At 38.2% G+C, this 60,948-nt stretch overlaps 3 protein-coding genes, 2 non-coding genes and 1 pseudogene across 6 annotated transcripts; all 6 read right to left on the reverse strand.

Moving 5' to 3' along the window:
- Positions 1 to 1,337: 1,337 nt before the first annotated feature.
- ATERDJ3A (DNAJ heat shock N-terminal domain-containing protein) lies at positions 1,338 to 10,457 on the reverse strand. The gene is made up of 7 exons (XM_089168826.1): positions 10,185 to 10,457; positions 4,717 to 4,772; positions 4,551 to 4,624; positions 3,771 to 4,255; positions 3,293 to 3,634; positions 2,701 to 3,048; positions 1,338 to 2,165 (listed from the first exon to the last, which is right to left on the reverse strand). The coding sequence occupies exons 1-7, from the start codon at positions 10,269 to 10,271 to the stop codon at positions 1,878 to 1,880; spliced, it is 1,680 nt and encodes a 559-aa protein (XP_089024952.1). The 5' UTR covers positions 10,272 to 10,457; the 3' UTR covers positions 1,338 to 1,877.
- A 5,622-nt stretch (positions 10,458 to 16,079) lies between these two features.
- LOC149028147 (ERBB-3 BINDING PROTEIN 1-like) lies at positions 16,080 to 26,760 on the reverse strand. The gene is made up of 10 exons (XM_089168835.1): positions 26,643 to 26,760; positions 26,426 to 26,548; positions 26,163 to 26,247; positions 25,895 to 26,044; positions 25,653 to 25,806; positions 20,256 to 20,471; positions 20,027 to 20,163; positions 19,849 to 19,940; positions 19,566 to 19,745; positions 16,080 to 17,093 (listed from the first exon to the last, which is right to left on the reverse strand). The coding sequence occupies exons 2-10, from the start codon at positions 26,517 to 26,519 to the stop codon at positions 17,011 to 17,013; spliced, it is 1,191 nt and encodes a 396-aa protein (XP_089024961.1). The 5' UTR covers positions 26,520 to 26,548; positions 26,643 to 26,760; the 3' UTR covers positions 16,080 to 17,010.
- LOC149028148 (small nucleolar RNA snoR77) lies at positions 17,499 to 17,623 on the reverse strand. Its single transcript, XR_016171360.1, has one exon. It is a non-coding gene; the product is annotated as a small nucleolar RNA snoR77 (small nucleolar RNA).
- LOC149028149 (small nucleolar RNA snoR77) lies at positions 18,506 to 18,631 on the reverse strand. Its single transcript, XR_016171379.1, has one exon. It is a non-coding gene; the product is annotated as a small nucleolar RNA snoR77 (small nucleolar RNA).
- Positions 26,761 to 34,477: 7,717 nt separating the features above from the next.
- On the reverse strand, positions 34,478 to 54,167 carry LOC149028150 (clathrin heavy chain 2). Its single transcript, XM_089168849.1, has 30 exons — positions 53,842 to 54,167; positions 53,070 to 53,274; positions 52,341 to 52,426; positions 51,899 to 51,977; positions 51,649 to 51,776; positions 50,324 to 50,422; positions 50,098 to 50,206; positions 49,483 to 49,562; positions 49,160 to 49,387; positions 48,979 to 49,044; positions 48,488 to 48,604; positions 48,008 to 48,205; positions 45,229 to 45,345; positions 44,966 to 45,025; positions 44,405 to 44,491; positions 44,220 to 44,303; positions 43,998 to 44,132; positions 43,841 to 43,903; positions 43,661 to 43,765; positions 43,465 to 43,577; positions 43,120 to 43,372; positions 42,893 to 43,029; positions 42,537 to 42,815; positions 41,444 to 42,446; positions 40,741 to 41,226; positions 40,436 to 40,606; positions 40,172 to 40,357; positions 35,952 to 36,074; positions 35,743 to 35,853; positions 34,478 to 35,373 (listed from the first exon to the last, which is right to left on the reverse strand). Exons 1-30 carry the CDS (start codon positions 53,884 to 53,886, stop codon positions 35,227 to 35,229), a joined length of 5,100 nt encoding a protein of 1,699 aa, XP_089024975.1. The 5' UTR covers positions 53,887 to 54,167; the 3' UTR covers positions 34,478 to 35,226.
- Positions 54,168 to 56,085: 1,918 nt separating this feature from the next.
- LOC149028151 (caffeic acid 3-O-methyltransferase-like) lies at positions 56,086 to 57,611 on the reverse strand (annotated as a pseudogene). Its single transcript, XR_016172070.1, has 4 exons — positions 57,117 to 57,611; positions 56,641 to 56,951; positions 56,481 to 56,545; positions 56,086 to 56,398 (listed from the first exon to the last, which is right to left on the reverse strand). The product of XR_016172070.1 is annotated as a caffeic acid 3-O-methyltransferase-like (transcript).
- Between the last annotated feature and the right edge of the window lie 3,337 nt (positions 57,612 to 60,948).

Below are 60,948 nucleotides of genomic sequence, written 5' to 3' on the forward strand. Positions count from 1 at the left end.
TAAAGCACCCTGTGCTTTCCCTACCAACTCATACCCACCCATCCGTAGATTTATGGGGATAAGGTGACTATTAGAAAAGAGCTAAACATTTGAAACATGCCTTCATATATTATTTTTTCAAGATGAATCTACAAATTTCATTCAAAAGATTCAGTCTAACTAAACAATTAATTTTATGAACCATAATTCCTTAGATTTGAAATCTCTAGATTTTTTAAATCTCCAACTCAAGTAACCAAATAGGCCCTAAATGTATTAACAAAAAAATACCACCGCCCTCGTCTCCTCTTCTTCTCTCTCTCTCTCTCTCTCTCTCTCTCTCTCTCTCTCTCCTTCTCTCTCTTCTTCTTCTTCTTCTTCTTCTCCACTCTCTCTCTCTCTACTTCCTCCGCTCTTTACCCGTCCTCTCTCTCTGCCTTTTTTTTTTTTTTCTTTCCTTTTTTCCCCTTTTCTTTTTTGATGCTGCAAGATGTAGAAGTTCCTCTTCTAGATTTGGAGTTCGTGATGTGTAGAAAAGTTCGACTGTCACATGTTACTAGCATCCAAACGCTGCCGGTCACCACCAAAGTCCCTAAGACATTTGACCGAAAATCTAGGGCAAGGAAAGTTACCGCTGGAAGTCCAATGATGGCACTCCTCAGCACTTCCGTCCTCCAGCTTGTTCCAATGGATGCTCATGATATAACTTCTCCCCCTTTGTGGCATGCTTCCCCTTTGCCCTTGTGGTGTGTCAATCTCCGCCCTTGTGGTGTGTTTTTGCTCATTTAGGCGCTTGTAATGTTAGATTTATGTATCTTTCGGGCTTATTAATTATTGTTATGTTTACAACATTTGTCTTAAGATTTTCTTGGAGTTGATCCATACCTTAGCCTAGATGACTTTGTCTATTGCATGCATGACATTTTGGTCAATTCTCTCCTTACTTTTGAATTTCAATTCCATGCATCTATTTTTGTTTGTGTATCGTTTTTTTCTCTTCAATGAATGAAATATTGCTTCTTACTAAAAAGAAATCAAAACACATTGATTACCAAAAGCAAATACATTAAATTATTTCTAACACCAACCACTTGAATCAGTTTGGCAAAACTTTTGCCAACGCTTCCTACTATGAGGTGAAAAGTTTACCTATTCTTAATATGTATTATTATATATAGTTTCTTCCTACCAAAAAAAAATCATATTTATTTCTGTTCATCGATATATCTATTAAAGAAAAAAAACCAAATTGGGTGTCTGTTTTATATATCAGAGGGAAAAAAGAAAACAAAAACAACAAAAAAGATTCTCAAGCTTTGGAGATTCAAAGCATTTCAATTTTCTCATATTTATCAAAAACAATTTTAAATATCTCACACAAAATTCATAAACCACGAAACTAATGAACACTTCGTCTCTTTCTTTGATGCTTGGATGGTCCATTTCCTGATAAAATTCGGAGAGAAACGCTTTAAAGGTAAGCGTAAAGCATTGCACCCTATCCTTAAATTACATCAACCAGACATTTAAAGAAAAGCATAGTAGATACCTTGAGGTAAAAAAGTTCCATCACACTAGTTATCCTTGAAAGCATATAATTTGCATCATCAAATTAAAACGACCTTTGAGCCCCTTTTTGCCGAACTGACATGATATTCAGTTTATACATATAGATAATTTGTCTCAGGGATTTTTTTTTTTTTTTTTAAAGTCCTAAACAGGGTTGACGTTGTTTCCACCCCTCTGTACAAGTAGGCATAATTTATCAGAGTTAATGGGCTCTTCAAGAGTAGTTCGATCTTCCTGTAGATTGGATTTACAACCTTGCAAAGATACTAAAAAGAAGCAAAAATCAATGCCGTCAGTCAATTAAGTAGCCTCAGGCGACTAAACCAGATTCACTTGAGAACAGGCTTTTGCCGCACCTTTTTGAACTGTATATCCCCATTAAGTACAGAACTTATGAACTTTTCCACTTCCTCCACAGTCAGTTCATTCATAAATGCTGTGAACTTCCCTCTCCGGGGCTTGTAAGCCAAAAGAAACTTATCCAAGGACTGGAACTGAGACTTGTCAAAAGAGTTGAGGAATGCTTGGCTCTTGGTAGCATCCAACAGAGAATAAGAAACAGAATCCCCAGAGCTAGAAGGTAGGTTCTGTCTTCTTGTCAAAGATTTCTGAGATACCTGAAATGGCAAAGTATCGAAGGTCAGCATACACCAAGGAGAACCAAAGAGAAAAACATTAGTGTTGCTTGAGCAGAATTCTACATCCAACAGTATGCACAAAATCTGACAATATGAATTCTCCAAGAACTAAAACCACCAGTTAACCAAGAAGTATTCATCCTGTAGGTAGATAGTAGCCCATCGTCATTTAAAACTCACAGCCAGACATCTAAGTCAATCGCTACAAGTACTTGGTAGTCGGTACAACACTAAGAAAAACTTTTGTCATTCCATAACACATCCTATTTCCTTTTTCAGGTAAACCATTCCATAACACATCCAAACTGTAGTTTCTTGTCATATCTTGCCACCCCCCCCCCCCCCCCCCCACAGGGCCCCAAAAAAGAAAAAGAAAAAAAGAACCACAATGTTTAAATATTTTTCCCCCCTCACAAAGGCACAATGGCTCTAACAGTTACCATCATCTTTGATGAGAATTGTCATATTCCATTGTCAATGAAATGGAAATTGTAAAGAAGATTGATTCACTCACCAGAGACAAAATGGTTTCCAACTTCTCCTTTGCTTTGGATGATCTGAAAGCACCTATAATGCAGACAGGTGTCGTCTCTCCACAAAGGGAATACATATTTGAGCCTGTAAGAAGCGGTATGCTTTTCCCTTGTGTTTCATGTGACCTCTTTGCCTGATTCGAAGCACCTTTCTTGCTCTTTTTCTCAAAGCCATCAAGTAGGACACCCAGATCATAAATAGCAGACTTCAAATTTTTTACAGAAATTCCTGTCTTCAATACGTGATTCTCCCCATTAGTCCAACCAACAACAGCTGGAAGGGAATCAACCCCTAACTTTCTCAACTTCGGATCTGAAGCATCTTGGACCTACAAAAGAGACAATATTATGGCCAACAGTAGATCAAGGAAAGTCACTGGGTACTACATCTGGATTCAAATGATGTCTCCTGCCAGGCAAGTAACTTTTGCCACTAAGAGCATGTCAGCTAAGACATCTCTTTTAATAAAATTCCTTGTGATGCATATAGATCTGTTAACCCAAGTGAATCATGTCCAATCCAAACGATTTCTATTTTCCTGACTTTCAAGACTGTTAACACTCAATTCATACCTGTGCATCATAGAAGATGAATCGCTTACGATACAGGCCACTAAGGACGCGCCAGATCACAGGTGTATCCTTCTTCGTAGACAGCAGTAACACCTGAGGCAGCTTTTCCATAGGGCTCGAGGAAAAATCAAAACGATTTAAATCCACCCTTCTTGAGAATCTTGGTAAGTGATCTTGGCAGAAGATCTTCAAACTCTTGGCACTCCAATCCCCATTATACTCTAACAAGGAACCCCCATCTTTTGTTCTATATGAATAAATAAATGCCCTGGATACCCTGTTGGGCATTATACCAAGGTCCTTACACAAAGAAGCTTCATGTTGGCAATTTATGCTGCCAGCCTACCAAAAGGAAAAAATAGAAGGAAAAACGAAAACCTATCAGAAAAGACAAAATTCCAGAGACCGCAATTCAGACATGAAATATCAGATAAATTTGAAGTCCAAAAATAAGTATAAACAGGCCCACCGAACATACCTTCAGTGCTCCTTGCAATGAGGTTGCTACTTCCTCTACAATGGATTCATAATAATCATTGTCCTTAAAAGTAGGTTTGTAGGATAACAAAAGCCAAGCGATTCCATCATCTGCTATTTCCTTCTTATACACCTGTGAGTTGACAGCCTGGATGCTCTTAGTGGACTTCCTATGGCTGGTGCGAGATCCAGTTGAGCTACCAAAACCACCAAAGTTGTTCCCACCTCTCACATCACCACCAAAAAAATTGGAGAAGATATCATCAAAAAATGAACTTTGACCAGCACTTGGATTGCCAAAGGAAAAGGAAAATGACTTGGTGTTTCCTTGACCACCCATGTTCTGCCATCCAGGGCCACCACTGGTGAAGTGCGTACGTCCCCCATCATTCCCTGGATAACCTGTCTCAAACCTGGGGTTTCCCTTCTCATCTCCATATAAATCATAATTCTTCCTCTTCTCTTCATCAGATAGAACTTCATATGCTAGAAAATAAGAAAGAGTGCCCGGAATAAATAACTAGAAAAATAGTATGAAGAAATTAAAAATTGGAGTTCTAATAGAAATCTTCTGAATCGGGAGTTTTAAGGGGAAAAAATCACTTTGTTAACAGGAAACATTTTTAGTTCTATATAAGAGGGCTGACAAACTTAACAAGTGCCACACCATGATATATACATATGGTAAACCTTATCTTGATGAGGCAAAAGCAAACAACAACAATCATAAGCAAATTACTACAATAGACAATTAAGAAAATGAAACTGAGAGAGATAATACCATTGTTTATCTCAGCAAACTTCGCTTGTGCACCTTTGTTTTTGTTTTTATCAGGATGATACTGAAGAGAGAGCCTACAAAAAGAAAAAGTAGAAATCATATGCAAAGATGAATAAGAGAGAGAAAGAAGAACACGGACAATATGGAAGGCACAAGTATTATATACTTATGAAAAGCTTTCTGAATCTCCCTTTGGCTTGCATTTCGCTCAACTCCAAGAACCTGAAAAGAATATAAAACAATTTTAGATAAACACAAAGGCTGATTTATTTCTAGCTGTTAATTCTCTTCCCTCCCTCTCTTTCTTTCTTCTTCTTCTTCTTCTTTTTCTTTTTTTTTTTTTTTTTTTTTTTTTTTTTTTTTTTTTCCCCCTCCAGTGGTGGTGGTTTGGGGTGAGGGTGTGGGTGTGGGGGGGGGGGGGATTATAAACAAGAACAAGAAGCTTTGACTAGTAACACATTTTCATCAATAAGAACATGGGCATTTGGTGTGTTGCCCATAAGACCACTAAAACTACAGAGCTTCAAGCATTCATTTCTCTCTCTTAAAACTACAGAAATAGGCCGACCCCCTTCTCTATTTATATATGAGCCTGAAATCCATCTGCAACTACATGCTATGCTCCTTTCCTTTCTTCTTTTTCGTCGTAGTACTTTCACTCCCTCTCATGTCTCTCCCTAGACACTATCACTCCATCTTGGTAAGCAAAATAAAAAGTTAATACAACTCTCTAAGGCTAAGACAGTTAACTGCCACTGACTTTGATGTTTGCTCTAAGCCAGCAAATGGTAGTTGACTTGCTGGGCATAATCCTTTTCTATCGTAAGTAAGAACTGATTAAAAACTAAGGCCTCAAACCTTTTTTTGGTGGACTTCATGTCTTCCAACCATTCCCTTACATTGTTTAAGATCTTCAAAGAAGCCTCTTACCTGGCTCTGAAGCCAGGTTCGACATCCATATGATAAGGAACTACTCTTGACATGTTTTGATGAATGCCAACATATATAATTAAGAACTAATGATCTACTTATTTGTTTAAGACAGACAGTATGTCAAACCAAATGCCCAAGCAGAGAGTGTACATTGCATGGAAGCATTTCAAGCACTAAGAAAAGATGGTTATTGAGGACTCAAGTAGTGGAAGACCAATGAATGGATATTCCTCATGCAAATACAACTTCAAAGCTCAAGAATGATGAAGATATTGTTTTTGAACACCATGAATATAGATTAGGAACACATGTAATTGCGAGCATTTTTCAACTTAAGGATTTTAAGAAAAGAATTATATGGGCAAAAGGGACTCTCGGGTCAGTCTCTAAGGGTGTAAACAGATTTCCAAATTAATTTTAGAAAGCCCTAAAGAAGCCCATGGTCTGTGTGCCAGTCAATTGTGAGCTAAATAAGCCTGATCGACCGCCACCACATGGAGACTCTCTGGTCGACTAACAGACAACTAAGCCCCACGGTAGATGATCATGGTCAACTGTCCATCCCCGATGGAGATAACTAGCCTTCAAATGGCTAGATTCCAAAGGCTAGAATGAGCTGTCGACTGAGAGATACCAAGGTCGACCATGAGTTCAATAATATGACTGTCTTATATCCATTGGGACCCAATTTAACACAATTTCATGGTAATAAATAGAGGTCATCATGACACTTAAGGCACAAATTCCAAAGTGTAAAAAACCATTGTTATTATGCCATCTATGTAGCCTTTAACTGTCCCTAATATCCAAGTCCCTTTAGAGATTCATTCCCTCTCCTTGAAGAAGATAGAAGTGTGGATCTCAAGGTAGAGCTTTGAGAGTAAAGATTGACCATTCATTGCATTCATTTCATGCAAAGGGAAGTGCCACCGCTAAGGTATTTGTAAGTGAGTGCCTTTCATTTACTTTTATTGTTATCTGTTTGATGTGAATCAAAATTCTCCCCTTGAACAACCCTGGAGTGGGCCTCATGGCCACTCCCATGGGTGCACCAAGGGCCGACCGAACCCTCTAGGAGAGGTATTTTGGTCACTTTAGCCCTAATTTAGTTGCTGGTTTATTTATCAGAATTTTATTTCTAAGTGGTTGAAGAGTTTTAGTTAGTTAGGAAGTTACAGTTTAAGTTGAGTAAGAGTTCTTAAGTCTTAGGGATCTTCTTTAAAGATAAGATTCCCAACAGTCTTTATTTACAAGAAGAGTTCCTTCACTTTTAAGTCTTAAGGGGAATCTATTTTCAAGGAGACTTCATTAGATCCTTTACTATTTCAATGTTTGTAATAATGTGGTGAGATCCTAATCTACAAAGGAATCTCCCTTAGAGTTAGGGTCTTTTAGTAGGCTATAAATAACCTGTTCTTTCTTTGTATTCCTTAAGTCTGGATGAATAAAATTAACTTGTAATTGTAGCCAAGAAAGGTGCAGCTGGGTCCTCTTTGAGTAGGACCTTGCTCTTGTCTAATTCTCTCAAATTTCAACCTCTTTCCTGCGATCCAGCAAAGCAGTTCAGCAACACTACAGCAGCCAATCAACAACTCCAGCAAGCATCCCTTCAGAAATCCCACAAACCAGTGTAATTCCCCCTCCTCAATCCCTCCCCTACTTATTCTTCTTCCCTTCTTTCCCTACCTGCACAACCCTAGTTCTCCCCTCCCCTTTCTGCTGCACTACTGGCAGCACCTTCCCAAGCCCCCAAGATCCCCTAAACCCCTTCCCCTCCCCCACCTCTCCCCTACCCCCACGACCCCTCCCTTCCCCTTCCTAACCCTTCTGGCCCCCTCTCCACCCCCTCCTGACTTGCGGCAAGTCTGAAGACTCTGAACAACAGAAAAGAAGGAAAAGAGAAAAGAAGGAAGAAAGAAAAGAAAGATCCAAAGATTGCCCAAGATCCATCTAAGAATCTCCCAATTTTTAATCCAAACCTTCCCCATATCCCTAGAAACATTTCCTTTCAGCTCTATGGTAATTTTGGGAATCCCAAAGCAGCCCATATAGATTTTGTCGACACCCTAACAACCCTTAGGATCCCAATTTTATTTCCTCATCTTTCCCTCCAATTCCCATCTAAAATTAAAACAACCCATATCATTCCTAAGAGCTTCCCACAACTTTCCAATAACCCCTAGACATCCCATGGTATTTCTAGTTTATTTTCTGGAAGACTCTAGGCAATCCCAAACTTTAGGAAATTCACCTTAGAAACCATAACCCTAAAAATCAGGTTTACAACACTGTTATTGGGTACGCTTGCCCAGAATCAAGGATTTTGTAAAGGTGCTCTCGGCCTATACAAAGATTTGTAAAATGGTATTGTCTCCCCATCCATTGTACAGAAAGTGGACATACTAGTGAAATCTATCTAAAGGACTAGAAGGGAGTGGACGTAGATTCAATTGAATTAAACCACTATAAAATCCCTATGCCTTGTTTTCATTGTTTATTGATTTAATTTTTTTAATTGTTAATTAATTGCAAAGCCAAGCATGATTCCACTAGTCTCAACCTATTCAACCCCTCCCCCCCCCCCCTTTTCTTTAGATTGACTTCACCCAACATAGCACCAAATGGCTCAACAAAATCTTCAATACCCATTTTTATTTTTGTATACTTCCCATAGTAGAGAAATCAAAGGAACTTGACATTCTTATTAGCCAAATCTTAAATATCCATTTCATCTTTTGATGATTACTACGTTTTACATATGCTCCTGTTGAAGCTTTTGTGATTGATATTCTGGACTACTAGCATCTCCAACGTATCTTCTAAAGGCCTATTTCCTGAGACTGAACAATGGCTCTGTAATCTCTACTCTTAAGTGTCCTTCTTGGTAGGAACCTATCATTTCCATGGTAGGCTTTCCTTATCCATCGGCATCCCCACCAACCCTAACTACACTCTTTGTTGGAACGATACTCAAGACATAGACCCCCTTTTCTTCTCCTACCTTTTTCCCAATCCCTTTGGAGAAAAGCCATATCCTACATTTGGCCCAGTCTAGGCACTCATACGGATTTGCTCAGGATTGGCAATAGATCCAATGATCCTTCCCAGGCTCCTCTATCTGTGACCTTACTGGTAAGCTAGCTTTCTGTGCTACCATTCACCACCTATGGTGGAAAAGAAACCTTAGAAGATGGATCTCCAACTCCAGGTCATTGGACTCAATTTGGAAAGCCATATGCTTTTATGTCTCTTCTAAGCTGCAGTTGCTCATCCATCCCCCTATTTTGAAAACCCTATGTTACAAACTCATTGCTATTACCTAAGGCTTAGCTCTAATTTCCAGCTTAGTTCCTAAAAGTTGGTTCCTTCACCCCTCCCCCCACACCCCCTTTTGTTCTTTGTACATTCTTTTTCTCCCTTTAAGGATTTGATAATAATAGATTATTCAACCAAAAGAACGTTACATTAATATGGAATTTTTATAGCACATCCTCGCCACTTAAATAAGATTTCAGACAAAAATTGGGTTATGACTTATTGATCTTGTGAATTGTGATATTGAATTTTCCTGAGGCTGAAAACTTCTCCTTGTCTCTGACCTGGCTTTCTACTGGTTTCTGAAACCTATCCATTAGGTGACTGGTACCCATCATACTACAAGGTACAACACATCAAAAGCTATAATCTACTCTATTGAGAAATAAGCTAAACTACGGTATTGGTTATCGATAGGAAGAGGAAATGAAAAAGGGGCTCTTGTGGCATTAAGTAAACAGATGGACGAAGGCACATGCTTGGTGAATTCACACAAATATTTGGATAGACATCCAGGGTGTGCCTTGGCACAATGGTCGGTGGACCACAGTTGTAGCCTAAGGTCAAGGTAAAAAGCCTCTGCCTGTGTAGAGGTTCGCCCTTATTTGGATTGACATCATCAGCTACAAACATGTGGCAAATGCAAAACAGCCTTAGACAAGACAACGTTTAAAAAATTGGTTTCTAGTGGGCGACCTAAGATCAAAGATCACAGCTAAATCACTTTTTGCAGATGAAGGAAGTATCTTAAGTTGCATTGACCATCATTACACAGTAGAAAAGACCTTTCCTCATGACGGCATGCATATGGTCATTCTTCATATCCTTTTTCTTCTTCTTCTTGGTCCAACTCATTTTCCTTATATTCCTAATAAGATGTTAATCAAATCAATCTCCATCCATTCTCACCAAATCTCAAAAATAAATATTATGCCACACACCATATAATTGTATTTACATTTATAAATTGGCTGATCCAGTAACTATGGTTAAAGTTAAAGATCAACTTCTTCATTCCGCCATATTATTAAATTAAGATGCAGTGTGATAGTGTATCAATTTAAAAGTGGTCAATACGCCATACATCAAAAATCTCATTAACTTCCAAAGCCAACCAAAACAATACTCAGCTTAGATGTCTTCAATGGTTTGGAAAATAATAACTAGGCAAAAAACAACATGTAATCCATCCACATTGATGATCGACATTCACAATCCGACCCTATCAATGACGTACTTGTACTAAAAGAAAACCGAACTGGAAAAATTAAATAAATTCGTAACTAATTCGAACACTCACACAACGATACGCCTCCAAAAACCTAAAAATTGAAAAATAAGGATGAAGAACATAAAGATTTTAACATTATGAACCGAAAAACTTACCTTGTATGGGTCGAGGGTCTTGGACGCTTGGGTGAAACACAGAAGCGATGACAATAGAAATAACAATAGCAGGAAACGAGTGCTCATCTCCAGTGGTCGATGTTTCGATCTTCAACTTGTTTCTTTGCTCTGCGAAAATCACAACTGCACGAATTAACAGCTTGATGTCAGGATGTCAAAGAAGAGAGCGATGAAGGAGGAAGACGAAAGTTCCAGAAAAAAACGTCTGGCGAGTCGAGAGGTTTCCCGCGCCGAATACACGTTGCACATGCTTTGTGCTTCCACGGTATCTGACCAATAGAATTGCTTAGATTGTTCAATGGAAATGCTACGTACACGTGGCACTTGTTTATTATTCCACGGATATTGACCAATTGAAATGCTCGGATACTTGATCTCGAATATCTATCTCACTCAAGCCGCCAGATATATTTATATAATTTTTTTTTAAATGAGAAAAGGAGAAGTTGTTCAATAAATTTTTTGGCAAAAAACCCTTGTATCTTTTGAATTTTTTTGGTTAAAATTTCAGGTTTAATCTTCTAAAAAGATATCTAAAATAAAGCGGAGCTTACATGAGTCCAAATCACTCGTTGAGGACCTCTTCCGTCTTTTTGGGGTTGAGCTTTTTTATATCAAGTGTGGTTAATATAGGCGAGGCGGTTGGGGAAGTTGTTTTCTTGTTCAATACTAAATGGAGCTTCGCCTTGCTCTTTTCAAAGAGATTCTGGTCTTGAGGAACCCTTCAGATGATTGAGCAGAGTGGGGAAAAAAGTGGAAGACTTCCTATGTGGAAACTGAGCCACCCCTCGAGGATGAGAAACTTTCATTACGTAAGGGCCTGTTTGGTTACATGAGTCTGGAGATTTCAAATATCTAGAGATTTCAAATCTATAGACTTCAAATCTATGGAGTTATAATTTATAAAATTAAGTGTTTGGTTGTGGAATGAAATCTGTGAATTCATCCTAAAAATTTATTTGATCGACATGATTTTTGTGAATGTACAATTGTATAGTTTTTTTGAAATCTCTGGATTTCACCCCTTACCCATAAATCTACAGATTCACCTTTTTACACTAAAAACGTGAATCAAGAAACTGTAGATTTCATGAATCTAGAGATTTTTACAACCAAACGGGTATAATTCTCAAATTCATGAATCCAGAGATTTGAAATCTCTAGATTCATGTAACCAAACAGGCCCTTAAAGCGTCATGTCCATAGATATTAACCACCACCCACCCCCAAAAAAAACAAAAACATAAAAAAAAAAAAATTACATTAGCCTTAGTTTGGCCCATCATATTAATATAAGTAATTTCTTTTTTATCTCAGTTACATTACCCTTAGTTTGACCTGTCATATTAACATAAGCAATTTCCTTTTTATCCAAAAAAAAAAATTACAGTTCCTCCACCAAAAAGAATTATAGACTTGGGATTTGAGTTAAATAGGTAATAAGGTAATCCTAAGGGTTGTCTGATGTCTCAAGCAGGCACAGTGGATAAACTTTGATTAATATAATATTATTTTGATTTTTAAATTTAATTCAAAATCGACTATAAATTCATTCTTGATAAAATATTTGCATGTCATAAATGATTATACTTGGAAGCTGAGGAGATATTTTATCAATATTTCATCAAATAAAAATGCCACTGAATTCCCTAGTCTTTTTTCAGTTGGAGGGGGTGTTTGAAGGCTTAACCCAAGTAAAAATAAAATAAGATGAATCCAAGGGGTGACTCAAGGAAAGACCAAGAAAAGACCCCAGGGGGGCGGGCAAAGTCCAGGAGGTCAGCCGAATCTCCTCGGGGCGGGGCAGCGACGAGAGGCCGGTTGGAGGTCACCGCGCGCCCACGACACATCCTCAAGGCGCTCTTCGGACCTAACCTCCATGTGGAGCGAAGGCTTGACCAAAAGAAGAAATGTTTGCAACGGTTCCATTAGCTTTAGTGGCTCTTTAAGGCTAAGCAACGCCATGTGTTGTGCTTTGGCCTCGGCATCAAAGAAATATGGAGCCGTGGCTTAGTACTATTCTATGTCTTTACTATTTCATTATCACAGAGTTTCTTTCTCTTGCAATATGCATCTAACCTCTTACAAGAAATAGGTGAATTTGAAATTTCTGGTTCTTAACTCGGATTCGTGCAGTATGCATCGTAATTTTGTTTAATATATATGAACTAGCCTTCTCGATCGTTTTTCATCTCAATAATCCTCCCTCGTTTGTGTTCATGGTGAGACGTTGATGAGAGAGAAAATTGAAATACCAGAAGGGAAGGTGGATAAAGGGTCAGCAGGACAAATAGGGATTTGAATTCGATCAATCGATGACCAAATCTCGAGGGGTTATTTGTTCATTTAACCAATAATAAATAGAAAACCTTCTTAATTGATCAGTTCTACATCGATATGTTGTTACGAGAATTACTGATGGAAGGGTAATTTGTAAGGATTACTCAGGATAAGAATGTCATTGTAAGAGATGGATTAGTGGTTAAGGAATGTTAGTGTGAAACTGGTCAAGGGATAGAACTGTAAGATGCAAGCTTTATATACACTACAGCAAATCATTTCGAAGTAAAAGGAAAATACAATCAATCAATCATCAATACAGGGTTGCTTGATTGATTAGATCAATACCTCCTAGTGAAAACGTTGTGGATTTTTTTTTTTTTTTTAACTGCCAGCTTGTGTGCACTACGATTTATTTTCTGGGGGGAGCTTTATATTAATGCCGCAGAGTGGGTGCAAACCCAAGACCTCCCCTAGGGAAGTTGAGTCTTTAACTGCTTTAACATACCACCTTTGGCAAAGTTCACTTATTTATTACATACTCGTAGGCTTGATGAATCACTAGCCGCGTGCATGGCTAGCGTCTTCTACTTCATCATATTGTTCTCAAGGTTACTGTTCTTCATGTCTCCCCTCATAGAGTTGCTCGTACTGTTGTTGCTGACGTGGAATTTTACATCTTGCCCACCCCTGGAGTTAATCACACAATGTCGTTTGGCTAGGATGTCCTCGTTATATCAGACCCTAATCGGAAAGGTATTGAGACCGAACAACCCGTGGTAACAATGGGGATTCATGGGCGCTCAAGACCGGTAACCAATCCATGAGAGGACAGGAATCACATTGTGGATACTCGTGAGAGGCCATTTATTGGTAGGGTTGCAAATGGATAGACTTGGGCTCACGGGCGCTCAAGACCGGTAACCAACCCGTGAGAGGACGTGAGAGGACGTGAAAGCTTCCCGTTTACCATTTGTGGATGACCAATAGGGTTGATAAGTCCGTAGTCAGGGACTATGAGGACTCTAGCGTGAAGGATACCAGAAAGGATCGCCAGGGGTGAGGAATGAACGTATCTGGATCCGACATGATATAACTAAGTAGAAGATTTGCATTGGCTAGGCTTAACCCTGACATGCGTCAATACTAAACCAATGGTGATGTGAGAGAGCGATGACCTATACCCCAGCCATGGATTGTCCTGAGGGATGAAGGACCCACTACCAAACGGCATTGTGTGATGAGACATTCCTAAAGAAGTATGATGCTATGACTAAAAGCATGTCTGCCAATAAAGATCAGCATACATAGAGTTAGAATCATACATACATCGTCAATTGGTGACTCGTATGGGCAGCGAGTTGTTGGATGTTATATGGTTAATGAATACTACTAGTTGTTGATCCAGCCATTTCTTTTCCTTTTGTCAATTTGTCAATTGGTGACAATTTTGCTTTTCTTGTTATAGTAGGCACCTGATACGATCCTCAATTCCAATACAAGGAGTGAAGATGAAATAGCTTCTTCGAGGGCAGCAGATCTCCTAAATAAAGGGCAGGGAAGGGATTGAACACTTTTTATATATAGGAGATGGAGATTTTACATATACCATCAGCAAGAGTTGAATAGTTGGCCACAAAAACATCTTGGTCAAACCAACTGTGATGTTAATAGTGTGAATGCAGAAGAAAGTAAAAAAGAAAGCTGTAATGGATGAGATAAGGTAGCAGGAAATGAAAGAAACCTGCTAGATGGAAAAAGTGGGAAAAAGTTGATTGGGGCACTGGAGGGTGGTGCAGATTTACCATCAACAAATGAATTTGGTACTATCTTACCAACTAATGATGTTGGTGCTTATGCATCAAATATAAACAAGACCACGGTTGTGGATGAAGGAACGAAAAAAGTTTTGTTATCTGGAGAGCTCGAGGTTCCTACTGCAAAGGAAAACCAAGCTATGAAGTCTACTACTAAAAAAGGAAGGATGGTGACACAACAGGGTTTAATGATTCACCTTTACAAAAGACTTCGAATGTTTCCTCGACACCTAGGCTGCGTTTGTTTGCAAAGGTGGGGTGGGAAAAAAACAGGGGTCCCAGGGGGGGAGAAAGAGAAGGGGGGGTGATGGGGGGGGGTCCCCCTTTTTCTTCTCCAAAGAATAACATCGCAAATGTGGGGTTTAAAAATGAGATGCCGCAAAGTTCGCCTAATGAATGACTTGGCTACCAGCCTACCAGTTGAGTGAGCCCCCCCCCCCTGAATGAGAACTCTGAACCAACCCTGATGCCACTGCTAGACCTCTTGATTGGAAAATTTTCTGCTGATGGTCGAGGACCTCACACAATTAATATTCAGAACGTCTTCATTAACACTTCCCCTAACCCAAATACAGGTATGCAAAATGACTCTTGCTCGAATAATGTTAACCTAAGCACTGAATGCGGATCCAAACTACAGGGAGATGTTCATGTAGGAGGAGGGGATGAAAACACCAACCCGAGCCGTAAGCATCACCATGTGGGTCCCATTGATGATGTTCCTACACCTCTTGACTCCTTCCCCCTTGCTCTCAATATTCTGCTGGTGGCCTCTCCTTAACCAATCTCTCGGTTCCTCACCTTCTGGGAGGAGATGAAAGCACGATATATCAGTATGTTTGGCTATCCTATGGATGGTCCACTATTCACTCCTATGACTCAAGTGAACAATGCAGCATCAGCATCCAATACCCCCAGGTTTTCCCTTATCATCACTATAAAGATTTTTTTGATCTTTGCATAGCTTACCTTGTTGCTATTTGGATCATTATCTTTTGCCGATTTAAAAATTCCTGTTCGAAGCCGACACCTCCAAAAACAAGTTCTTTGCATAGGTGTTTGCTTCCTTGTTTTGCTAGTTTGTTGCTGTGTTATTTGTTTCTAGCTTATTATCTAAGAACTTCTGCTATTGGCAACGAAAAAAAACTTTTCCCCCGGGGGGACCCCTGGTTTGTTCTGGTGGGGCCATTGGAGGCACCTCCGAAATCTTTGTTTCTTGCTTGTTATCTCTTTGCTATTTCCATGATTGTTTGTTCTGTCTTTATTTTTTATCTCGTTTATGTTTCAGGGTACTACCTTCTTCGAGAGAATGGATGTTTCGAAGAAGGTTTGTGGTGAAACGACGAAGCTGTTGCCCTGGAATATGAGAGGACTAGATGGAAAATTTTCCCAACAAATTCTACAAAAATTAGTTAATAAAACATAAACCTAACTTGGTGTTTCCGTGTGAAACAAAGATAAGGATCATTCGCTCCTTTTCCATTCACCAAGACAAATTACTTCATGTATAAATATCTCTCCGGTTTTGCAATAGTTCTAGAGCCCGAGGCTCAAGAGGGGACTTAGGGTGCTTGCTCTTACTAACAAAAGGAAAAAGTCACAATTTGCCCATATACTGACTACTTACGATGTGTGCAAACCAGAATCATACCTAGTCATGAATCAACTCTGGCTACTTAAATTTCCAAATTCCAGACTGCTTCCATTCCTTCACACACGATGATTAACAAACTTTATACTTACAAAAAAGGAAATCACTGAATCATCTCAATTTTCGTCCCATTACTTAATTATTTCCTGCCATTCTGTTGCATACAATCAGAAGTGCACACTGTCACGCCCACATCTTATCTTAGCTCTAAAACAATACTCCATTGCCGTTCAATAACATCACCGAAACGTAGGGACGGCCATGATCACTGGTTCAATCAGAAACCTCTAGCCTCCGCTACCATGTGTTACCTTAGAAATCGTGCTCAAGCTCAACGACCACGGTTGAAATATGGCAAGCAAAATGTCTCGAAATTCATAAAGAAAACACCAAAAGCAACAAAGAACCTTCGGATTAAGCATACTGGAATGGAAAGAATTAGAGCGACAAAAATAAAAACACAAAAGACGGGTTTCTCTCCAAGGATTCCTGATAAGACATGAGAAAATGCTGGGGAAAAGCTAAATGGGCTTGATCAACAGATGAAAGGCAGAAAACTTCGGACAACCACTTAAAAATGGTAAGCCTGCAAGATAGGCGTACATCCAAGGGGCAAGGGGGAGAATCGAAAATTATGGACTCTGGAATCATGGCAAACACAGCTGAAAACTCCCACAAAATATCCTTTTCCATCCATCCAACTGCGAACATCTTAAAGGCTCGTCCCTATTAATCCAGAGACAACTGTTTCCCAAATAATTATGTAAAGAGACTTGCAAGGAAACATTCTCAAATGTTAAATTAAATTAACGCTTCTTACTTACTTGGGCCTGCAAAGGGTAATCATGTAAATAACTGACTTCTTTTTCTTTTTTTTTTCCCTCATTACAAGTTTAACAGAAGAATAAACAGGTACAGAGACGGGGGAACAGCATTCTCCACCCCAACCTAAAATATGCATGCATAAGATTGGGAAGCCAGCACAGTGTGCCCAAGCCAGCAAGCAAATGTAAAGGAGTAAAATGTACCAAAATTGGAGGGCGATAAAATAAGAAAATCATTCTTGGGATGCTGCACCATTTGCCGACACATCCATGGCCTCTGTTTCTTCAGATTCATCAGCTTTCTCACCCTTCTTACCTGCCAAAACCAAGAAAATAGGCTCATGCTGGAGAATTTTCATATAGTCACAACATTAATGTAAACATCAGTAGGCAAACCTAAAATATTGCAGACAATGTAGCCAGGACCTGGTCTCTAAAATAATGTAAGAAATGTCAAGATAAAAATAAGAGTGGCGAAAATTGTCTCAACAAGCATAGAAACACTAAATGGGTCTAACAGAATAGTTGCACCTGCCTAACACATAAAAGAAGAGAAATACACAATAAGCGACAACCAAACCCATGGGGCAACCTGATTGTCTGCTCAACATGTCCAGGAAAATCCCAATAACAAATGATGCTCATCTGTAATAGCAGAAGAAGGCAGGAAATAACTTTTTGGAAAAAACATCATTCAGTAAGACAACAAAGAAAACAATAGTATGTGCTTGAGTCTTACTAGACTAGCTTCAAGAAAGGTTCAGCAAGCCTGAAGAACAAAAGAAACATTGATATTTGAGCAGACTAACACCTCCCATGCAATTTTTATTTGCAAAGGGGCTGCCTGATTTTCTGCTCACAGGATTTCGAAAACCATAAAACCACCACATGATTGAATATTTATACCGGAATGCTTCACAGCAAGAAAATCAAAAACATCTGAAAGGTAAGACATTTAAAAACACAACTCTTCTTGTGATAAACTAGAAACCAATTGTAGAAGAGTTAATTGCAAATCGACTTGCTTGGGTTGAACCACCGATCAAAAACTACAATCAGCATTCAAACAACTCATACGACAGATAATTCCTAGGTGAATGGACCACCCATCAGGCCCTCACACAAGGCTCCTGCTACTGCATATGCAGGTTTAACCCCTTCGTTCACAAGTCAGGATATTTCCCTGTTTGAACCCACAACCAACAGGATGAAAGTAGAGCAACATTTGCATTGGGTAGAAGTCCACCACTTGGTTCGGGCATACTTGGAGAAGTGAAGCATAACAATAACAACCATACTGCATTCAGATTCCAATTTCAACAGACAATCTTCCATATTGTCCTTGAGATGAACTCAATATTGCTACAGAGTAAAAGCACATTGTCCTTGAGATGAACTTTTGATGCCTCTGACCATCATTCAACCAACGCATTCAAAAGTTCAGTTCCCAGGTGAATGGACAAGGCCTTAAACCCAGTTCTGGCTAAAGACAATAAGAATGTACCCCCAATGAACAAAGCTCAGGGGAATGTACAATGCAAGGGAAACACTATTTCCCTGTCTGAACCCATAATAAAGCAACCGTACCATTAAGCCAAGGCTCACCACTGGGTTAAGGCACTACTTTAACTAAGTATGCATACAATAATCAAACAGTGTTCCATCTAAAATTTGGACAAACAAGTACTTCATAGTAGTATTCCATAGTCAAGACCAATTGAACAAATGTATGTGCTTAGGTTTTACTAGGCCAGCTTCATGGAAGGGTTCAGCGAGCCTGAAGAACCAAAGACCAATTGATTTGTGAGCAGACTAACACCTCCTCTGCAATTGTCATTTGCAAAGGGGCTGCCTGATTATTTACTCAACAGGTTTTGAACCCCTGAAAATATGCTTACCAACTTTTAGCGTCACAGCATGCAGCAAGATGATGGAGAAAATTTGGGTAGCCAAATAAATTTCCTTTGAAGTTGAAAATGACAGCACAGGGAAACAAAACAAAGACGAACTTGGCATAAGCAAGCCAAATAAGCAAACCTGACAGTCTATTTCATAGGAGAACAGACCATCAACTGGTCCAGTAGTGGTTTAAGGGATTGACAAACTTCAAGGTAGGGGAGTAGCTATGCAACCTTAACCACAATATCTGTGGAGACGCAACTTTTGTGTAAGATCACCAGGTTGCAATGCAGTACCTTACCATTGCACTGAGGCCACCTACTTTGATACAAGGAATTAGTTGACCTAAATATGACATTACAGACCATATTGAAGAAAACACTTATACTGGCCCAAACTAGACAACAGGGCAACAGAACAATTAAAAGACATAATTCTTTAAAAGTTGAAAACACACCCAAGAAAACAATCTTTGGAATCAGTCCACCCGAAGCAAGTTTAATCCAATCGCATCGACACACATTCCTCCCAAAATTCCGTTATCACAATGAACTGGACAACCAAACATCTGCGTAAAACTCACCTGGGACGAGCAATCTGCTGCTAATAGACCCAATTAGATTGAGTCATTTTTCAATGCCTCCGATTGATTCATCAGACCCACTAAACCAACCAACCCTAGCTGAATGGATCCAGCCATTCAGCCCAATCTTGGTTTATGCATCGGTTTAGCTAAATATACAAATAACAACATTTTGCATTCAAAATCCAGTTCTGATAAACTAATCAGATCTGGACCCTCAAACCAGGTAAAATCTGAATCAATATACTTGACCTAATTGTGTAAGTTGTTATAAATTAGTTACTTCAAGGGAACCCTTGAACATACCTTTCTTCTTCTTCCCACCACCTTTCTTCTTTGTCTTTGTGCCAAGAGCTAACCAGGCCTTGATCTCAGGGTCATCTATTGGTTTTGTAGGCTTCAGCTCCTGCAGAGGATGGGATGTGATCCGGTCTGACCCATTTGGCATTAACAAAACTGTGAATTTAATATGGGCAACGTAATCACCTGCAAAGATTGGGAGAAAAGGGGTCAAGCAACAGTAGAAAAAAGATAGAACATCCAGCAGTATATTAGTTTCTCCAGGAGTTATAGAGCAAAATGTGCTAACCAGGCTTCTCATGAAGAACAGGATATGGCTGCAAAAGATCATGGTTCACGCATTCAACCAATCCTAGCCGGGCCCTCTTCTCTTCTAGAGCCCTAGCACAGAAAAAGAAAAATCCCATGTCACTACTACAAAAGAAGCAGGTAGATTACAAGAAAATAAAGAAAAAAAGACCACAAACCTCGCTGTAAATGGCATGATGGGAAACTTCTGATTTATTTCACTGAAGATGAACCGTGATGCTTTCATCTTTAAGTGGTAATTCTTGTCCACAGCTCTCTTGTAAATGGTAGTTTGCTTCTCATCCAACAGCCTAGGCTGCAACATATCTCACCCAAGAAAATCAAATGACAAATAACATACAGTTCAAGGCACATGAAGATGTATGATTAACTCCAGCTTTGACATACCTTTCCCTCACCAGTGCTGGTCACTATATCGATTGCGTAGACTTCATTCTCCTCAAATTCTGCATCATCAACTCTGGTCTCAGGACTAGTTACACTCAATATGACCTTGTTCCCGTCTATTACAAACTGCTTTAGCTGATGGCTGAGAACACCTTCAACAATCTTGCAGTCATAAGCAGCAGCAACCTTCTGAACAGCCTCTGTAACATCTTTATTCTGCAAAATGTTGACAGCTTAGGTAAATTAAAGTATCCATGCTATAATTGGTGGAGATGGTGAAACACAAAAATATAAGTACAATAACATTACATAACTATTGTTAAATGGGCACAAGCACAAAGGAACCTGTCCAGTAAAAGGACAGACCCATTCAAACAAAAATAAAATCACAAACTGATTTTTTCTCGGCAGCAATGTTTTACTCCTCTCAGCTATTAGGTACTTTGTGTCATATCTGAACAATGACCAACCTACAGCTCAACAAGTGACATGGTCGAAAGTTAAAGATGAAAGCAAGCCCCAGTTGGTCAGAAAGTGGTTCTTCCCATTTCAGCCAATAGAAGATCTCCTTAAATAATACAACATCCTTAAAATGGAGGGGGGGAGCAATCCTTCTTCCCCTTTTTCCAGATAAACTTTTCTTCCTAGATAATGCACCTTTATTAACTATATCCAAAGATACATTTGAGAAGCTAATCATTACATAGAAAGGAGAGAAAAAGAAGCAACACCTAGAGAAATAAGAAAATATAAATATCAACTTTCATTTCAAAATTTCAGAAAGGAACTACTACTTCCAACCAAAATTAGCAGACTAAATACTGGTCTAAGATCTCAATTGACCAGTGTGCCACTGCACGTCAAAAAATGATACCCCTTATTGTCAAAAGCCAAAGCATCATGCTCAATTAAGGACAAATACACCATTGGATTGAGTGATCAGCTTGCTCATGCTTAGAACAAGCAAGTACTAACATGCAACAAAAACAAACAAGTCTGAGCAAGCAGAATCTATCAGAGTACCTATGGCACAGCCTAAAAATTTAGGAGTATGATGCATTGAAATGTACCAAGTCAAAAAATGTAGAAAATCCCGAGGGCAAACACAGAATATAAATCAACTAAAATAGCCAGACGCAGCATCTCTTAGCATATGACTAGAAAGAAAAACACTTTGTCAGATGTTGGCTACGAATGAGTAAGAATCAAACTAAAGATAATTGATCAACCTCAAGCATAGAGCCAGATACATATAGGCAACAAGGAAAGGAGGAAACCAAAAAGAAATTGATCACCTCGGCAAAGTTGCCTCTTTTTATAATGAACTTTTTAAGCAAAAATAAAATTCCTTCATCAAGAAATGTAGGCAACGTTTGAGTGAAGATTGACCAAAAGATAATTGATCAACACCAAGCATAGTAGCCGATTATGTTCTAGGCAACAAGGAAAGGAGGAAACCAAAATGAAATTTGATTAACTCGGCAAAGTTGCCTTCCCAACCCCAACCCCCCTTTTTCTTTTTCTAATTGATGAACTTCATTCCTTTGCAATATGGCACAGCAATTTAGCCATCTCCAATTATCTGAATTGTCAAAGCAAAGTTGTGTTCTTCTAACCCTATGTACAAATTACTAAGTTAAAAAACGTAGAAAATTCCGAGGGCAAACGCAGAATATAAATCAACTAAAATAGCCAGACGCAGCATCTCTTAGCATATGACCAGAAAGAAAAACACTTTGTCAGTTGTTGGCTACGAATGAGTAAGAATCAAACTAAAGGTAATTGATCAACCTCAAGCATAGAGCCAGATACATATAGGCAACAAGGAAAGGAGGAAACCAAAAAGAAATTGACCACCTCGGCAAAGTTGCTTCTTTTTTTTTAATGAACTTTATAAGCAAAAATAAAAATCCTTCATCAAGAAATGTAGGCAACGTTTGAGTGAAGATTGACCAAAAGATAATTGATCAACACCAAGCATAGTAGCCGATTATGTTCTAGGCAACAAGGAAAGGAGGAAACCAAAATGAAATTTGATTAACTCGGCAAAGTTGCCTTCCCAACATGGCACAGCAATTTAGCCATCTCCAATTATCAGAATAGTCAAAGCAAAGTTGTGTTCTTCTAACCCTATGTACAAATTCCTTTTCAGCTTTCTCATTTTTCACTGTTTTTACTCTCTTCAGATTTCACAGACGAACATATCCAACAAAAAAATTATTCAATTACAATATACCCAGTGAACAGAAATCTACTGACATAGTTGTCAAGGCATTGACTAGATCAATGATGAACATATACAAAACAGAATTTTATTCAGTCCAATTACCAATATATTGAGTCACCTTGGATTCGCAAGCAGGCTCACTGGATGCCTAGTTGGGAAGCTGTGCATCAAGACTTCCCCCAACACCCTAGACACCTAGATACCTTGACAAATATGGCTTTTCTCAGAGGCTGGCACTCAAGGAATCTTACATTTTAATCAAAATAGAAACAGATACTCGTGCACCCAAAATAGGGTGCTAACATTTGTAGACAAGTGCTGAGAGAATGATTTTTCACAAAAGCTAGCGCTTCAATAGCAAAAAGAGAAAAATGCAGCTTGCTGATAAATGGATATTCACCAACGAAACATGCAATCTAGAAACGGGAACCATGTCGAACACAGTATAACAACCTTCCCCGGGATTTTACCACTTAGGTTTCCATACAAGCACCCATACTTCCAAATATGGGGAAAACATGAAAACAAAGGAAAACAAGAAGCAACAACGTTGCCTTATCCCAACTAAATGGGGGGACCTTGCTTTAAAATGAAGGAGTCATACATGGTACAGAGCCTTAACTAACCATGTCTTTCTTCCCCACAGGTTATCTGGCTCTGCCCCTTTACTTCCTTCAATCTGAATCAAATCAGTCCCCCAAATAAGGGAATCCAACGGCCTCCATTTAACGTGGGCATGCCGCCATGGACAATTCTCAAGCAAGCTTATCATGAATCTAAATAGTCACTATTTACTTTTAAATTCCGATTTTCAACCACACAACCATCTAAACATCCTCATATCCAAAATACTAGTAATTTATTTATATAACACTCCTTAACAGCAACATGTTCCAAAACGTAGGTAATAATCGGTTGTTTAATAGTTCTATTCATTTACCTTTATGCTACGGAAAAGCTGATTGCACGATGCACACTCACCCTGCACCAATCACACTTCATCAATCCTATTTTTACCCCACAGACAATGTCATTGTCTATGTCAACTTTGTTATTTACTGATGTTACTATGTTCAATACCCTTTCATCGATGTTCACCACCACAATAACCACCCTGACATGGCTGAAATTACACACCATACAACACATCATAGTTCAACTTGAAAAATAAGATGCCCCGATCTGAATAACCAACATAAAGCCTCATTCGTATGTTGGTTAATAACTTCTCTAGAATATTTTAACTAGAAACCCTTCTTGGAGTAGGTATTAATTTATAAGAGAGATTTTGTCTCAACACAATCATATAGGACACAAACCACAGATGAGATAATATATTACTCAGCTTAAGATCTCATTAATCAACATGGATCATCGCAATCACGAATACCTGGATTCAATTTGCATTACTTGGGTCCAAATACAGCTGCCCACTTTCAGGTTTATACTAGACAAATAAGACTAAAGAAGGTAAACATCCAACATTTTTACTAGAAAATGAGTGTTGAAGGTACTTGTTGCTATATTATCTGTAAAGCTAATACTAGTGAAGCTTCACTAGAGCTCTCTACATATCCTCAAAATCTTCATCCAGAAAAAAAAATCATTTCTGCCGAAGAGATAAGTAGCACATCAAATGGAAAATCATTTAGAGACCTTGAAAAAAATGGAAAGTCATTTTCCACAACAGCATGCTAAGAGATCATTTCTGCCAAAGAGACAAGTAGCACATTCAAATAGAAAATCATTTTCCACAACAGCATTCTGCGCAATATTGGAAGGATACAACCAAAAAAAGATGAAAGCTGAAACATGTACCACCCCAAGAAAAAAAATAAAAAGGGTTGAGAAAGTGAGATACACGATGCTCTGTCAGTGTAACTATGACAAAATGAAGCCACATCGGAGCAAACTCCATGGCATACGTAAAGTCTTCATCATTCAGAGAAATCATGTCTACTGAATAAATAAGTACCAGATGAGAACATGTGTTACTTAAAATTAGAGAAAGAGAGAAAATGATGCTCCACCAGTGTACTATGACTAGAGCTTCATATGGGGCAAGTGTTAAGGACTTGCACCATTTGCTTCCAATCAGTTACACTCATTTAGAACATGTCTTTCAAAATATTTCCAAAGTAAACGCCAAAGGCAGAACAAGGTCACCCATGTAATGATTGATTTCCAGAACACGTCTTTCAAAAATATTAAACGCGAACAAGGTCACCCATTTAATGATTGAAATCCCTAATTGTATTTGCTAATAGATCTTATGTGTACCAACTTTTTCTTTGCCCTAATAATCAACAACTCAACATACAGGGTGCTGATTTTTGAATAATGAAGTTTCCGAACACCCCAACTTTGTAACCCAACCCCCCCCCCCCCCACCCAAAAAAACACCCAGAAGAACCCCAGTGCAAAATAAAGGACCCGACACAAAGAGGGGGGGCTGATTAGCACACTTCTATAATCAGGTATGATGAATATTATCCAGTATGCTGACTTATGCCATCATACAGCTTAAACCACCCTACAACATTGCAAAAGAGAGTAGCATAATTAAAAAACCAGAAGAGAACAAATCATAAAAGGTCTATAGTCATTGAATCACAACCTGATATCTGCAAGAAATTAGAAAACTATACACAATATAAATTTCTAACACCAACACCCGATTTGTTCCGTCAAGGGTGCTTAATATTCAAACCTACAATTTCACATTCATATGCATAAAAGCTTATGCAATCTGGAACAGCAGAAATCACAAAAAACAAAAAACAAAATACAACTAAACAATAGATAGAGGCAAAGCTCATATAATAATAATTTCTAGCTAATCAATGGCACCTTCATCATTTTCTGTCAAATGAACAATGAACAGAAGATTCTCCATTCTAATTTCCATTGTAATCACTACACAAGTGTCTTAACTCTAGCATAACTAATAAGTTCTCTGTTTCTGACTCCCCTCTCCCCCCCCCCCCCAAAAAAAAAAAAAACAATCGAGCATGGGTGAGTGAGACTTTCCTATAATGCATGAAAAACAAAATCCATAAATTGAAATCAAGAAAATTTCAACATATTCAGCTCCAGGTCAAAATAATAGATGGAAAAATAAATGAACCAAAGTAAACAAAAGTTCTCCTACAAGCGTTAATTCCTATTACCTTTCTCCCTGGTCTCACAAGTCTCAGAGCAACTTCTGCAGCAGTATTGGCAGCTGCAATGACATCAGCTGCCCTACCACTCACAGGTCCTGCTTGGAGGACATGAGTGTGCGCAGCTACTACAATGAAACCATCTATATGACATCCCATATCACTGCAACCCATCAGAAATACCTCAGCCACTATACATTCGTAATATATTCACTACAGAAACAAACAACTGAACGCGACAAAAAACTTACATCTTTAGTAAGTCACCTTCTTGCAGAACAGTTTCGTCACTGGCAAGTGGAGAGAAATGACAAACTGTGTTGTTTATGGAGATGCATGTTGGGAAGGCAACACCCCTCTCAATCTTCTTCTTCATGTTCTTATACATATTTCCGGTTTGCCTGTATGGGCAACCTAATCCGTTTAGTATCGTACAAACTCTTAGCTAATCACAAGATAACATTGATAAATTAAACTCTGGCATGAACAATGAGAACATGGATAAATTAGAAATCTTACTCCCTAATAAATGCATCGCCTTTCTCACATACATCTACGACCTTAACGTTTGGTTTGCATTCCGATACTACTAAATGCAACGCCTCTGCAAATTTTACATTTCTGAGATTTGTCAAATCACTGAACGATTCTTAGATTGAAACGAAATATCGAATCAACAAATCAGAGTGAAAATTTTAGAACATAAAACACCGATTCTATGAACGCTCAAAAGTACAACAACAACAAAAACAACAAAAAAAGACAAAGTGAGAGATGGTAACTGTTGATGATCTCAGCAGCACTCTTATATTTGGTGACAACTTCAGGGGAAGTGAGATCAAGCTCCTTCTCCTCCTTCGTTTCATCGTCCGACATCGTTAATAAGCTCTATATCTCTCCTCCTACTGCGTCAAAGAAATCCAAATGAATCAAAACCTAACGAACCACAAACAGCAACGAATCTACAAATAGAGAAATGAGCCGTAAGATCAAACGTACAGAGATTTTATCAATGCTAAAGCTAGGGTTTATATACGAATGATATGTGAACGTTAAGAAAGTAGGGTTTTAGTGAGTGGCGACAGAGAAGCCGTCGTTCCCAGCTACGGATGATGGTTTTAGGGCGTCATTGTTAATATTATTTATACAGCAATGCACGTTAGGCAATTAAATCATGGGCTAGAACCAGGCCCATGCCTATAAAACAAATCTGGGTTGTAATTACAGTTACAAAGCCCATAGTGACGAGGATTTGAAGACCAACGGTCTCAAAGAACTCAGAGAACAGCGAAACAATTCGATGTTTTGTCCAGCCAAGAAACAGTTTTTGCAGTTAAATTACCTAAAAAAGGGTTTTCACAGCTAAGTTACCAAATTTGTATAAATGATTTTACAAATGAATAAATACATGATACATTTTCACCAGACATGGGCTTCCCCCCCATGACAAGGGTAATATGAATTCTATCCAAAAAAAAAAAAATTTATTTGCTTGATGTGTCTTTAGCTCAGTTTGGAGTAGTTTCGGTCTAGGCTTAATGGTGTCGAGCTGAAAAACACCAAGTTCAAACACTACCAATTGCAAAATAATGGTTCTGTTCGATTTTTGGTTTAGCGCAGTATGGTTTTGGGTTGGGGTGGTTTTGAGACCATTACCAACTTATCATCATACCGTTATAAGCCATTTCCAATTAAAATTGGTCTTAAATCATACCCTCTTGGGCTTAAGGGCCAAACAAGAAATAAGGTTTTTTAAAATGAAAAGTAATTGTTGGAGTAATTGTATTACAAATTCTTCAAACACAGAAAAATGAAATTGCAATACAATTGAGAGATGAAGATCTTTAGCAAATCCGAAGAGCTTGAAGTGCAACCGAACGAACCACCAATCGATGAGGTTGAGTCACACCTTGAGTGCTGTCTTTAAGGCAATTGATGCACCCTACTATCAAGGGTTCTACGCACCACCACCTCCAAGATAAAGCAACCTCCAACTAAAAGATGAGGTAGTTTTTCTAGTCCCTTCAAAGAGCCAAAAGCTAGAGCACAACACTTAGACAACTCAATAAAGAAATGAACTTTGTAAAACAAACAATGTGAGTGAGGAGTGTATCTATTTGCACACAATATGCAAGGAAGTGGTTGGGTTTAAATAGGCCCAAACCACACCACCTCCTCACAAGGGGACAATCAATTCTCCACTAATGGAGAATCAATGGTTTGTCCCTCCTCCACTAATGTGAATAAACTCCCTTGACCTAACCTCCCCACTACTTGGGGAAGTAACTTCCATATTCACTTCTTTGGAATGAATAGGATTTAACACATTCAAAGACCTTAACCCCCACTCATGGTAATGGCCATGAATGGTCATGAAGTTGAAATGAGAAATGAATGTCAAGAGTTAGAATTTCAAAACCTTTAAGACCCATGACCAATGTCATGAAGATCATAACCAAGGTCATGAAGTGCCTCCTTTACACATGGTGCCTCATTACCACCCTTACCTCATGGGTCCCACACACAAACAAAACAATTAAATAAAAGAAATGCAAAGAACTAATTTTGAAACTTAATATATAGATAATATAGATTTTAATAAAAAAACCTAATAGTAATCAAAGATTTTAAAACATCAAACCCATTCATAAGAGTTACAATCTATTTTTAGCAATTAACTCACTACTTATATATTCAACTTGAGATACTTCAACACATGGAGGTAATTACGCCAAGAAAAGCCTTCCTATATCAAAACAAATCAAGCTTGAAGGAGTAAACATGATTAGAACAAGAGAACGATACCTAGAAGCATTAGTTGGAAAGTAAGCTTCTTCAAGATTACATGGACTCTTCCACAAACTATTGATTCTATATCTTGGATGCTTACAAATTCCTTAGTGGAGATGCAGCAAACCCTGCTAAAACAATTTGAATTCACACTGATTCCTTTTGGAAGGTGCACCAATACATTCAAAGTCGGCGATACTAGGATGAATGAGGGAAGTCGAAGAAACTGTTTATAATGAACTTCAGTACACTCGGGATCATGCATATATATGCATGTAGACTCGTGAGCTTCATTGAATGCGACGGAAATCTCGTTCATAAAGAAGGTTAAACATAGATAAGGATAATTTAGTGCGTCACTCATCAGGGTATAATCTCTATTGGACACCCTACGCAGCTCAGTGTATCGACCTCATGTAAAAGGACATCGGTAAGATCAATATTATCCATACCACAATGGAGAGGGTAAGGTAGGTAACTAATTTCATCTATAATCATAGCATTGCTCTATATATGATGAGGTGAGCATGTGAGGGTGAGTTAGTGTGACCCAATCCAATGAGACTCAACATGATTTTTGTTGCCCTCAGTAGTATCCAGGAGAAGAAAGCAAGCCTCAGAGCTATGTTTGCATCAGATGAGTGGTTTTTTTTGGGTTGGATCCAAGTAAGTATTTTTCTCTCTACTATTTCATTTAATAAGATCTTATACATTTATACTATGAATATTTAGTGTGTAGTATCTATTGCTAACTTAATGTGTTTGTGATAATTCAATACAAATAGTGGGCGCACAGCACAGACGACGATCTCATATGATGAGTTTTGGAGGAATGTGACTATTGTGCTGGAGACCTTGGAGTCCATAATCAAGGTCTTGCGTATGGTTGACTCCTCCTTGAGGAGGCCCACTATACCCCACATTTATGCATCCTTTGAGCGCATGAAGATAGCCATACAAAGAGCTAACCTTATAGGTCACACCGTTTTATCTAAATATTGTACACGCTCGATGAACCGCTCATCTAATGCATTTGATGTATGGGACGAGTAAGTAATTAGTGTGGGTTATTATTTGTATTGTAGTAGATATTAGTAATTCATTCAATGATAGGTCTAAATCTCTAATTGTAATTTTGTGAATTGTGCAGCTTATTATCACAATTCCAAATATTAGTATAGCGAAAATTTGGGGTTAAGATTAGACTTGCTTAATGTCGTCATGTAGATTATTTTGAAGTTGGAGCTGAACCCAGTGGTCCAATCAAATCGCCACATGAAGGTGAGATATTAGGGATTTAAAACTTAGTACTTGCTTTTCATTTTTGAAAGAATTAAGTTAACCCTCAATCCAAATGATTGTAGATAAAGATGTTTACGGATGCACTTGGGATCTTTGGTTCAGATGTTGTTGTACATAATCGACAAAATTATGATCCAGGTTAGATGCATGATTATTATTATTATTATTATTATTATTATTATTATTATTATTATTAGGGTTATTATTACTCTGGCCCCCAGGTTATGGTCCATGGTCCGTGTATTTTTAGTCCAAAAAAATGATTATTATTCATCCGCCTCAGTTATTCAATAAAATCAATTAAGGACAATTTGTAATTTTTATGACTAAAATACCCTCACATCTTATTCTACTGTAAAATTTGCATATTTTCTTCATAATTAAATTCAAATGAAAATCAAACGAGTGGGGTATTCATCTCCTTCATCGTCTCCATCTTCGGTCCGGGTCGCCATCTCTACCTTTTTTCATATTCAACTCGTCTGGATGAATTAAGTCTTCTTCGACGCACTGCTGCACACTACCACTACCATTCACTACGGTCACTCCCCTGCTCTCTCCTTTGGTCTGCAATGGCGTTGGAAAAGTACCAGAAAGGCTCCTCTCCCCAACGTGAGGCTGCAAGGCTGTGCTGTGTGCCGTGTGATCCTACGCCCTGCAACCACAACCGTAGTGTCTCATGGTCTCACTCTCTCAAAATTTACTCCATACATTAAGTACATTGACGTTTTATTGCTCTTTCTGCATCCAGAATTTTCAGATGAGGATGGATGAGGATGGTGGGAAAAGAAAAGCATTCATGAATATTTTTAAAAATAGGTTGAACAGGTTGAGGATTCATTTTACAAGCAATGGAAAAGAAACCCCAATAATGCCCTATTTTGAAGGTTTCTTGGGCCTGTGCAGTTTTAACGGAGAGTTGATTAAAGCAAATTTGGGGCATAAATCCTGACTGGGTGTGGTTTTCTTTTCGCCATTCATAGATAGATAGGTGGGTTTGAGTGTTTCGGACTCCTCTTTCCAGCGAAGAACACTGCAAAAGCTCTCCGGTCTTCACATCCCAGAATAAATTTCGAAACGGCGCACGTTACATTATAGCTGGTAGTGTCCCCCTACGAATCTTGGTCGTTGTGTCAAATTTCCTACAAGATCTGTGCGATTTGCCGACGAATTTGCAGTATTGGGTTTGATTTCTTTTGCTTCTAGTACCTAATCACCGTTTCGCATCAATTTCCTTGAAAATCCTTAAAACCCCAAAAAAGAAACAGAGGCAACTCTGTGGGTAGCATCCACATCTTTGCCTACCCTGTCCCGTTCGGTTTGTAAATTAAGACTTAAATCAACTGGAGTTGAAGAGGAAAAAAAGGTAGAGAAGATGGAGACGATGAAGGAGATGAACACCCCACTCTTTTGATTTTCAGTCTTGGATTTATTTCTGACGAAAATATGCAAATATTATGGTAGAATAGATGGGAGGGTATTTTGGTCATAAAAATCACAAATTGTCCTTAATTGATCTTAATGAATACCTCAGGGGAGGTAGATGCAAAGTGTTCATTTTTTTGGACTAAAAATGACATGGACCAAACCTCAGGGGGTCCAGATGAAAATTACCCTTATTATTATTATTTACATTTTACATATAACTATATAAGTAGGACTTTTTTTATATTAAGGATTAAAATATTAACTTAATGTACTTGTGGTAATACAGCTGAGTGGTGGGTTTTGTATGGGGGCGATGCAGAGAACCTTTGAAGAGTGGCAGTGAAGATCATCTTCAATTTGACGGTTTTAGAGGCCCCAAACTACCTTTCAAACACCCCAATTGGTTTTCAAACGAAAACCCCAAATTTTGGCTCTCGCGGATGTCTATGGGCATCACAAAGAATTGCATGAACCAATTCTCACAACGATTGTGATGCATTGGTGGGGCAATAAGAAACATTTAATGAATTCCAACAATGAAAGACAACACAACAATGCACGAGATCCTTTCTTAATTGCATTCAGAAGAGAGATTGCAAAGGTTATTGCGAATCCTTTCCTTGTCACACAATTTCCTTTCGTTCTCACTCTTCGGCACCACCCAACAAGTGAAGAAACTTCTAAATCACGAGCTCCCTTTCTCTCCCACGTTCTCAACCTCCTTTTTGCATAAAGAATGCGTTTGTGGGGTTAGAGAATCATAAAAATACAGTTTAAAACCTGAAATCCAGAATCTCCCCCAAAATCGGCAGGAGCGGTTGGTTCAATCGATCAACCGCCTCCGATCAACTTATCCTATATCTCCTTCATAAGAAGGCTAATTGCGATGGGCTTCGGAGGGTAGAAATGTCATTTAAAGGGCTGATCATTGGTATAATTTACCTCAAATTTTGAGTCTTCTAGGATTGGTTTACGGACATGCCAAAACCTCATTTTTATGCCTTCTAGCAATTGATCTTCTCTCTTCTTTTGAATTACATTAGAATGATTGGGTCTTCATCATGATCATCCACCTCCATAGGTTTGATTTCCGAACATCCGAACTCAACTCGTATGGTCCAGAGTTGTCACTTACTTGTACTCCGAGTTCGTGGTCTTAGAACAAATGGGTTAAAGGTCAAAAATTTAGGGGATTTCACACTATTATCAAAGACATAGCATCCCTTGGAGATATGCACTGAAGAGATTCAACACACACATGACATCCAAGATGATGATCATGGTGGTGAGCTTTATTGTGGTCGTGATGGATCACCCATGAGCTTGGGTTCATAGGACGGTAGCACATTTACTTATAGGGGTTATGATGGTTGGGGTCATTATCATCATAGTGTCCTGATTATCTCTCCCAGTGGCTTGGAGACAACTGCTATGTTGGAGGTAGTATACCAATATTGTTTGGAAGTAACCCTACCATCATATGAACCCCAGCCAACCACCCCACACCCAACAGAGTTTATTGACTTTCTTCCATATATCTATTCTCATTACCCTCTTGATAGGAGTAGTTTTGCATTCATAGATGATGCCAATTACAAAGCTCTGATTTATCTGTACGTCAATAACCATCAGCATGAAATGGCATGGAGTGACTTTAAAAAAATAACGGAGAAGAAGCTCATACTCGTAGCCTGTGGGCCTTGTAGCATGAGATCATAGGTTACACTACAAATGGATCCACCGACGCATAGTACTTGGTATTGACATGATACAGGTGGTGCCAGCACAAGTATATATTTAGTTGTATTTGTATACTAGTATTTTATAATGATATTTGTTGTCCTTGTGCATATTTATTTTGGTTTAATTGTTTGAAATAATATACAAAATTCTAGGTTTACCCATATGCCATATACAGTCAGGTATGTGCCAATAGAGAACACAAATTTGGGTGAGGTTTTAAGGAAAACCTGTAATTCCGGTGTGTTTATTGGCACCAAATTAGGGTATACACCAAATTTGGGCTCAAAATGACAAAAAATACCCTACAAAATGGGGGATCGAAATCTAGCCAAAACATGGCATATATTTCAGAAATTTCGCTAGTTTGCTTGGTTCGCCAACTGGCGATCCAACAAATTTCAGCAAAATTTCGGACCTTGGTTAGACCTCTTCAATTTTCTTAATTTTTTGATATAAGATTTATCCAGGCCAACTTGCGCACACCTCAACTACATATTCAGGGGAGCTTTTATATAGTTAATTAGGTAGACTTCTCCCCTTACCTCGAGGGGATTCGAACTCTGACCCCCTTAGCTTCAATTTTTTTGTTTTCTCTCTTTGTAATTAATCTTGTTAATGATGTAATCTAAGAGTAGTTCTTAATTTTCATCGCATATCCATGGAAGGAAAAATTGGCAAAATATCACCGGTTTGACACATTGTAAAACAAAAAGACCAGCGAAACGATATATGTCAAAGTTCGAGGATTTATCACTAACTTTTTAGCGATATTGCAAGTAACTGGCAATTTCTAGAAATATTTTCGGCAATTTCTCGCGATAAATTCGACGATAATCTTGGATTTTTTTTGAAAATTTGGAAATACTAAGGGATTTTATAGCGAAATCTTCAAAGTCAACGGACAATCCTACCAATTCTATCACAATGATTTAGGCCTCAAAAGGCAACGTGTCAAATGTGGTTAGGGAGGAGAATCCACATGAAATAATTTATAAAAATAATTCAAATTAGGAAGGTATTTTTGCAGGAGAATCTTCAAGATCAATGGACAATCTTGCCAATTATATCCCAATGATTTAGGCCTCAAGAGGCAATATGCCAAATGTGGTTAGGGAGGAGAATATTCATGGAATAATTTATATAAACAATTCAAATTATGATGGAATATTGTAGCAAAATCTTTAAAATCAACGGACAATCTTTTCAATTATATCCCCATGATTCAAGCCTCAAGAAGATAACATGCCAAATGTAGCCTAAGAGGATAATTTGCAGGGAATAATTCAAATTTGCCAAATGCCTAGTTCTAGAGTGTTTGTTGATATCAAATTATGATAGACACTATATTTCCACCCAAAATGGCAAGTCACATCATTTATTTTTAAATTTAATCACAACATTTTGTTGTGACTTATAAATAAATTTCAACCATTTGATGATGTTGGGACACATGTCATACATCTAAAATAAAATAGATGATCCATTTCTGACAAGAAAATGGACTGATTAAATTTCCATACACCAAATGGAATAAATAAATTTTTTACGCTAACAAAAATAAACAAAAATAATAACTAAAATTCCTCTCAGGTGTTCCGTGATTCCATCCACGTCTGGGGGTTAGGGAAACCTAGTGTGAAAAATAATAACTATAGATTTATAGTTTCCCTCCGATGCGAAAAGCTAGGTTGGGATTATCTGAAGGATTTCACTTATCAGTTTCGTCTTTTGAAAAAACGTGAATAGACTAGACTCCAGATATGAAGTAAATGAAAACAATGGCGAGTAAAATCAGACTACACTCGTTAACAAAAGTTACACAACACAGAGAAATACACTAGAACCCCAAAACAAAAAGGAAGTAATATCAAATACACATGTGACATATGTAGTAAAAGTGGCATCTAAAATGAACAGTCTAAAGAGCCGAGCCTATACACGTGGCAACCTCAGCCACAAACACCACAAACACCACAAAAGAGGGATTTGACCTGCTCTGGACTTGCATGAACTTCAATACAATGTCTGGCAACTTCTCCAGGGCAACAAGATCAGTGCAAAACACAAAATGCTAATCTCAGCCTCGAAGGCAGTCAAAAAATCAAAAAAGCCTCTTGCTACCGAAAGAATATCAAGGAATACAAATCACACCTCGTCAGGACTTGAGATCTTCCGCATACCCCCTTTAGAGATAATTCAATCACGACCTGCAAACTTGAGATCCTGGAGACTCCCACAAGCTTCCACCCCTTCCTGCTGCTACTATTAGTGGTACTTCTGTTTCTGTTAACATGCTCCCATTACTTTTATCCCATCGCAATCAGTATGAGCCCATCGGCGGCATGCCAAATGCTGGCATTGGAGGCATTCCCATCCCTCCCATTGGTGGTGGAGGTCCATAACCTCCTCCCATACCCGGCATTGGTGGTGCAGGCAAGGCTAGAGGAAGCAACTGAGCGTACATATTCTGCAACCAGAAACACACATTAACGCGCGGGCGCCCAAAAAAACAAGGAAAAAACATTACTCCTCTTTCAATGAGTCTATAATCTGTTATTATGTAACACCCACTTAATAGCTACTGACCCTGTCTCCCCACCCATTCTAGAAATGTAGGCACTCACACTAAGTCAGTCTACTGCCCATATCAAAGCCCAAGTGTCCAACACTCCAATTAATGGCTTTTGCTCAGTCCACCAAACGAGGCAGATCATATATAAGTATAACTAACCATACCATGCAAACAATTTCAGGACTAAGATAAGCCAGACCCATAATCATTCACCCAACTAATCCAGTATATATTAAGTATCAGAGAATCCCTCCTAGAAAATACCTGCTGCGCAACCATATCCTTCTCCTCCCTCTCCTTAGATTTCACTTCACTCTGAGCTTCAATTTTGTCCTTCACAAGCTCATCAACTTTGCTTGTATATTCACGGATAAACTGAAAGATTAAAATTGAGGGGTGTAAGAAGGCGAAAGATATTTAATGCATAAACTTTAAGATAATCCAGCAGCCAGTGGACGCAGAAATAAGATCACCTGTAAGAGATATGGGAAGGCAAAATCTATCATATTGTTCATCCATGCAAGTTCAAGGGCAACATCAGGCCGGATTAAATCATAACAAACGAACAAGCATGAAGCAAAGCATTCCTTCTTTCCCTGCATAAAACATCAAAAACTATATATCAAGATCCACGTTCACCAGATTTGACAAAGGAGCATCTATTAGGTAGGGTTGCAAGTCCCCGGTCAAATTCATGCTTAATTTCGATACATATCCATCAGTCGAGGTTCAGGCTTTTTCATGCCCAACAGATCAGTCTTCCCAATCCTAACTCATCCAACCCACTTGGATTGGGAAAACTCATTGTAAAAGTCACTTATTTATATTTTGTAAGTAAAAACACACATGTTTATGCTGCCTATCAGTCCTCTAGTTTTAGTATATTCCAAGCACAAAAGAATTTCTGGATATGTTGACTCCAGCATCCAGGCATGAAATGGTGAAGGCAACTCTTCCACTAACTATTAACCTTTTTCTTTTTCTAGACCTGTACCCCAATCATTTATTGATTCAAGGTATTTTCCCCTGGTAACTGTTGAGGGAAAAAATTCAATTCTTTATTCAAGTTTTGCATAAGTGACAATACAAAAAGACCATATAAGATCTACATTAAGTGTAAAAAACTCCTAATGTCTCTTTTATACTGACTTAACGTAAATAGATTTGGTCTCCTAAAAGCTATTAGCCATCCCAAGCTAACTCAAAACATGTATCGTAATTGCTAATTTCTCGTATTAAATTTATGCCCCACCTATATGCTAATAACTTAGGCAACCTATAATGAAATCCAAGAAGAAAAAAAGCTTCCACGTATAATGTAACAATGCAACACTCTATTGCAGCCCACCAGATGGTCAGCAACACTGTGAACCTCCCAAATTTGAGCCCAAGCTTCCATACAGGATTATAGTCTGATGCAACTGCCTCTCGTCCTCAATTCAGTGCTTTGATGTTTTTGTCATTATACTAATTTGGCAATCATTTCTTGATTAGAACTGGACAATATTGCATCCACTAGATTATTAAGAGAAAAGGAAGAAAGAAAACCATCAACATAATAGCAACAATAAGAAATATTAAAATGTATTACTATCAGCATAAAATAACAGTCTATTTAGGTATAAGACAAAACTAGGCACCACACATATGATACAATTCTAAGCAAAACTCCTACGAAGATGAGTAAACAGCAGAAAAAAGATCAAATATTTGAAAAATAAGCACTATCTGTTACATTGTAGTCAGAAAAAGCAAAGGAAACAAAATAGCACCAAGATTTCAATTCATGGAGGAAAAGCTGATGGAGCGCTGGTTAGGAGAAGAGGGGAATGATACAATCCCGGATTGATAGATGATCAACTAGTAGCAAAAGTTCTTCCAAGATCTTGATCCAAACCAACATATGGGACAAGATAGATAAGATCTAGGTAGGTTTCGTTCTGGCCTTACAGGTAGTATCCTGTGGTTTGGGACATGATGGGGTGATTTTGCTGCCAAAAATGGAGATGCTTAATGTCATTAAGCTTGATGAACTCATATGGGATGGTTAGGTTTGGTGACAATGGGATTAGATTAGGTCTCTAGGCAAAAGTGAGATTTCTTGAAAATAGGGTCAAACTGAGATACCTCAAAATGATGTAGATGGGAAAATTCTAGGTTTCAGATCCATGTGACGCTTGGATCAAGCCTAGAGATTATTATGAAGGTAAGTCTCCCAAATTTTGGGAGGAATTGGATGGGTAGAAAAAAATTATAGGTTCTCCAGATTTTGGAGGGAGAAATAAGGGTACAAATTAGGAACTACTAAAACTAGGGTTTGGCTTGTCAGAATGGGCACTTGGAAGAGAATGTAGGTAAGGATATAGAAATATAACCATCCAAGTTTGATTAGGTTTTGATGGCTAAATTGGAAGACAAGCGGTTCTTGTTTACTGATGTTCTAGGAAGTATGAAATTGAAGAAAATATTTCTATCTTCAATTTGGCAGGCCAAATGTGATCAAATTAAGATATAAAGTCACTAGAGTCGGGGGATAATGTGCCTAAAGTTTGGACAGATCTTATGATTAAATTGGTGTAGGAGTCATCTTGAATTTTGGGTGTCCTGGGAAGTCTAAAAATTAAGAAATTTCATAAATTTGAAAGGGGAATTAAGAAGAAGAAAGAGGGGTAGATAGGAGAGATGGTATGCTACCAGGCACATGGATAGAGGAGCCTTGTGGAGCTTTGGATCGATTCGTAAGGAAGTCTAGAAGGCTGTCATTTCAATCACCGAAACTATCTTTGCTTGACTTCAGCCACACACTTAGGGAATACTCAACTTTTGCACCTTCTCCAACAAAAGTCGATATAAAGAAGTACTTGCAACTTGCAACAGTGGAAACACACATAAAAGCACCCAACACTTGAGAGAAAGTGACAAATAATCTGGACTGTCTTCATTTTCCCCTCTGGTGAGTACAAATACGGATCAACAGCCTTGCAACTCATAATCGAAAGAGGCAATAAACTCTTAAAGAATAGAACTTAAAAACCTACTGGACCCATGAATCCTACTACACTCACGACTAGGACACTTAGAGCTGAATAAAACATAAGAAAGACAATTCAGCACTTATAACTTAAGTTGGCAGAATTACATTGACCAATGAAAACAATTAATTAAACTATTTTTGTACTTAGCCTAGAGAATCAACTTTTAGATCCGTAGAATATGCCCACTACCACATAAACCAATGGGACAAAGGCCCTAAAAACATGTGTATCAATCCTAGGTCGTTTTCACAGGAAAATTGACCAATTCAGTGCTGGATCTGCATCAAGGAAACTAGCAAAGAATCAAAGTTGAGAGAGGAAGGGGGGAAAGAGTAGACATGCACAGCCATACAGCCCACGAAATGAAAAATATATATCTGTTCTTTCTTTCTAATTTGAAGTCTTATTTGCTGTCAAACGTACTAAAAACTAAAGAAACCCATGACAAGGAAACCTACTCTAATTTGGAAAGTCAAACTTGTCAAGAAAACAAATCCTTGTAGCGATCTCCTACTTAAGCTATAAACAAAACATATTGCATGTTAATCCTTGAATAGAAACAAACAAAACCCCCAATATCCTACTAGTAAGACCCAAATTGGACCCATTTTGTCCAAATCCAGATACCCAAATGGATTTGGACCAGTCCAGGGCAGTGTATTTCCATCAATTTTCCTACTAGATCCCAAATAAAAACCCTTTCCTCAACATCCAGATACCCAAATGGGTTTGGACCAGTCCACGGCAGTGTATTAGCATCAATTCTCCCAATGAGATGATAAATCAGGGAACAAAGACATAAATAAAGGAGATGGAGTGGGAACAGGGGTCCAAGGATGAATCTTATTTTAATATATTTAACTTCTTTGTTTATCAACAGAATCATCTTTTACTCATCCCAAAAAGAAATCATTTGAAAAGGGGAAAAAAAAAACTCATGAGATTCCTAAGAGGTGGCCCCGGCGGGGGTGTCAGTGGGAGATGGGGCAGCTGGTGGGGGTTAGTGGTTGGTGGTAAGGGACACGAATCCTTCAAAAACTGATAACTACGACAGTTGAGTAGGACGAGAGGAACTTGAGAAGAATCAAGTTGCAAAGGAAGAGAATAAATCACATAAAAAAAAAAAAAAGAAGAGCAGTGGGAGGGAGGTTAGAAGAGCGCACAAGCACGGCTACACAGACTATTCAAACCAAAATACCTTGTTTATTCTTTCTAACCTGAGTTCCACTTGCACAGTTACATGTACCTCAACAATAAGAAACCCAAGATGATAAAGACACCTACCCTAACCTAGAAATTCAAATTCATTAGGAAATCCTAGCCACAAGCTATCTGCTTGGGCAATCAAAATAACATATGGCATTAAAAAAGCAGCCAAAGACCCAAAATGGCAAAACGGAACCGGTTCATTACCTATTGGGTTTTGGGTCAGTTGAAGGCAGTATATCTGCACCAGAACTGGGCAGAAAAAGTTTGTTTAAACCACCGCTGGAAATTATCCAAACTGAGACGCTACTATTCCTTGATATTTATACCAGAAGGTGACAAATGGAAATAACTAAATGAAACCACAGTTCTATATCTAGAAGTGATCAAGTCTAACTTTGTGATTCTGTTCAATAACCTTCCTTAAAAACAAAGATTATTGAATCCCATACCTTCTCAATGAAATAAACGAGCAACTCCTCAGAAAGTTCACGGTCACCAGACTGTGAACATGTCTCCATAGCATCTTTGTAGAGATTATCTTTCTTAGACAATGCAATGGACTGCTTCCATCGTCCAGCCTTCTTATAGATATAAGCAGCAATACGCCTCATCTCCAGAAGCTCGTGTTTTTCAACCTGTTGATATCAATTTCAAAGGCACAATAAGGACTGCAGTAGGAAAGAGAGCCAACAACATATTAGAACTTCAGCTACCTTTTGTGCAAGGCCTATTTGATCGAAGTTGTCATGCATATCAATTGATTCTCTTAACCTATCATAATCTTCCTCTTGAACATATATCTCATTTAGAGCTTCGTTTACAGCAGAAACATTGTTGCTCTGGACTGCAACCATGTATGGCTTGATAAGGTGAAGATAACCTGCCTGCAAATCCAGAAAGAATGACAAAGCATTGATTCCAAATCACTACAGAAGGAACTTCAACCTTTATATTATCAAAAGCAAATTAGGAGAAGCATACATACAATGCCATGAAAGAAAAAAATAATAATAAATACCTTTCGCATTATGTCCACTACACGTGTATGATCCACACGAAGTGCAAGTACATTGAGAAGATCGTTAATAAGGTCGGGATGCTCCTGCAAGTAGAAATGGACAGCCTTGTAGTAGAGCTCCACATTCGCAACTTTGACAGAAACATCTTTAAATTGCATGTGATCCCAGGCTTCAGGAGAATGGTTCATGATGGTCGTCGCAGCATTGTCAAACTCATCATATTGGATATAGAGATAGGTAAGTTCCTTCCAGTGTTGCTGCTCATCACAAGCCCGTATAAGCTTTGGAATGTTGAGACGCGTTGAGAATAGTTTGATGTGTTCCATAAGCTTTTCTGGACGGTATCTAGCATATAGAACTCCCAACTCAGTAAAGATACCCATATGTGCACGCTCCAATCCTAGACCGCTCTCCATCAGATTAATCAATTCATTGAAACATCCTCTATTCTGGTAGTAATCACTGACTTCTTCCAAATCATCCACCTAGAACAACCACAACAACAAATTTAAACCTCAAAAGACATTTCAAAGAACAAATGATAAAGAATCTGAGCAAGCAAAAACCATTACGGGACGCTGTACCGCGGTATGCGGGAGCCCTACATGTCAATCATACAAATCTCACAAGAGAAACCAAGTGACAGCACAGACAAAATATATAAATGTAGGAGACAACCCAAACGATAGATGCTAAGCCCACCTGTACAATGATGTTAAGCCCACATATCTGTGCCAGGCGGAACTCCTCGGCATCAACACAAGCAAAGCACACTTCCTTCCAAGTCTTGGAGCTGTTGGCTTTTCGAGCTGCATCAACTGCACCTTGGAACTGTCTTAACTTCACAAGTGTGACAGCCAGCTTGGCCCAATTCGAAATAAAAGCAAATATAATTTTTGCTGCCTCATAAAGGGCTTCATCAAACAACCGGTCACCAACATTTTGGAGATTAGCAACATTTGGCATGAGAATGAATTCCTCAATGTCCCCCAGCCTATCAATTTTGGCATATGCATAAATAAGCTCACTGTCCACCTTGGGCTCCTTCGTCTTTTGCCTAACCATCAGAAGGTACCTCACTAAATCGTGGTACACATTAGCATTCTCTGATGCTCGAATGACATCTAAGAACTCAGTGGCATCCTCAGCACGGATAAATGACTCAATTGCTTCGCTCACTAAACCCTCCCTTAGTTGGGCCTTGGCAACCTGGCTCCAAACAGCATCCTCTTCAACACGGAATGCAAACTCCACTGCTCGCTCAATGCTTTGAATGTTATCCAACAGGACATTTACAGCCTGGACATTCAAGTTGAACTTCTTGAATATTGCAAATGCTTCTTCATACAGTTGTGCTTCCACAGCCACCTCTCCAACAGCAGGTCCATCAAAGTTGTCTAACCTATTAACATAATCCATTACTCTTGATGGATCTGCCTTTATAGCAGTAAGGATCAGCAGATTTTGTAGATTGAAGTTTCCACTGAAGGCAGAATTTTGGAGCACAATCTTCTCAAGAAGCTCAATTAATTCATGGGGAAGGTCAGCAGTCATGAAAGCTTTAACAGTAGCAGAAACTTGCTCTGGGCTCTTGCTTTCAGGCAAGGCCGTAGATACCACTTGATCGATAAGTTGCCTTCTATACTCATTATCAGGACTGAGAACTTTCTCCCACAGGTCACCATCCATCCTTTCCACCACATACCTGGAAAAAAGACATGAAAGGTAAACAACCCCAAGCACCAAAAAACTACACACTTATTAGGATGTTAACTGTGGACAGAGAAATACAAACCTGGCTTGAAGTTTGAACAATGAATTCTTGTTTGTGACATTGATGAGCTCATCATCACACTGCCCTCTACGGTAAGCAACAACAGCAAGGGTAGGGTCACGTTTCTCACAGTATTTACCCACCACACGTGAATCATAGTAGGGATTTGTGGTGAGGAAATGCTCGGGATTATTATTGCTATCTATTATGATTTTACCCAGGGCATTGTGAACGTGCACGTCCTGGCTTCCCTCACTCACGAGATGCTCCAAGAACTGAGTGAGCAAACGGAGACGATTCCTACACCACAAGAATGGATAATTGAAAAACCAAAGACGACAAGATGGGCAAATGGGAAAGCACTTGAAACACCAGACCTCTTTTCACATTCATCAACAAGGGGCTCCACGGGAAGTAGTGATCGCACAGATAAAATAAGGCCTTTAATGAAATCTTCAGGGCATTCATCATCTAGCAGCTGCCCCACAACTAGAGGAGCATTCCCTGGGTTGACCTATAATTCAAAGAGAACTTGTGACTGTTTGATTTTATTCACCTTTAATGCTCATAGAAAGAAAACCTAGCACGCCTGAATAACTCCTACCTTTTGAACATAGCCTTCAATATATCTCAGCATGTTGTTAGAGTACAGATAGTGGGTGAGGTCTGGCACAAATCCAAATCGATCACACACATTGATTAGGGGCCGTGCATCAGGAAGCTTTGCTTCCATTAGGAAGTTCTTTGTCTTCTCAGCATTGTAAAAGTTTGATTCCCTTGTCACACGCTCAACCTCTTTTATCTGCCCAGTTTTAGCAGCCGCCTCAATGTACTTGAAGTGAATGTCTGGATCCTCACTGTAATGAGCACCAAAAGACATTAATGATCCAAAAAAATTGCCTATATCAAGCAAAGCTAAAAAGAAATGCTTTTTTCTTCCAAGAAATACCTGGAGCTCAAATATGATCCCAAGAAGAAGTATAATCCTTCATAAGACTTGAATTGCTCAAAGAGTTTTACACATGCATCAATCCCCAACTGCTCACAGTATTCTTTGGCAGTCTGCACAGATATACCAGACATACCAGTGAGCTTCAATTCAAGAAGAGGAGTAGCAGCAGAAGACAATAAAAAATTAACATTACCTGCACAATTATCTGCAGGTTCCCTCTCAGGTTCACAAGTAAAAGGTCCTTCATGCACTCCAGTGCCCATTCTTTAGAGAGTGTCCCAAAGAATTCCACAAGGGACTGAAACAAAACATACATTGTGTTGGTAGGTCACATCCAAACCAAGGTTACAAAACAGCTCTTACCAAAACAGACCTGTGGCTCAATGGCATGTGTATTAACGATGACACGCTTGATATCTGGCAATTCAGTATAGTGCTGCAAGAAGAACATATTGCTTAGGCCACTGAATTAATCTTAACCATGGAACACATGGGGTTTTCCATCCACATTTTTCAAGAAGCCATTTTACCTGAAGAGCACGCACAAATAGACCTGCCTTCTCACAAAGTTGTGCAATTCGGGGACGATCATAGTGACTGAACATCCCATTGGCTAATATGGCATCAGCTACATTTGGAAATGTCACTAGATTTATCTCCAGAACCTGTAACAAGATCAATGTAACACTGCTATGTAGAAGTTCTCAGTAAGACAGCTAAACACAATATTGGATTAAGAAAGAAATATTAACCTTGGTTTGAAGATAACCATGTTCCGGTAAATTTGGTTTCAGAACATCCAACAGAAATGCTGTTGCCTCACGGATCAGATTCCTCTGTATTTAACAATGCCAAGTATTGAAAATGTAATTCCCAAATGAAAAAGTAAAAAGTAAAAGATAGAAAATGAAGAAGATTGAAACCAAAATATATGAACCTGAAGGAAAAGATCTGTTATAGTGTTGTAGTCAATTGGACAACCTCCCTCCATTTGGGACATCATTAAAGCAAAATTAACAGCACCCTGCCATACAAAGGTATATTCTGAGTGACATAGTGACACTAACAAAGCAAAGAATAAGTACTAAAAATCATATACTACTGTAAATCTGCATGAGGTTTCAGAACCAGTTTCTAAACAATTTCCAAGTCAGTAGAAGAAATTTCATTTCCAACCAAAGGATAATCAGTATCCAGAAGTATACCAAAAAATGTGGATCGGAAATGGAGCAAATTCACCAACACAAAACCTGATATTCAGGGGAGGATAACTGTAAATCACACCAACTACCTAAGTAACTGAAAAAAGGCAATCCAGCAGCTAACAATAAGCACAGTAACTCACTTTTTGGAGAGACATTAAACAAGGAAACTGTACTGTTGGATTACAGAAGCTATAATTTGATTACGAGGCCTCTATTTTCAAGGTCAGAAAAGACAGAAGGCAGAAAAAAGAAATATCATACAAGTTTCACACCAATGAGTAATAAAAGAATACCTGGGGATCTGACCGCAGAATTGTTTGCAGAAGGAAGAGATAATCAGGTGTATAGCCAACCTGCATTATTTTAGAAATCAAGCCTCCACCATCAAGAATTTAAAGGAAAACAAAAAGAACAGTAATAACAGTAAAACCACATAATAAAGACAAGAATAAAACTGATCATAATCTCAAATACAGTAACTCTTGGATTTAATAATTAGAGTATCATGTAGTACATTTGTTGACCATTCCCAATAAGAAAGCATGAATTCATTTACCTGCTTTGAGTAGATAAGAATTTTATCAAATTCTCTTCGTTCAGCAAATGCTGCAACAACTTTTGGGGTAGCTCGTGCTTTGATATATATCTTCAAAGCAAGATCATTATCGACCGTCTACAGAAGGAAAACAAATATGCTGTCAAAATGAGAAAAGAACCTACATTTTCTTTTCTTTTTTCCCTTTTTTTTTTTTTTTTCTAATTTTATAGAGCATAACAAGTACACACTGATGTTTGATTTTATGCAAGGTCATGTTTTCTCCTATAATGGAGAGACAGATGACAGTGGGTGGCACGGTTGCAGATCATGGCGAGATATCTTGGTTTGCCAAGTTTCAAAGATGGAACTGTTAGCACCCTAATTTCTTTAATTGAAAAACACACTCACCAGATGAAATACTCAATCACAGCTAAAGCAAAAACAGAGTATGAACAGGAAATGGAATTACTTCTCGCATTAACAGTAGTGTCTTTACTTGAGCTACACTGAACTTCATCCATAAACAGCAAGCACCATTACGGAGTCCCTGAATACACCTTCACAAACACCCACCTGAGATCAAGGTCTCCCACTGCAAGCACTCCTCACTCACTTCTTGCATACCTTATTCTCTCACTGCTGAGAACCCGATTTTAGGGTTAGGATTCCTAGGATGATTTCCCTATAACTAAGGGTTCGCCCCAAATCTTCTAGCAAGTAAATTTAAAATCCCATGGGCCGAATATATATGGAGAGATATTTAGGAGTTCTGGGAAGGACAAGGAGATAACATGGGGATCCTATGGTTGATAGGGTAAAGTTAGGGTTTTACCAAATTTCCCAGGGGATGATCTTGAGCGATAAAATTGATCCTAGGATTTGTAGGAAAAGGGTTGCATCAAAAAAAAAAAAAAAAAAAATGGTGGTTTCTTGGATGAATCTTGGGTAATCTTTCTTAAACATTCTTTTATTTTCCTTTTCTTTTTTATTCTTTCATTTCCGTTTTCAGATCTGCCGCAAGTCAGTAACAAGGGTGGGAGGGGTGTGATTGAGAGAAGAGAGGGAATGGGGGAGCCGAAGGGCAGGAAAGGAGTGGAGGATGGGCTGGGATGTGTTGCAGGGGGTGGAGGATGGGCTGGGATGTGTTGCAGGGGGTAGGGGAGAGGGGGATAGGGGCTGTGATGGATGGGGGCGGGGGTTTCCTAAATGCTAGGGGCTACGATGGAGTGGAGTGGAGGTTTCCTAAGTGCGCAAGAGAGGAGAGGGGGTGGAGGGACTCCGATGGCTGGGGATGCAGGGGAGGGGCTGGTACTTGGATGCTGCTGTTGAAGATGAATTGTTGCTGGAATCTGCAGATGTTATTCTGCAATTGAACTTTAAAGAGCCGAAAATCCGTCGTGGCCCTCCCAAAGAGGACCACGACCTGTTTCCCACAAGTAATGTTCAATTCTCATTCAAGGCAGACTAAAGTTTACAACCATAGACTGGCCTACTTATAGCCTTACATAAAAAAGAAAGCACTTATAAACTGTAAGACTCTCTCTGGACTCCTTAGGAACCAACTTAACTAAGGTTTCCTTTATAAGTTAGGATACCTTGTTTACAATTAAATAGCAACCACATAAAATAAAGGAACTCTTCTTGAAATAGAAGACTAACTTATTTATAAGAGTCCTACTTTAAAGAAAGTCTCCTAAGGACTCAACTAACAAATTCAACTAAGACTTTTAAACTAAACTGGACTCTGAAACTCAATTTAAAGTTCTGAAATTAAACTCCAGCAGATAATTAGGGCTGAAGGTGACCAAATTACCCCTCTTGGAGGGTTTGGCCAGCTCTATGTGTGCCACTTTGGAGTGACCTTGGGGCCCACTCCATGGTTTTGACTGAGGGGTGAACCTTGTTCACATAACCCCACCTGCCCACCCCAATATACCTGCAACATCCCTAATTACCTACCTTCCACATGGACCACATTCTTCTGCAAAATACTAGGTCTGCTGGTGTACACATGGGTATGGCTGCCACCCAATGGAATTCTGCCACCTGTCCCTTTTTGCTATTTTTAGTTGATCTAGTCTCCCTAGATATCCACTGTGCTTGATCCCTCGTGGCAGCTGGCATTGATCCCCTGTGCTCCCTTTTATCCTTGTGAATGCACCCTGAGACACTAGGGGCCTATCAGAAACCGTTATGTAATGCTCTTCAACTAGGTTTCAACATATTTTGACAATATTTTGAAATTTCCAAACACTTTCAACCACCTTCTACCATATAAAGATACCAAGTCTAACCAATCCAGTTTTGACAAGTTCAGCCAGTTTAAACCAAGCTTGTGACTTGTCTTGAATTTTTCCAAGAAATAACAGGTTTTCACGGCAACCTGGGAAATGTTGGTTTCAGCCTTGAAAGCAACATTTAAAACCTAGATGGGTGGATTTATATGGTGATAGAGGAAGCCAGTCCATTTCACTAGACAAATTTCAAGCTGAAACAAGGATGGGAACTGATGATGAAGTGAAACAAAAAAGTTCTATATGGTTACAAGACAGCCATTCCACTGTAATGGAATATGGTACCATCTCTGATCTCTGTAATTCTTTGCAACTTTGAACTCACTTTTTAATTTGCAACAAAAAAACTCACTTTTAAAAGCATTTCCCCTGCCTATTCTAGGCTGGAACCATACCAATAAGATGGATGCAAAATCTTCTACCACATACTTCTAAACCTTCAAATTTTCATAGAAACAAAAGATCAACAAAGAATAAGTTATATCTCAGATTCCGAACCAAACCTTAACAAGGTCACCAAGCTCCTCACTGCACTCAAGCTTGTCCTCAGCCAACCAATTCTCCAGAAGATTCTGCTTGTTCTGATTTACAACAAGGCGTGATAGTTCAAGCGACTCAAATGCATTGAGCTTCCCTCTTGTCAATAGTGTCCCAAAATATTGCAACAAGGGAGGAGTTTGCCCAGTTTGCACAGGAACACTCTGCAAGGTAAGTGCATGATAATAATCAGAATGGCACATTGCTAAAGCCTAGAAAGGAAAGCTAGTACTTTTTTTCTCTTTCTTGCTGATAGAAGCTTTGTCTACTTCAAATGCACAAAAAGACAGAAAAGAAGGTGTGGGGGGGAAGGAGAATGAAATTAAATCAACAAATCCTCTAAAAGTTGAACGTTGTCAAATTTTAACACAGTATTACCACAAAAGCAGCACCAGGTCCCATATATGAAAAGTGTAAAACAAGCTCAGAGAAACCTCTGTAAGCACCTGAAATTTTGCAACAGTATCAGGAGTACGAAGAAGGCCTTGTGGAGATTCTGCAGCAAGCTCCGCAGCCTCCTTATATTTCGTCTGTGCAAATAATTCTTGGAATCGCTGGACAACCTGCAAAGGCAAATGATGATTAGAATATTTTCACATAAAACTGACATATATAACATGAACAAGAAGCCATAATTTGATCATCCAGGGAGGGGGGTGTTAACAGTAATATCCTAGTAAGTAAAAAGTGCAACTGAGGGCAATATTAAGTAAGTAAAGAGTGCAACTGAGGCACATCCAACAAATTTGGTTCCCAATGAACAAGCATCGAAACCAGCAGAAACAATAATATATAAAACCAGCAGAAGTCATGAATCCAGCATCCATTCCAGAGTTTTGAGAGACCATCTAGGATTAAAGCTACAACACACAGCTACGATACAAGGAGGAAATAAAACCGAAAAGTGAAACAGCAAGAAAAAGAGTATCGAAATTACCATATTCTCTGCCCCAGGCAGGTTTCCTCTTTTAGCAAGATTGACAGCAAGCTCCAGATTGTTTAACTACAACAGTCACAAGAAGCACCATGAACACCTTTATAAAATTAATTTGTATTATCCAAAATAAACTTAACTTGCAGTGAGATTCTTTTTCTTGAAAAGCAAGCTCATAACATACTTGGCCACTGACAAACGGCACTATCGTAGCTTCATTTACAGTAGCAAGCAAAACCTGCCCACGCCTATTGAGAGCATAGAAGCCTCCTAATGAAGATGCCTCAGTTGTCAGAAAGATAGGGTCAGGGCTTATACGATTCCTGTAAACAGCACTTGCCGTCTCCAAGTCATATACAAACAGAAGTCCAAGCTTTGTGATCACATATATCAAACTGTACTTGTGGGATATCTGTGGTAGAAGAAATGAAAAAAAAATCAACATCCACTCAACTACAACTACAATTCAGAGGCATTTGAAACCATGAGATTGAGTAAGACCATCACCTGCATTGCAACTGGGAAGTCATCAGCAAAATCAGGGGGGAAGAAAAGATCTGCTTGTTTCTTTGTAAAACCTGGTTTACCTGTAAGAAGAAGTTACAGGAACAATATCAAATGAAAAACAAAATAATTTCGCTCAAAACTGCAAAAATCTAGACAAGAAGTGTAATAGGTATCAATAATAACTAAGATAATTATTCACTCAAAAAGAATGTATTAAAAGTTAATCCCTAATAATGGCATTAGTTATTTTCTGCAATGAAAGAGAACAAAAAGAAGAAATGATAAATATCCTTCACTTGTTTGCTTGCCTGTAAAAAATTTCAAAACCCAACACATGAATTTAGTGGTTATTTCTCAACCCCTGCAAAAGGGCGAGAAGACCCAAAGCATGACCGGCTTTCCCTTAATTTATTTCCGTATGTTTTCCCAGCGATAGGCAAGACACAAAACTAGGACCAATCCTTCCCAAGTGCAGCAACTTTTTCCTATATTTTGTCCCAATTATGCAACCAAAAATAGCATCTCCTCATTTTCTCTCAATTTACATTTACTCCATCATAGAAAAAGCAGCAAAACACAGTTTCCATCAACAAGCGTAATTGACAATAAGTTGACCTGGCTGGGCACCAAGCTCAATCACATGTAACTTCGATGTAATTTGACCAGCATTAGTGCTCTTTGAGGCAAAACAGATAAGAGTGGAGGGGTTCTCATTCCCAGGAACCTGTAAACAACATGCAGAAAAACATAATGGCCAATTAAAACACATCATAAATAGAGATGCATACATCGTACTCTAAATATAAGCACAGCAACAAAAGTGGAAGGAAAAGACTCGCACTTTGAATGACGCAAACGCTGCAGCATGTGCTTCAAGAGCTTGGCTGCGCTGCTGGTCAACAGAAAAAAGCTGCATATTCCCCTTAACCAGTTGTGGCCTCTAAAATCACATTCAAAAATATTAAACATTAAATTCGAAACCAAAAATGCCATCATGCACCCCCCTCAGACACACAAAACCCAAGAAAAGAAAGTTAAAGAAAGGGATAAAGTTGCAACTATCTTTCAGCCACATACTAGGCAGTAGACATGTGGCTCAATACTACAAACCAATCCCAATTAGATAATTAACTAACAAGAGTAAAAACAAGACATAATTAGCATTGTCTAAAATTATACAGTTTTCCAGTTAAAAAGGGTGGGAGGGGAGTGAAGACAGTCATCAAATAGTTAGAATAACGACATGATCCATGTTTGAAGTAAAATTAGCCACTGCTACACAGTACATACTCAATAAGAGACAAGACAGGGGCACGGTTCCTCTGGAGCCAGCATTATACCCAGTTAGTCAGGCTGATAACTTGAAAGGTGAATCTATCAATCTAATGGGAATGAGTATATGACACATATTTCAAGCAACGACTTACGATTCCTCAAATAACAGAAGAATATTCCACAAATAATAGTTTGGAACAATGACTATACTGAATCACGTAGGTCAACCATCACTCTCACAGTTAAAAGTGAAGGAGACAACTTTATTTGCTTTGAGGTAACAATAATAAAATTCACCTTTCCAGAAAAGAGGTAGAAGAAACAATTTGGTTTTGGAAAAATCAAATCCTAGGGGCAATATAGGATTTTTTGTTTTACCACTTTCAAAAGTCTTCATTGCACACTTTTCCTCCTAAAGGCTGCTCATGCACATCTTTCAACTACATAATCTGTCTCTTATTCACCTTTAAGGAGGTGAGAGGGAATGGGTAAGCTCCTCTATACTATTTCCAGAAGAAAGAATGTGTTTCCACCGTTTTGACAATATCAACGTGTAGTACTCGAAAAAACTTTCAGGCACTGGTTTAGGGTGAATCCAACCCACAACCTAAAATGAACTTTCAAGGACTAGCAACCCTTCCCCATACTCTCTTAATGCAATATTGCCACAATTATAAGCATACTTGGGTCCAAGTTAGTTCACAGTAGAGTGTATCATTGTCTATAAATGGGTTCACGGAAGTTCTTGTTGATGTTAGGCATGAGAAAATCAAATTTGAGTAGACAATCAAATAAATTAGGCGTTCAAAAGTAGCATCCATCTCAACAATATGCAGTCTGAACAATATAGCTACATTAAAAGATTATCAGTACTGAGAAGCACGTATGTACCTCAGGTGAGCCTGGAGCTATTCCAATCAAAACCAACCACTTTTCAGAAGGATCACATTTATAGTTAATAATTTGGTTATTCACCAAATTAGTTGTCCTCTCAAACATCTTTACAGGCTCAGAGTCACCTGGCATCAAGAAACAGAAAAGAAAAAAAATAATAATTGTAAACAATCCAGTCATGTAATTGAAGCCTCACTTTTGAGATATCAAAAATTCCAGATACATGGTGAAATAAAAGGAATCATACCTTCAATTGCCCAGTGATAAACTGAGGTTTGTGTAACAAGCCCTAACAGCTTTGGGGAGATCCACTTCCAAAAAACAACCTACACATATAGCATGATGAACAGAGTGTTGGATAAAGTCAAGAATATTCTCATTCCAAAACACCAAAATGCTTCAGAAAAGTTTCAAGCATTTAGCTTATAGATTTCCCTTTATATAATTTTTGTAATGAATAATGAACAACTTGTAAGTGGGAACGCCTTGGCACAAGGGTTAAGTTGATCTACTGCAACATGTTAGTTGAGTGTTCACAACTTGGAAACAGCCCGTCCTGCAGAGCAGAGGATAAGGCTGCATACATTTGGCCAGTCCCAGACCCTGCAGTAGCAGGGACATCATGCACCAGGATCTAGAGGACGCTCTTATGCATACTTGTAGAATTTCAAGAGGGTATAAGAAATAACCTGTTCAGGCATCTGATGAGATTTCATTTTGGATTTCAACTCAATGTTGAATATTTGTAAGTGATCCTGACTTCCTGGAAGTAGAGCTACAAAGAGACAACCATTACAAATTAGCCAGATTTCAAAAAGGGAAATAAATATAAATAACTAAATAAACATGTGTATGAAAGAAGGGAGCAGCAAAATGTCAAACAAAATAAATCAAGCTTAACTATATTTGGCTTTAGGGATTCAATATCTCAAAATAGTTACAAACCCTGGACATCAGAGTCAAAAGGAATACTAGAATTACTTGAAGTCGCACATTTCAGCACAGGGCAGGAGTGTAAAACACATCAATGACTCTGTATATGACAGCCAATAAACAAACTGTTCACTCACCAAGTGGGATGACAAATAACCCAGATGGACCATGCATTTCATGCTATATAAGAACCATTCTACTTGCATGTAGGGTGAACAAACACACAAAGAGGACAAAACAGTTCAAAGTTCCAAAGTATCCAACAAAGGGTGACAGTAGAAACCATTCTCTCAGATCAAAATAATCATAAAAGGCATGCCTGAAGGAACAACTCAAATCAACAACTCTGCGACGCATTATCATATTCTGTTTTCGTCTTTGAATAGCCGAACTAACAAAATTCTGTCAATGCTCTTACCTCAAGTACAAGAAGGCAGTAAAATCAGAATTTAGGATTCATATGAGTAGTAGCAGCAACCTTTTACCTTTGAGGGCAAGAATCCTAGAATTAGGATTCATTAAAGCTGAATCTGCAGTAATAGGCCTTCTCAGTGGCTGCATCGGCATGTTCATGTCAATAATAACAACACTGTTCTGTGGTGATGTTTCCCGGACACAAATGTACTTATCCGATTCCATGGTAACATGGGTAAATGTGATAAACTGAGGACTTATCCCGATGCTTGGCAACTGCAAGAGCGGCAATTCAACGAGAGAAATCAGTAGAGCACCCACCAACTTCATATGATCAGCAAATGTATTAAAAGAGAAACGGAAAACAAGCATATTGCTAACTTTTTCTTCATGCGATAAAGGAATTCAGAACTTTTTAACACATATAAATACGTCAAGAAATTCTCAACGTCCAACACTGAGAGTGAGAACGTGATCTGGTGCAGAGATCTGAGATCCGAGATCTACATAAGTGTCACCACACACTAATCACACGAACTCTAAAAAGAAAAATATGCAAATACGAAAGAAAAGGAAACACACAGAGCTAGAATATAATTTTATCTCAAAACTTTTTCATCGCCAAGAATGAATTGAAACGTAGGTTCATCAACGCGAAGCACAAAATTTAACAAGAATTTAATCAAACCGAACCAAAAGAAAGTACAAGAACCTTGTTAACAATAAGAACAACACTAAACAGTCCAACAAAGAAGCTTCGAAATGAATTGAACCATAATTCAAACAATAGATGCCCAACCCATCGGAAATACTTTAAAAGAGCTACCAGTGAAAGAAACTTACGGTCAAAACCTCTTTCATGGTGATCGGAGCGCTTGCAGCAGCCATTTTGCGAAGATCAGTTTCGAAACCCAAGAGAGAATTTCAAAGGAGGATCGAAACCCTCCACCGAGGGTTCAAAACCAGGTCTCGATGCTAAACAAGAAGTGGAGAATTCAGCAGTAAATGCTTTGATTGCTAAAGAGATCTAAGCAGCAAGAAACCCTTTTAGCCCTCCAGGCCGAGCAAGACGGGTTACGAAGAAGGGGGGTGAAATGAAAAGACTCGGATCTGAAGAAAATATAAGCTTAAGACACAGAGAAAGAGAGTGAGACTTCACGAAGTCCATTTTTAATTACATAAAATGCGGTGGAAATTCCATCAAAAGCCAATAAGGAAAAACAGCTACGTAGCATTTCTTTTGGTATCAAGCGATGTAAGTTTTTTTTTCATTTTTCTACCAAAAGGATAAAGGGGGAACTTCCCTTTTGGTTATTCGTTGAAGGCTATTCTAATCTTATTTTAAAAAAAAAAAAAAGTTTAACTTGCTAATATCATCACTTGATTCACTTCAGCTCTGGCTTCCTAAGAGAAAAGGGTGTTATTGATATATTTTTTTCTAATACAAGAGATTTGAATGATAATTGAATAACTCATGAAGTGGCATTAATTTTAGTAGGTAAAGTAAGGCTGGCACTCAAAATTTTTCAAAAAAATAGATATAACTTTGCTTTTGGTTGTAAGCTAAGTCGTTTAATATAAACTCGGTACCTAGGAACCCATTGATAATCTCTAAATGACGTTGACTTGCTAAAGTGTAATTGAATACAAAATAACCATCTATAGTTGTTTGGGAGGTTGGGGGTATTTTAGTAAATGCAATTTTTGAGTTAACATTTTTCCTTGAAAATCTTACATTAGGGTCCTTTCATGGAAGGCTAAAATTCAGTTGGATACATTTCGTGGCAAAAATTAAGTTTACGTCTAAAAACTTCTAATAACGTATGAGAGCTATCAATTTTATTATGAAAGGACTAAATACCCCCACCCACACCTAGATGAAATTATGTCTAGGTCTCAACCTATCTTGCCCTCTCTTGTGGTCTCTTGTCGACAGCTTTCGAAATTCATTTTTAGTCTCCTCTCACCAATAGCTTCCCTAAGCCAAACCAACTATTCATGGGCTTAAGCCCTAGCTGATAAGGAAATTACGAGGCCCAAAATAATATAAGGCCTATATAGAATTAATGTGAAGTGTGAGATATGCCAACATTTATATTATGAACTTATGATGGTTGTATTATTGTATTCCAAAATTTTGAGAAAGTGATTTTTATTGTATGCATATGGATGGAATTTTGTTGCTATATATCGAAGTTATTTGATGTATTATATCAATTGCTTTTTATTTATATGTTTGAGTGGTTATATATTTAATGTCTTATAACCCTGTATGTTCATCCCTACAACATTTCAGTTTCAAACTTATGGTTGAACCTAAGGACATCAATGTATTCAGAAGGCATAGATTATGCTAAATACTAACCTTGAGCCCAACCTAACCCATTAAAACCCTCCAAAATTAGCCATTGATTTCACTCAAGTTGGCCTGAAAAAAATACCAGATCTCCAACGAGATCTCGCTTTTCTCAAGGGCGGGATGATTGCCCTCGAGGCCGAATCTAGTACCATGGCTATGCATATAGGAGCTAATTCAATGTTGAATTTCTATCTACATATTCATAAAAGTGACATCAATGCATCTTGGATCCGTAATATCAATTGCATATGCATGTCATTGACAACATTTCAAATTATTTGACAAGTTTCTTGTGCTTGGTCATTTTGTTATCCACTTCAGGATGGGAGCTTTCATCGGATTTCATGCCAGTCTATAAATGCAAATGGCTTTTTCTTATCTGTATCATGCTTGGATAGCAGGTATTTTGTGGTCATCTGATGCTTCCTTCTCCTACAAGTTATGCCAGCTATCATGGAGCACAATGCTCAGAGAAGATTACAATATATAGTTATCAAGTGATAGTCTAAAGAAGGGTTTCCTTTCTGTTTTGCCATAATTTATGTTTTCAATGTGCTTCAGCTTGATAAGGATTCGGTGAAAACAATCCCTGGAAGCCGGATTGAGTCATTTTATGTCAAGGTAAGCATTACTGATTCGTAATGGTAACTGGAAACAAAATATTTCACTACCGGGTTTTGTGGAGATTTCCTCCCATAGTCATTGATTGTATCTTCTATTACAAATGGTAAAATCTCAATTGCAGCTTTTATATAATTCCATGACCCACTGGTTTAGAGCAGAACAAACTAATTTAAAACCAGTAAATCCAACTCCCTTGGCCAAGATTTCAAACTGTTTCTCTGTCCTCTCCTTTCCTCTAGGATGTTGAGCCATCATAACCAAGTCAAGTCTGAACAAGGCTTTGGCATCAGTTGTGGTCTCAGGAAGTATAGGAAGAACCCTCTCAATCACCACTACTTTTCCATGGTCTGGTAGTGCTTCATAGCAATTTTTCAACAACTTCAAGCAATCATCATCTCCCTAGTTGTGAAGTACTGCCTGCATATATTGGAAGAAGTAGCATGAAAAGATAAAAGCCCATATATAATTTTGATGGCTAAGCAAGCTAGCTATTAATTACCTTTAGAAGAATGACGTCTCCTGCTGGAACATGAACAAACATATCTCCAGCTAGATGCTCCACACCTACACAAGTGGATCTTCCTCTAAATAACGGAAGAGAATTCGAAATGTATAGTTTAAATGATGATTTTAGGGAATGAAGAAGAGGTGGATGATACCAGGATAAGCTGGTGCATTCTGCATCACATGAGGTAAGTCAAAGTTTATCCCCTTGATGTTTGGGTACTTGGAAGTGACCAATTCAAGTGTATTCCCAATCCCACCTCCCACATCAACTATTACTTTTGCATTCTCGAAACCATTGTATTTCTCAAGTATTTCCTTGATGGCTTTGATGGTTGCCTTCATCAATCCGGTATTGAAGGACTCATTGAAACTTGGGTCTTTAGCAGCATAGTCATACACAGAGATGCCATTGGCCTTATCAAATGGGGTTCCTCCTTCCAGAACTGCATCTTTCAAGTGGTGCCTATGCGCATATATGGTGAATCACAGGACCCAAAAATTAAAATTAAAATTAAAATTAAAAGCAGAATTTGCTCTGTGAAACACACACACAGAGTCTCTGTTGCAGGCAAGAAGAATGAGAAGCTGAAATCTAATTAAGAAGATAGATCGTGAAGGAAGGTTATACCAGCTCTGGAGGAAGGCCTTGTGATTTAACATCTTTAAGAGACCAGGAAATGGGGCATCACGGTTTGAGAGAAAATAAGTGGAGACTGGGGCCAAACCATAGAGCCTTTCAACACTACCGTCGTGGTGAGTAGCAGGAGAGCAAGTGAGCATGGAGTAGCTGGCTAGAAGCCTCAAGATGCGATCAACCATCTCATGGGCTTCTGGGTTCTGTGTGTGGAGCTGCGATGCTATCACTAATGGGAAAGCTACGCATCTGGACCAGCTTTAGCAATAATGTCAAGCAGATCTAACTCTATAGCAGCTTTGAAAACCATCGGAAGGACTACTGAACCAGGCAATTCCATGGCCATAAGAAGGACATCGTCGGCATTGTAGTAAACGCTGGATTTTTTTTGTTGATTCTCTGTGGAAGCCATTGTTGGGATTTGGAAGTTCAGATCTGAATATGAACGGACCCAATTAAAACCCACAGCAGAAATATATTTTATGATGAAAAACTTGTTAATTGGAATAGTAGATGAAGAAAGACAAGTATACCTAGCTATCTAGGATGAGGATGACCATATATACCAAACCATAATTGGGCATCTCTGACTGTATAAACTATTTCTTCCCATTGATGGAGGAACCGAAATTTCTAAAGGTAAATGAAATTGAATAATGTTGTATAATTTTCTGGTTCTAGACGTGAAGTACTCAACACAACCTTCAGCAATAATGTGCTTCAAGTGTGTTGGAATATGCTATTTGAGCATAAGTGAATGTAAATGAAAATCATTTATTATTGAAAGTTTGTGGAAATAAGTGTATAGAATACCTATAGACTATTTGATGGTTCATTTCTCAAGGAGAGTTAATGAATAGATGCTGTTATCCTAACAGATATTTTATTTCCTAAGCATAGTTAATGGAGGGTTTTGGAAATCTTGTTTTTTCAAGAAACCTCTAATTTCCCTAGCTTGTTTATTAATGTTTAAAACTTTTCATTTCCCAAAACTTAATTCATTGAATTTGGTTGTAAGTGAATATGGTTTTTCATTTATCAAGCTAGTTAATGAGACATAGAGCTCTTTCATAAAATAGCAATCCCCCCTTGTTGAAGGTGGGTGTTGGTTTGGGTTTTTTTCTTTTATGATTTAAGAAGAGTGCTAAATATGTTTTAAGGGTCTTATTAACATGTTTTGTAAGTTTTGTCAATGGTTTGAGTTGTTTTTCGTATTTTGAATCTTGCGGTGATAAAAGGAAGAGACATGTCAAGTTCGTCGTTGCGGTCTACTTTGTGCTAAGTACACTATTGTTTGTTGTTGTATCTTGGGAGAAAGACGTCCATTAATTCCTTAAGCATACATGTCGGAGGGGAGGGATCTGTTTTAAGGAAAACGTCTGATGTGCCTCGACGTTTCTTCTTTTTTACTCTTCTTGCTTTTGGTTCAGGTTCCTTTTTTGTTGTATTTCAATTTCCGTATTAATCAGTATTGAGATATTATTTGATTGTTGTTTTCTAATTTCTCCATGATAATATCTGTGTTTCCTGATTTACTATCTCAATTTGGCCAACAAAGTGCTATTACCTCATCTTACATGTGAAACTGAAATCCATGTCCCAACAATTACTGAGAACAATATTTAATTAAATGCCCACCAAAACATAGTGCGCGCATGAAAAATTATACATTTTGTTTTGGTAACCCAAAAAATATTATACATTTAAGTTTACCCAAAAAAAATATTATACACATTAAAAATAGCTAGGATCCATCATATATATTATATTTATGTCAAAGAGTCCATGGAGATGGCAACTAACATCTTGTTTAGCTCCATTATTGAAAACCATCCTCTATGTTACCCAAAAAACTAATATTATAATTTTTCAAACTACTTAGTATTACATTTACTTCTTAATTTTTATATTAATTTTTATAGACAAATGAAAAATATATATTATCGTGTTATCAGAATGGAATAAATTTTACATCAAAATATATATATGACAGGAACCACCCCTTATTTAAAATATAATTTCTCTATGTAAAAGATAAGATTTGTTTCATTTTCTAATAGAAATGAGATGTACATTTTACTACCAACTACTCTTAAGTTGTGGAGCACATAACTTGTGTTTGTATACCCCTACAATTTTATGTTAAGTTTACATTCACTAATGGTCAAGTAATGGAGGGTGAATAGATCTCTAGATTTGTTTGGAATCAGTTTTTTCGTTTGACCAAACATAGGTGTTTTTTGGGTTGTTGTATTTTTAGTTGCCACATCCGATGTGGGAATATGTGGAGAGGAAGAGGCTATAAAGAATGCCTCTTCATCTTCTTTAATCATCCCAAATATCTTCTCTCTTGGATATTTCTTTATTTGTAGTGGAGTTTTCTCTCACCGGATATTATTGTGTTTTCTTTTCACAAGATTTCATTATTGTGTTCGGAATCTCTTATTTGCGATTGTCCTATTCGGTGGGTTCTTCATAACCACTTGGACCAAGAGGGGCGTGTTTGGTATAGTTTTCCTTTTGATTTTTATCCATATAAATATAAATGAGAGTGTTTGGTGTAATTTATACGTATACCACCTATTTCTATTTAAAAAACGTTGAAAAAAATACAAAAAGTAAAAACAAAGTTAGACCTGTTTTTTATTTTTCTTTCAAAACCCTTTCATTAGTTTTTTCCAGTGGGTTTTAAAAGGCATGTGCTCCTAATGTTTATACATGGGGTTAAAATAGTAAAATTATATTCTTCAATAAGCCGGTAAATCCCTTCCACTTTCCTTCTTTATTTCTCCATAAAGTCTTTCAACATCAGCCAATCAAAGCTGTTCTAGTGGTTGAAACCAACACCTCTTTAGTGAAGAGGATGTCGGTTCAACTCTCGTTGAGGCATATTAATATCCTCATCCCCCGACTTAATAAAGCTCCTTTGTAAAAAAAAAAAAAAAAGTCTTTCAACCTCAGATAGCAAACCAGTAGTCGCTAGCCGTTTGGCATGGATCGGTTTTGGGGTTTTCACCTCTGTTGGGCTCATCACCTTCTCTCCCTGACTTGGGTTTAAGCATAAGGTTGCTTAAAACATTACACCCTGATTGTCTAGTTTGAATTCTAGCTATTATTTATAGAACAACACTAGGTTCTACGAGTTAGTTGGACTCTCCTACAAAAGGCAATTACACTATTGAACCATAACTGATCCGATGGCCTATATTAGAACCTTATAACTCAAATACCTCAAACATATTTGAATATAACTCAAATTTCTCAACAACTTTATCGAATCATTGCTTCTTGGATGCAATTTCAACGTTGGAGGCCTCAAAAGCATAAAATCTAGGTTGAACTTTCGTTAAATTTATGGTTTATTTGGTTAGCAATATGTGCTTTAGTTTGGTAGAATTACTCAAGTGGCTAAGGGCCTCTTTGGTTACATGAGTCTAGAGATTTCAAATCTATAGATTTCAAATTTATGGAGTCATAATTTATAAAATTAAATGTTTGGTTGTGGAATGAAATCTGTGGATTCATCCTAAAAAATCAACGTGATTTTTGTGAATGTGCAAATGTATAGTTTTTTTGAAATCTCTGGATTTCACCCCTTACCATATTCTGATTCACGCAATCATTCAAGGGGTAAATCTTTAGATTTCATGAATTCGAGATTTTTACAACCAGGTATAATTCTTGATTAAATGGTAGATTTGAAATCTCTAGATTCATGTAACCAAACAGGCCCTAAAAAGATCTATGATTTGGCCAAAAGCAAAGTGGAATCCATAGCTGAAGTAAGTTGTGAGGGCAGTTAAATATGGAATTGTAACCATCTTGA

Source organism: Hakea prostrata, chromosome 1, assembly GCF_041222555.1.
Source record: "Hakea prostrata isolate BN-2017 chromosome 1, UWA_Hpros_2, whole genome shotgun sequence".
Lineage (NCBI taxonomy): Eukaryota > Viridiplantae > Streptophyta > Magnoliopsida > Proteales > Proteaceae > Hakea > Hakea prostrata.

What these genes read in the sequence shown, in the direction of transcription:
- LOC149028147 (XM_089168835.1), bottom strand. Translation starts at nt 26,519, where the DNA reads ATGTCGGACGATGAAACGAAGGAGGAGAAGGAGCTTGATCTCACTTCC. An exon ending in GAAGGTGACTTACTAAAGAT is followed by an intron (nt 25,807 to 25,894) that starts GTAAGTTTTTTG and finishes GATGGGTTGCAG; the next exon opens with TGATATGGGATGTCATATAG. An exon ending in CCAGCACTGGTGAGGGAAAG is followed by an intron (nt 20,164 to 20,255) that starts GTATGTCAAAGC and finishes GATATGTTGCAG; the next exon opens with CCTAGGCTGTTGGATGAGAA.
- ATERDJ3A (XM_089168826.1), bottom strand. Translation starts at nt 10,271, where the DNA reads ATGAGCACTCGTTTCCTGCTATTGTTATTTCTATTGTCATCGCTTCTG. An exon ending in ATTCAGAAAGCTTTTCATAA is followed by an intron (nt 4,625 to 4,716) that starts GTATATAATACT and finishes TTCTTTTTGTAG; the next exon opens with GCTCTCTCTTCAGTATCATC. An exon ending in GTTTGCTGAGATAAACAATG is followed by an intron (nt 4,256 to 4,550) that starts GTATTATCTCTC and finishes CTTATTTTCTAG; the next exon opens with CATATGAAGTTCTATCTGAT.
- LOC149028150 (XM_089168849.1), bottom strand. Translation starts at nt 53,886, where the DNA reads ATGGCTGCTGCAAGCGCTCCGATCACCATGAAAGAGGTTTTGACC. An exon ending in TGCCGTTTGTCAGTGGCCAA is followed by an intron (nt 49,045 to 49,159) that starts GTATGTTATGAG and finishes TGACTGTTGTAG; the next exon opens with TTAAACAATCTGGAGCTTGC. An exon ending in TTGAAGGCTATGTTCAAAAG is followed by an intron (nt 43,030 to 43,119) that starts GTAGGAGTTATT and finishes TTTGAATTATAG; the next exon opens with GTCAACCCAGGGAATGCTCC.